Source organism: Amborella trichopoda, chromosome 1 (genome assembly GCF_054954075.1).
Source record: "Amborella trichopoda isolate Santa Cruz 75 chromosome 1, AtrichopodaSantaCruz75HAP2 v2.0, whole genome shotgun sequence".
NCBI classification, from domain to species: Eukaryota; Viridiplantae; Streptophyta; class Magnoliopsida; order Amborellales; family Amborellaceae; genus Amborella; species Amborella trichopoda.
Genome location: NC_142336.1, coordinates 41425242 through 41497330, shown reverse-complemented (window position 1 = coordinate 41497330; position 72089 = coordinate 41425242). Strand labels below are relative to the sequence as shown.

General features: G+C 37.5%; 1 long non-coding RNA gene across 1 annotated transcript; it reads right to left on the bottom strand.

Annotated features, from left to right (window-relative positions):
• Window positions 1-45932: 45932 nt before the first annotated feature.
• On the bottom strand, window positions 45933-54957 carry LOC148783834 (uncharacterized). Its single transcript, XR_016047018.1, has 2 exons — window positions 54635-54957; window positions 45933-46125 (listed from the first exon to the last, which is right to left on the bottom strand). It is a non-coding gene; the product is annotated as an uncharacterized LOC148783834 (long non-coding RNA).
• Window positions 54958-72089: the final 17132 nt, after the last annotated feature.

The following is a 72089-nucleotide window of genomic DNA, read 5'->3' as shown; positions in this document are numbered from 1 at the left end:
TGCATAATGAATTGGAGGTCCAAATTTGGTGTTCTACCTTCTTTCTATAATCTCGACCACTTTACTAGCAAAACTATACTTCTCTCCAATAGTAGATTTGACCCTCTCGATACCTTCATAAAGGATGCCTATGGTAGCTTTATTGTCAGCATCCACCATTCTTAACACCGTGACCAAAAGGATAGTGGCATCTACGACACTGGAACATCAAGACCAGAACCTCCTATTTGAGACTATGTCGTCCACTTTTAGCCCGGTACTGGACTTCGAGAGGAGGTCATTTAACCACTCTTCACTGGTAAACAATCTCTTTATTACACTTTCAGTTTCCCGAATGGAGTCCATAGCCAAGTAATCTATCGCAAAGCAGATTATGACAGGCTTGATTATCTCTTTTTTCTTAGACTGTTCTATGAATAAAAATAAAATTTTAGAATGGTTATATATAAATCTTTACACCAACCTCGCTTCCTGTAGAATCTCCTTCATAAATTTGATCTCACCGATCTTCTCTAACATAAGATCGATGCTGTGTGCAGTACACGGGGTTCATACTAGATGCTTCCTCTTATCCATCAAATTACTGCCCGCAGAAACGCATGCACGCGCATTGTCCGTAATAAACTGTCCGTAATAACATGCTTATCTCCCACCTCCTCCACTTCTGATCATATAGTCATACGTAGAACTTTGCATCATTCTTCGTCCCTGATACATATTTGCTAGACAAAAAAGCTGTACCTTTTGGGGAATAGGCCAAGAAGTTTACAAACTCTTTTTGGCTTAACTTTATTCAACCAACCATCACTCATGAGAGTAATGCCTGTTCTTAGCCAACTTTGTTTATAATTCTAACTTCCTCCACCTCTTCATTCAATATTGGCCCACTGAGCTCATATGTCATCGCGGGTTTTACCCCGGGCCCGACTCTCTGGATTGCGTTGACCATAGGTGGAAAATATGGGCTATTGGCTGCATCAAAGGGGATCCCTTTATCGTAGAACCATTTACTAACATATCTGCCCAACATGTTTCTCGTACCTTTCACCATGTCTTTGAGGGTCATCTGTTCTGACTTAGGCTTTGAGGGAAATGGGTCTATACGACCATGACCTGCAATACTAGCACGCCTAGATAAGCTAGAAATAATTTCTTCAACGTCTGATTCCTCTTGATACATATTGCCACCAAAGGGTCTTCCACAGATCTTGCCATGGTTCAACTTTAATATGTTAAAGATTAAAAATTAACCTGACAGTTCAACATGAAAAATAATCACCATGTGTAGTGATAATATGTAGGGGTAGTTTATGAAGTTATATTTATTGTTAATGCAAAATACTTCTATTGACAAAAATATTTTAATTCCTATTGGGAAAAATAATTTATTTATGCAACATTATAGATAAAAATAGCCTATATCAGCCATTACATATAGAAAAATAAATTTACATTGATATAGTATCAATAAAAAATATATTTACAATGATACAGTAATTCACAATGGCAATACATATGGACTTGTCACAAATCTTCATTTCGACAAACATGAATTAGTTCCTATTGAGCAAAAAAAATTTTTATGCAACATTATAGATAAAAAAAAGTATGTATAAGTCACACTAAGAATCAAGAAAAAAATTACATTAATATAGTCATCCATAATACCCTTACACGTATATTTGACACAAAACACATTTACAATGAAATAGTCATTTACAATGCCACAAATAAAATTTACAATGATATAGTCGGCACAATCCCAACTCGATTGAAATGATCATAAATAGTCGTACATCTCAATTACAAATATGCAAGATAATATAATAAAAAATGCAAGCTCCAAACATGGCTACAACTCAATTATCAAGAACATACATTTTAGGCATTAAAAATTTAATAATAAATTGAAAATTACAAGATAATATAATTATCATACATACCACTATTTTTTTACAATGATATTCACTTTAATTCCTCATGATAATACAGTTTAACAACATGTATTTTTTGCGTTAAAAATTTACAAAATTAAAAATACATTTTTAATGCAAAACGACATTAAAAATATAATACAGTTTAACAACATGTATTTGTTAATGTATTTCTTTGCATTAACAACCAATTAAAAAATACAGTTTTGCATAAAAAAAATAATAGCATGCCACGATTTTTTTACAATGATATTCACTTCAATTCCTCATGATAATACAGTTTAACAACATGTAATTTTTGCATTAAAAATTTAAAAAATTAAAAATACTTTTTTAATGCAAAACTGCATTAAAAATATAATACAGTTTAACAACATGTATTTGTTAATGTTTTTTTTTGCATTAACAATAAATTAAAAAATATATTTTTGCATTAAAAATATAATAACATGCCACGATTTTTTTACAATGATATTCACTTTAATTCCTCATGATAATACAGTTTAACAACATATATTTTTTGCATTAAAAAATTTTAAAATTAAAAATACATTTTTAATGCAAAACTGCATTAAAAATATAATACAGTTTAACAACATGTATTTGTTAATGTATTTTTTTGCATTAACAACAAATTAAAAAATACAGTTTTGCATTAAAAATATAATAACATGCCACAATTTTTTTACAATGATATTCACTTTAATTCCTCATGATAATACAGTTTAACAACATGTATTTTTTGCATTAAAAATTTAAAAAATTAAAAATACATTTTTAATGCAAAACTGCATTAAAAATATAATACAATTTAACATCATATATTTGTTAATCTATTTTTTTGCATTAACAACAAATTAGAAAATACAATGTTGTATTAAAAATATAATAACATGCCACGATTTTTTTACAGTGATAATCACTTTAATTCCTCATGATAATACAGTTTAACAACATGTATTTTTTGCATTAAAAATTTAAAAAATTAAAAATACATTTTTAATGCAAAACTGTATTAAAAATATAATACAGTTTAACAACATGTATTTGTTAATGTAATGTTTTGCATTAACAACAAATTAAAAAATACAGTTTTGCATTAAAAATATAATAACATGCCACGATTTTTTTACAATGATATTCACTTTAATTCCTCATGATAATACAGTTCAAGGACATGTATTTTTTGTATTAAAAATTTTAAAAATTTAAAATACATTTTTAATGCTAAACTGCATTAAAAATATAATATAGTTTAACAACATGTATTTGTTAATGTATTGTTTTGCATTAACAACAAATTAAAATATACAGTTTTGCATTAAAAATATAATAACATGTATTTTTTTGAACAAGAAATTTAACAATAAAAATTAAAAATATTGTTTAATTTCTTATGATAATAAAAAACTGGTCACAATTTTTCAAAAAATCACGATTTTTCAAAAAACTTGACCATGAATAAAAAAAAAAAAAACGCAGTTCTTCAAAGACCCACCTAACATCAGTCATTCCAATTAAAAAATCCGCCTCAAATCGAATAAATTACATCAAATTGAATACATGTTTTGATAAACAACACTATAAGGAATCAAAGCCCTATAATATTAAATAAAACTGATTGAATTGAGGAAAAAAAAAAAAAAAAACTTAGTTCTTCATAGACATCAGTCTTTTTTTCTCAAAAATCCAACTCAAATTGAATAAATATAATCAAATTGAATACATGTGATGATAAGCAACACTATAACAAATCAAAAGCCTATAAATTTAACACATGATTTGTAAATATTATTGAATTTGATAGCATGGAGGAAAAAAAACACAGTTCTTACCTATTTTTTGTGCACTATGTATTCCTCCAAAATAATCACAAATTATGAACAAAAAATTCTGAACAACACTCTTACGATCAATCACCCTGAAATTTTACAAAAAATGATGCCCTCTTTCGCTTGAAATCAGTGAAATGGCGGAAACCCTAAAACTCACTCTTCGCAAATTTTTTTTATAAAAAATGGTGCTTTTTAATACCTTTTATTGACTTAAATGGATGAGAAATTTGAATTAAAGCCTTCAAGATTCGTTTATAAGGCTGAAAAAGGTGAAAAAAGATAACAAAATGATAAAAAAAAACGAAATCCGTGAAGAACACTGTGCAGCCTGTGTTCTTGGGCTTGACTCGGTGAGACTTTCGATTCACTATTGCGAATCGCCCGGTTCTCTCTAGACACGGTCGATTCCTTGTTTTTTCGTGGAACCGGCTCTGTAGCTGACAATTCCCTAGTAAAACCGGGAGAGTCTGACTCGACTCGATTAGTTTTCAAAACCTGGACCAAAATATCTCTGAAACCTTTCAAGAGTATTTTGGTCAATTTACTTTTTGCGAATTATTTTTTAAATTATTTTATTTGTTATGCCTTGATAAAAATAATGACCAACTAAAATTTCAAATGATTTGGATTTGTAGAAAAAAAATTAAAATTCAATTATGAAATGAAGTTGTAATTCCCTTAAGGTTAGCCCACCAGCTCACAGCTGCATATGAGCCCAACGGCACAGATTGAATCTAAGTCGATCTGACAATCATGAACTCAATTTGTATTTAAATTTGAACTTTGTTTTCTACAAATCCAAATCACTTGAGATTTTGGGCATGGAGCAACATATCCAAATTTGGCTTCATTTGGCGATGAGAGTCATCAATTATGGTTTTTTCTTTGGGAGGAAGAAAAATCGATTGTTGCTCGAAATTGGTTATCCGTTCCCACCCTTGCCTACTCTGTGCACTTTTCGTAAATGATTGGTGGTCTTTTGGTAGTCCCTTAGACATTGCATCAGAAACGATACATTCCAATATCAGATTGCCTCCAAATTTCAAAATTAATCTTTTGAGCATGTAGACATCCCCTATAAATTCTAGCGAAGGGAATTCCTTGAAACCTTGATTCTACATCCTAAGGACTACATAAACCCTAGTGAGCTATAATCAACTTAGAACTAGTTTAATAGTATCAAAACCATCTAAGAGATATACTTAGTCGTAGCAAACCCTGAGAGCTTTCTAACGGTCCAAGAAGCACTCCCATTGAACATACCATAGAGAAGTTAGGGTGACGGGGAGGTTACCCATCAAAATTATCAAATTGGTCCTTGGCGCGACTCACCACATGTCTCGCATGGGTCGCGTGCCACGTGGAGTGTTGTGCCACAAGACTCACTGTGCCACCAGAGGTGGTTCAAAACACGTTTAGTCCTATTTTGATTAGGTTTCTAAGTCCTTTTTTTAGCAGAAGATTTCAAAAAAATTCCAACATTGACTATCCTAATCAAACTAGAACTAAGAGAGTGGAATAATTTTTAATCATCACCAACCTGTAAATACCCTATCTATTTCCTCTGGAAAAATCATCCAAAAATAGTCTAAAAATTAGTTAGCAAAATCCCTAGAAAATTCTAAAAATTTGGAAAAGCCTAAAAACTTACGGAAAATAGGAAATTCTTCAAAAAATGCTGGGAAATATGAAAAATCCTAAAACCCCTAGAAAATTAGGGAAGATCCTAAGAAAACCTTAGATCCATGCTTCAAGAAAGCAAGGGAAGGCATCAAAAGGTGTAAAATAAGCCATGGTCCTGATACGGGCCCAAATCTGGGTTTTCCAGGGGCCTAATATTTCTTTCTCTTTTATTTTCTTTTATTCTTTTTCTGTTTTATTTGATTTTTTTTGTTATTTCATTATTTTTTTAGTTTTAGTTAGAATATCTAAGATTTTTAAGATCTACTAAACATATTTAGAGCTGGTGCTGCCATTAGACTTAAAGGAAAACCTGATCTGCGAGATCTGTAACGCCCTTAAATTAGGGGAGATCCTAAGAAAACCTTAGATCCTTGCTTCAAGAAAGCAAGAGAAGGCAAAGGTGTAAAATAAGCCATGGTCCTGATATGGGCCCCAAATTTGGGTGTGCAATATTTACTTTTCTTTTATTTACTTTTATTCTTCTATTTTATTTTATTGTTTGGTTATTTTATTATTTTTTTAGTTTTAGTTAGAATTTATAAGATTTGTAAGGTCTAGTAAATAGATCAAGAGCTGGCAATGCCAATAGCTTTAGAGGAGAACCAAATCTGCAAGATTTGTAATGCCCTTAAATCTACAATTTGAGCGACCCCTACTCTCTATACTCATCTACAAATTTAATTTGTTTCACAAGAAATTTTAGTTAATATCATTCATAGGTCGCGTGCATAAATAGTTTGGTGCACACTCTGGGGCTCTTGAGCTTAAAATCCATATATTTAGGCTATAAAAATTTGTATGCAAATTTACAATAATATTTTTCCAAGAAAACCTAAAATAAACCCAAAAAAATGTCAAAAATCCACCAGAAAGACCCCATAATTTGATCAGGAACATTTTGGACAGTGCGACTAAGATTGAGTCGTGCAGTCCAAGCGTGAGTCATGCCGATGCATGTTGTACGTAATTGCAGGAAATTTTTTCAACAAACTTATTTTCTGCTCTATCTCAGCCCTTTGTGATTTCTATGTTTCGTGTTCCATATTTCTAGTGAACAAGTCTAAAAGTCATAACCCTCCATCTAGACTTGTTCCACCTCAAGCTCGACACCATCTTCCATTGGCACAATCTCTTCAGTCTCGGCTTCATACTACTACTCGCTGATAGCCTACTCAGCTCCGGCACAACCCCATTTTCCACTTGTCAAGATGCACTAGTCAACTCAGTCCTTTCTGGTCACACCTCCACCCTGTAGTTACCAACATCAGGGGCAGGCCATCCAGCCCATGTCGGTAATTCACTTCCAACCGTTGTTTTAGGCCTACCAGTCTCCAGCTCCACGGTCCAGGTTACTCCTCAGACCTGCTCATGTCACTGTTTAGCGCAGGCCCCTTCACCTGCGCCACCTTCTCATCCGGTTCTGCCCATTTCGTAGGCTCAACTTGCTGACTCTTCAACCCTTGTACAACCCACATTGGAATTCTCACTTGTACCACCTACACCATTAGTTTCAGGCAACCAGCTAGCTGATGAGGCTAAGACCTCTCAGTTGACTGAGATTGCCATGCTAAAAGGTTAGCTCAACACATTAAAACAAACTTTGGCAAAAATAGGAGTCCTTGATATTATCCCACCTAGATCATATTCACTGCCTTCCTGCTAGTTGTCCCTTCACTTAAAGGAAATCCTCGTCGATTCAAAGCGATGTTTTAGTACACTCTCTCAAGGCAACCACTAACTTGGTGATCACTAAATATCCTGATTAAACCCCTGACGAACTGTTTCAACGATTTATTTAGCAGCATTGTGGGACCCAGCAGCAGCCAATAATCCTTGGAGAGTTGGTTTCAAAAAAACAAAGCCCTGGTGAATGCCAAAGCTTCAGAGATGCTGCATCAAAAGTTTGACACTCTTTGAAGCCTCTTAGATTAGCATGACCATAAAAAATGCATCATCTAAATGTAAGCTTTACTTTAACAAAAGCACCCGGCCTTTCTCCTTTGCCTTAATGCTCGAAATGGTTTCCCGCTATGAGAGAGTATAGGAAAGTGCTCAAGAGCCTAATGAAACCATACTAAGGAAAGAGCCAGAAGCATGACTACAATGAATATGCATCTAACAATGACTTTAATAAGATAATAAATGAAGAGTCTGAAGTCCATCCCAAGTCAGAATCATCCTCAGAATGGTTTAGGGATACAGATAGCACCACATCAAAACAAGAGCTCAGTCAGGATGAAGCTTCAACTATTAGCTAAATCCATGAACAATCCATCGGCCAAAATCACACCTCAAGTCGCAATCATCTTTAGAATAGCCTAGGGCTGTAAACATGGCTCATTTTTATACATATCAAACTCATGGTACTATAACTCGAAAGTTCACTCATTTCAAGGATTCGATGAGTCATGTTCTAAAATTATTGCTCGTAAACAAACTTCTCGAATTGCCTTTAGCTTGGATTCCTCATTTACAAATTGGAGATAAATCACAATGGTGTGAATAGCATCGAAACCATTCCCATGATACTGAGGATTGCCTTGTTCTTAGGCACATCATCCAAGATTTCATTGATAAAATTAAACTAACTCTTATAGAGGAAGTAAGAGGAAAAGACACATATCCCAGATTTTACTAAGGAGAAGGATGACCTTCTCGATTCAAACCTAGATGACATCACCATACCACCTCAAGAGAAAAAGGCAGTACTAAAGTTTGATTAGTCAGAATCCCTGCCCAAGGAAGAAGATCACCCGATATCATCTTTGGGCACGAGAAGAAATTGATCAAAAAATTTAGTTGATGAAGATCAAAGCGATAAGCTTACCCAATCCTATATTGCTAGGGAATTTTAAAAACTAAATAATGAGAATCACCTTATCTCTAGAACTATAATTCACAAGGAAACCAAAGAGGCAATCATTCCATGTGGAGCTCCTATAGAATTAGAAGAGTCCAACCCATAAAATGAGCATACTGACTCTACAACAAAAACAAGTATGGTGATCCTCAAAAGTTTGTAACCTAATACCATCGGTCACCTTAAGGAGGAGGCAATATAGGCCAAACACATGAGTCCACAAAGGGAACAAATCATCCACCCCATGAAAAATGTACCAAATGAGCGTGAGCTCACTTAAAACCTTGTGGCTAGGGATTCTCAAAAACAAAATTCCAAGGATTGCCTTAGCTTAGATGCATCATCCAAGAAAAAAATGGAAGAACAAACTGCCCCACAAAAAATTCTATCCACAGTCAAAAGAACTAATTTACATGAGAGTCAAGATATACCCATAATTGATAATAGATGGGGGGCAAGAAAACCAACTAATATGTTCTTCTAAGAAAATGTGATAGATGATTCGCACATAAAAGATGATGAATCAAATCCACAAAAGGTTCAATTCAGCTATCAAGAAGAGGATAGGTCCCAGCATACGCCCGCACAAGAGGTCCTGGCTAGGGATCCTCAAAACCACAATGAGGATGGCCCTAGCCTAGGATCTAGAATTGAAGAAAGGAACGACAAATGAACTATGCAAAGAATTCCAATTGTGGTTGAAGACGCATATCCTCAAAAGAACTAAAAATTTAATTCGTTTTGCAAGAAATTTGAGTTGATCTCATTTAGCCGGTTTGGCGGCAGATTTCCTAAGGCTCTTTTGTAAATTTGGGTCATTCAGGGGTGACACCTGCACTATACCTTGTGATTGAGATCCTAAAACTCATACTTGAGTCATATTACTTAATTGAACTCAAATTTGGAATTTTGGATTTTTATTATTGTGCCCTTCCATCATAAATGTTTAGGATCATCCGGCCATGGACTTCATAGAGATCCTTTGTAAATCAAGGGCCGATTTAAGCATCTATAGTGGGCTTCTAATTTTAGAGAGATAGATCTTAGTCATCTACAATCAAATCGGAACTGATTTATTTAGGACAACCATAGGGTACCTTAAAGTAGGGATTAGAGGTTTGGATTACCGTTTTGAGTAGGTTTGACCAAAGTTAGATCATGGTCATTTTTATGCCATCCCCTTTCCAACTTGAGCTCATGACTAGCTCAGGTTTTCTTCATCTTTAATGGGGGGGCTTCCTCTGATCATTTTGTAGGGATGTACAAGTTTCATGCTTGATCTGAGGCTACTTTCCTCGACTATACTTAGTTCCAATGATTCCTACATAACTTCGACATTTATCATGTTAGGTGTTTATTTGGTTGATTATCCTGGTGGTTGCACTTGGCGGCCACCATTTTGACTTATTTTTTCATGTATCTTATTTAGCATGAGAAAAAGGTGTAGGTATGGGAGTTTTATCTAGCCGCCAAAACGAGCAGTTTTCCTTGGGATGGGCGAAATCTATGGTGGTTAGACACCTGGAGCTCCCTGACATTGCTAAGAAGGGGGACGATCGGTTCACGGAGGTGAAGGCGGTCAATTATGAGAGGTTTGCCTCTCATCCCTTAAGTTCAAAGAAGGTGCTCCTCCAACATCTCAAATCTTTGGCTTCATAGTGGGAGATGCAGAAGAAGGTGATAATTATCCTACTGATACTTGTGATTCTAGCCACCATATATCCTCTGTGGCATCAATGTGTGGCAAGGAAGACCCGAACTATGAAGAGGTTGCCTTTTGATCCTCTGTTGATTAACCCACTAGCTTTGGTGGTTATAGATGATGTTGAACCAATTGCTATGGAAGAGGATGCTGATGTTGAAGACCATGTGCTGAACTTACTAGATAATGCTGTTGTGCCTCAGGAAGAAGAGCAGAAGTTGGTGTCGAGAATGGAGGTAGTGGATGTGTCCCCACTCTTTATGATTCGTGAAGAACATCCCTTACTTCTTCATCTCTCTAAGACGGTGACTGGTTCAGTGCCGGAGGAGACTCAAGACGGAGAGCCGCAGGGGATGGACTCGGCTTCTGCTATGGATTGTAGGGTTGATCAAGCAGAGAAGTTAGTGGGGTTGATAATTCATAACAGTGGCATGGACTTTGATTTACCCATTGGGGTAGTTTTTAATGATATCATAGAGAAAATCCATGTGGAAAATTAGCTCCCACTGGCGGTGAAAATCAGAAGTCCAATCCATTGATGTTTGGTGGAGATGCTGAGACTCTTACCCATGTTAAGGAGAAGAGTGTGAAGAAGAAACAAGGTAAACGCCCTGTTAAAGGTACTCGCTCATCTGCTAGATTGTTAGCGAAAGAGAAGCATGATACGGCGGTTGGAGCGGTGATTAGAGAGGCTCAAGTTAATGATATGGCAACCACTTCTTCTTCCTCGAAGGATGATGCTGATGATGTGACCATGGAGGAGGCGAATGATATTGCCACCAGTTATACTTTGGACCAAGGGAGGATGGCTCAGGTCCTTCTCATCCCAAATCTCTTTAATGTTATTACTTTCTTGGAATATAAGTGGTCTGGGTGACCCCAAATGCAAAAAAGGCGTTCTATTTTTTGTTAGTAAGTATAAACCTGCTGCTCTTATTTTACAAGAAACCAAACTTCCAAGCCCTACTCTTACTGGGTTTAGGGAAGTCTGGGGACATGGAGCAGTAGATTTTATGGACATTGATTCAGTGGGTCATTCTGGTGGTATTTGGTTAATTTGGGACCCTACGGTTTTCCTTTCTTTTTGTGTTGTCAAAAAAGATTTTTTATTGAAGCTGAGTTTCAATGGGGTCTGATGAATGTCTATGATCCACATAGTTCTGCTCATAAATTTTATTTTATAGAGGAAATTACTGAAGTCACTTCTCAATTTCTTTATCCTATTTGTATTGGGGGGATTTTAATTTTACCCGTTGGCCGGACGAATGCTTTGCTGGGGGGGCGATTACTTCGAAAATGCATCTATTTAATAGATTCATTGAGTCGCCTTCCTTCATTGACCTTCCAATTCGAAATTCGCTTGGTCTAATGGGAGTGCGACTTTCCTGGTTTCCCCTGAATGGTTTGAATTTTTCCCTATAGCCGCCTCTGTTAAAGCACTCCCTAGGCTCTCTTCAAACCATGCTCTGATTCTGTTAACCTCTAAGGTTTTTTTGTGAGGTACTAAATCTTTTCATTTTGAAATTAGATGGTTAAAGGAAAAGGATATTCTAGACCTTATCAAAAGCACGTGGGAGAATACGATTATCAGTGGGTCTCTTGATTTTCAACTCCATAAGAACTTGCTCAATATTAAGCATAAGCTTATGGATTGGAAAGAGGAGGAATGCTATTCAATAAAAAAGAAAGTTGATGATGTGTTGCTCTCTATTGAGACCACAGACCAAGTAATGCAGCAAACGAGATATTGGACTATAGAGATGGTTGGGGAGAGTAGTGCTAAGTTGAATGAGTTACAAGAGCTTAGGAGCGTGGAAGAGGTGTAATAGAAATAGAGGTCCAAGGTCAAATGGCTGAAAGAGGGGGATATGAATACAAAATTCTTTCATATTATTGCAAATGCCAAGAGGTGCCAAAATGATATTTCTGGCCTGGTGGTTGATGGTGTTGACGCAGATGATGGTGAGGGTATGAGTCGTGCTATTATTAACCACTTTCACTGTGCTTTTACCTCGAAAATGAGTTGTACCCCTAGACTGAGCAGGGTAGGCTTCAAAGTTTTACCGTCTCACTTGAGTTCTATCCTGGATAGAGATGTTTATTTGGAAGAGTTAAGAAAGGCAGTTTTCGCTTTACCTGGACACAAGGCACCTGGTTTTGATGGCTTCCCTTTAATCTTTTTTTACCAATTCTGGAATTTGATTAGTTTTGAGCCATTGAAAATGACCAGGGGATTCTTGCGAAAACCTTTTTAAAGGGGTTAACTCTACTTTTATTACCTTGATCCCCAAAAAAGTCTATGATTGCCGTATTGGGGGATATTAGACCAATTAGCCTTCTTACAAGTCTATACAAAATTGTGGCTAAGGTCTTGGCTGAGCGACTAAAGGAGGTTTTACCTATTATTATTTCTGACCTACAATCGGCTTTTATTAAGGACAGAATGATCTCTGATAGTGTTCTGATTGCACAGGAGTGCATTCACTCTCAGATCCTTGATGAGAATCTGGGGGTGGTTATTTAATTGGATATGGAGAAGGCTTATGATAGGGTGGAATGACATGTTTTGTTAAAAATTATGAAAAATATGGGTTTTAGTGAAAAGTGGCGGCAACGGATTTTGGGTTGTTTGTCTTCAGCTCACTTTTCAATTCTTTATAGAGGGAACTCGATGGGAATTTTTTAAGGCCACCCGGGAACTACGTCAAGGGGATCATCTTTCCCCTTTCCTTTTTACTGTATATGTGGAATGCTTCAATTTGATGCTTACCAATGTAATGAGGAATGGTTACTTTGCAGGCTTTCAAATGCCCAATGGGGGACCGTGTATTTCATACTTGCAATATACTGAGGATACATTTCTTTTTTGTGAAGCACAGCAGGCACATGTTGCAAATATTGCTATTTTTTTAAAGTGTTGTGAAGTTGCATTGGTTTAAAGGTTAATTTTGGAAAAACAGGTATGGCGGGTGTATATTGCCCAGATGCAGAGGTTTCCTCTTTTGCACAGGAGTTTGGTTGTAAGATTGAATTTTTCCCTATTACCTACGTGGGTATGCCAATTTCAGATGGTCGTCTCCCTATTGCAGTTTGGGATAAAATTTTACAGCTTATCCAAGTTAAGCTAGATTTGTGAAAATTTAAGTATTTATCTTTTGGGAGGAGGATTACGCTTATTAAGGCATGCCTGTTAAACTTGCATATTTATCATATGTCTATTATACAAATCTCTGTTTCGATAGCAAAAATAATAGACATTATGATGAGGAACTTTCTGTGGGGGACCTCTGTGGAGAAGAAGAAGTTCCATCTCCTTCGTTGGGATAGAGTGTGTACGCCTAAAAAGGAAGGGGGGTATGGAATTTGGAATATCAAACTGGTTAATCAAGCTCTGCTCTGTAAATGGTGGTGGAGATGTCTTACTCTTAAAGACCACCTTTGGTACGAAGTGATTGCTTCAAAGTATGGAATGGATAGGTTTGGTATGTGAGGGGGGAATAGGAATGGAGTACGGGGCATGTCAGCCAGCTGGAGGGCTATCCATTCGTGTAAAGGCTTTATACAACGTGATATTCGGTGGTATGTGGGTAATGACTGCAATATCTCCTTTTGGCATCATAAATGGTTGGGGGACTGCCAATTGAAATTAAGTTTTCCTTTGATTTATCATTGGATGACTAATCAAGAAGCCACTATTGCCGAGGCTTTTGTTCGCAGGGGTAGTAATGTTAAGTGGAATATTACTCTGCCTTATAATAGGGTTTTTTATTTGGTTTTCTCGACGTTTGCTGATCTTCATAGACTATTGAAAGATGTTTATATCCTGCATAATGCTTCTGATGATGTAGTTTGGGAGATTGAGAAAAATGAGATTTATTCAGTTAAATCTATGTATCATTTACTCTACCATGATAGGGTGCGATGGTCTATGCCTGAAATAGCTATCTTGTAGAAATGACCCCTACCTCTCAAAGTGCAAGGTTTTCTTTGGTTGGCAGTTCAAAACAGAGTTCTCATGGTTGATAATCTGATTAAGAGAGGGAAAATTTTATAGAATATATGTCTCATGTGCAAGGAAGATGGAGAAACTGCTGATCATCTCTTTCTCCATTATCCGTTTGCCAGTCGCATTTGGAGGTGGTTTTGTGACAGGCTTGGGGCTGCATTTGTAATGCCACCGTCGGTGATTGGGGTTCTTCATAATCTTTTAGTTACTTTACCAAGGACTGAGAGTGTTGTATGGCAAATCTCTAGAGTCATTCTGTGGGAGATTTGGAGAGAGAAATAGAAGAATGTTTGAAGGTATCTCTTTGCCTATTAGAAAAGTTTTGGAGAAAATCTTGCATTCCATCTGGTTGTACCTCTCTGTTATGAGTTGTGGACAAATTATTTCTTAAGTGGATGTGAGATGTAATCTGTTTAACCTTTTCCATTTGGGTTTCCAAAAGTGTAGGCCCAAAAGCAGATGGATGGTCCCACCTTTGGGGGTTTATAAGCTCAACTTTAATGGTAGCTCATTGGGTAACCCAGGTCTTGCTGGTTTTGGAGGGGTTTTTCGGGATTGGATAGGTAATGTGATCTTCTCCTATGCAGGGCCACTTAGGGTGCGGACTGTGAATTATGCAGAGATCTTTACCCTTTTCTTTGGCCTGCTTTCCCTTGTAGAAAGGAATTTGGAGACTTCTTACATTATTGAAGGGAATTCCCTCAATGTTATGAAATGTTGCAAAGGGGATCAGAAACTTCTTTGGGAGTTGAAATCTTTATTATTTCAGATTTCGGATCTTGCCGCCTCCTTTTCTGTCTCTTTTGTTCAATGTGCTAGCTTATTCTTTGGCCAAAAGAGGTTCTACCCTCTCGAAAACCGTTATTTTGGATTTTGTAAGATTAATAATATCTTTGACCTTTCTCTCAAAAAAAAAGAGGTAAAAGTGTGGGGTTTTACCTCCTCGGGACTATAATAAGCCACTATGCACAATAGCCACAGCAACTACCCCTCAATGGTTATATTTTGTTTCAAAACGCCCCCAAACAAGTTGCAAGTCTTTGTAAGACCAAACAACCAAACATCATTGCCTATGATGGAAGCTGAGGACCGAGAGGCACCCTTCAGTGCATATTGCCAATGCAGCGTTTGCACAACTCAAAAGAAGACACAAATTACATAGACAGACTAATGAGAGCACCATACGTCGTGTAGAGAATCCATTGTTTAATGCTAGGACAAGTTAACACCACTACTTATTCTCGAAAATTTATTAAGTGGACATGTCTACCTTTTGCATGTATTGAGAGAAGAGCAAACTGGGGATATTTGTTTGATGGCTTTGCAATTTTGAAGTTTATGTAGTTCAGAGGAAATTCAATGTCATGATCAGATAGTCAGCACTGAGAGGGATTATTGAGAGTCATCGCTGACTCTAGCACAAGCAGGAGAGGTCGGGCTTGGGGGTGCAACAAAAGCTTCACAAAATCGTACATCTTGGTCTTGAGGACCAAATTGTCCTTATTTAATTTGATAGGGCACTGTGTCATGTCTTTAACATTAAGTTTCCTAATTTTTGTTTTATGGACCAAGATTTAGTTAAGTTTAAATTAGTAGGTTATGAAGAGAATGAGAAAATGTTTTTGTGAAGAGATATCGATTTAGTAAGTTACTAAAGCAAGGAAAAAGTTTAAAGGTTTCAACCTTAAACTGTAGAATTAAGGTGCACCTCAAAAATCCATAAGAGAAGATTGTTTTGATGTTGGAAAACCCTCTTATTGATCATCTCGACATCGAGATGTATAGAAAAGAAAAAAATATTTGAAATAACAAAATAGTGCATCTCACAAGACATTATCTGGACCGTCTATTTTCAAGTTTTCATGTGTTTATAGTTCTACATGATTTGAACCATTTTTTGAGTTTCAAATTTTATAATTAGAGATAAAAATAGATTCTCAAACCATCCTAAGAACTATTTACACTAAAATTACATTTTATGATAAAATTTGGAGGCGCACCTCACTTTCATTGTTTAAGATTGCAAGCAAACCATACCCTTCAAACAAATACTCAGATTAGCATTTCACAATAAATTACAAAGAATTAGTTAACTATGAAATAGTAAGTTGTTATAGGATATTCGAAAAGAGAAAGGTTTCTATACTTCCTCTACAACATAGAAGATATATACTCCTCACCCACCCTCCAGCCATCCAATTTAGATCAAGTGAGCTACTGACCGTTTGAACTAGATTTGATGCCTCAGAATATTTTATTTTTAATTTTTTTTCTCCAATTGTATGAAACGGGAATTTGGTATGTGCTATATTCTCAATGGAGCGCACCTAAAAAAATATTAAAAATATTTTTTTGATAAAATATAATGACCAAAATACCATTTAAATCTTTCAAGGGTATTTTGGTCATTTTATTTTATTGAGAATATTTGTTTTGTATATTTTTACGAGTGCGAGTTTAAGAGAGGAGTGAACTTGCAATATTTAGTGTCAAAATAATATGTACAAAAAACATTAAAAATAAAATAGTATAGAGACTTGACAATGTGATTGAGGCCATCTAAACCGTCCATTCAGAATGCATGATTTGATAGGGAGAATTATATAAGTTTTATGCAGCAAGGGAAGCATGGAAAGCTTGCCCATTTGAAAGGGATAATTATATAAGTTTTATGCAGCAAGGGAAGCATGGAAAGCTTGCCCATTTGAAAATAGAGATCATCTTTACCTAAGTGGCAAGTCCCTGTTATATATATAAAGAGATAATGTACCTTATCGTGAATGAATAAGAAAAAGGTGCTTCGTTTCAAGTTTTGTACCTCCATTTCTTGCTTCCTGCTTCATGAGCAGGTGCTTGTGATGTTCAATTGAATGCAGATCATTTTAAATATCAGTCGTGTGGTCTATTAGTGCGTTTCTTTTTGTGCGATCCTTCAGCTTTCAACTATATATCTAATCCACCATTGAGATCTGTAATTTTGTAGAATTTTTTTAGTCAGACCCATATGTTTAATTAAGAAGAAAATCTTAGAATGAGAAGAAGAAGTTATCTCTTCTATTGCTTTAAACGGTTTATATAAGTTACCAGAGAACATCCCAATATTTATGTTGGAGGAGGTAGTAGTATAGGTGACGGAGGTGGCGGTGAAGAAAGAGGTGGTTGAATAAGAGGTGCTGGGCTGGTATCAAACGAATGATCACTCCTTTGGCGAGGTAGGGAAATGATGGGAGGGGATATGTTGGAGTTAGTTTCAAGTACAGGTAATGGAGACACAAGGGTATTAGGAGGGGAATGGAGTTGGTTGTTGTGATACAAAAAAATAGTCTCATGAAATATGACATCCGACTAACAAAAACAGTTTTTTGAATTAATTCAGACACTCGATATCCCTTTTGACCAAAAGGATATCCAATGAAAATGCTTGGATGAGCCCAGGTGTCAAATTTGTGTTTAATAGTGGGATTAGGAGGATAGCAAAAACTTCCAAAGATACGTAATTGATTATATTCAAGCTTGGTATTAAGGAGAACTTCATGTGGACTTTAGAGGAAGAAGTTTATATACACCATGGATTTGCAAAACAAGGGGATGATTGGAGTGGGTAGAGAGCAGCACAGACTCTATTTACTTGACACCGGCCTCAAAGATGCAAAGTCACCATCTTTTCATTCGTTACCCTCTTCTAATTCAGCTTCTCTTGATTTGTGGCATTACGTGATTGGCCACATTTCTAATAATCCTTTAAATTTTCTTTCTAAGGCTTTCCTTTATTTTTGGTTTGAATAATTGTATTTGTATTGTTTGTCCCTTGGAAAAACAGACAAGACTGATGTTTAATTCTAGTTTTATTTCTACCTTGCTTGCTTTAAGTATGATACATTGTGATATTTGGGGTGGGTACCAAACTCCATCCTTCTCTGGTGCTGACTGTTGGGATTTAAGAACCCTCTTATTTGCAGAAACAGGAATTCCAAAAGTTGAATCCTACAAAGATCGTGTACTTATCCAGTTAGAAACAAAACAGGTGAGAGTACGAGCTATAATACGAGAAATACAACATAAAACACATACACCACAAGAACACAAATATTATGTAGTTCACCCTAAGAGGGCTATATCCATGGGCACGGCAAACTGAAATCCATTATACAAATGAAAGTTAAATTACGGATTTTGGGATATAGAGTTAAAACCCAGTCGAGTAAACCCTTTTAGGCGCAGTCTTCCCATCGACAACATTATTGACCTCTCATCTCTATTTCATATCTAAACCATTATCCATGAAGAGGCCATCTCCATTCCATAGTTAAACCGTTGTCCAAAAGGAGAACCTTAAGAGCAACTGAGACTTTCTCTCTCTAAAGAGGAAACCACAAAAAATTTTCTTGGGAACCACTTCTCTATAAGAAATCAACCTCTCAATTACAAGACGCACATATGTAGCTTTTCTATCTATAAGAAACACTCTTTTCTCTAAGGGAGGCCTTGTCGATACTGATGAGGCCATACCTCTCTCTCTAAAGGAAGCTACATTTCCCATATGGTGGCCTAAATAGCGCACACAAATTCTCTAAACTTTTATATAATATATATAAGATTAGGAGTCCATATCAAATAGGAAACTTCCTATGTGTTACACATATCTCAAGAACTAAGAGATATATCCAGAGTCCTAATCTTTTTTGGAATTTTATTTCTATTAAGACACTTATCAATATCAATCCCACATAATAAAGATTTCTTTATGTGGATGATTTTTGATAATCATCATATCCAACAATTTCCACATTTATATCAAAATCACCTGCTCACCATGCCAACATCTATCAAATAGCTTTTCATCATTCTTGCTGAAAAAATGTGCATGCCATCATATTTCTCCACCTCAAATAAACCGCTCACATACTTTGCCATGTACTGTTCTTCAACTGAATGCACAAATACTAGCTTTATACTGAACCACATACTCTGATCCCACTTGTAAAAATTTAAGAATCCTCTTATATGCGGAAACATGAATCCCAAAAGTTAGATCCCACCAAAATCATGTACTTATCCAACCAGAAACAAAATAAGTGATAGTACAAGCCATAATACTAGAAATAAAACATGAAACACATACGCCACAAGAACACAAACATTTATATGGTTCACCCCAAGAGAGCTACATCCATGGGCACGACAAACTGAAATCTACTATACCAATGAAAGTTACATTAAAGATTTTGGGACATAGAGTTACCTCTATAACCCTCTACAAAACCTAGTCAAGTAGACCCTTTTAGACCTAGTCTCCTCATCAGCACCATCTTCGACTTCGCATCTCTATTCCATAGCTAAACCACTATCTAAGAAGAGACCATCTCCATTCCACAGTTAAACCACTGTCTAGGGGGAGAACCTTGAGAGCAATCGAGATTCTCTTTTTCTAGAGGGGAAACTATCTAAAATCTTCATGGGAACCGCTCCTCTACAAGAAACCAGCCTCTCAATTTACAAGAGGTACATCCGTGGTGTTTCTCTCTGTAGGACACTCTCTTCTCTCTAAGGGAGGCATTGTCGATGCTGACGAGGTCTTGCCTCTCTCTCTAGAGGAAGTCACCTTTCTCATATGGTAACTCAAATACAACACACAATTTCTTTGTACTTTCATATCATCTATATAAGGTTAGGAGTCCACACCAAATAGAAAACTTCATATTTATTACATATATATCAAGAACCAAGAGATATATCCTGAGGCCTAATCTTTTTGGAATTCTATTTCCTTTAAAAAACTTATCAGTATCAATCCTAATCCCACATAATAAGGGATTTCTTCATGTGGGTGATTTTGGATAATCATCATATCCAACACTCACTATTTCCTGATTTATGTTGATGGTTTTAGTTGATGCAACTAGCTATTCTTGATGAAATTCAAATTTGAAGCTAAACAAATCTTCTAATATCAATGCATACCATTTTATCCTCAATGAACATCTCTTGTGATTTATAACATGACTCATGACAGATAAAAGGAAAGAATAAGAATTAGAAATATCAATGCGAACAACGAACTACAAAGAGTTCAATACAATGGAGTGGAAAATAGCTAATGCTTTGGATTAGGGTAACAGGACTTGGCCAAGTTACTCGGCCTAACCCTGGGGGAAAAGTTAGTTTAACCTGATTCAAGTGTACACAGGGATGTGATGCTAATAAAAAAAATGATAGATTTTAATGAATGTTGTTACTTCTAAACTTATATTACTCCCTTTTCTTCATCCAAATCAATCTATCTTTGATCAATTTGGATAAAAAATTGTGATTTGGGGATTTATTCATTAATTTTAGTAAATAATAGCTATATTTTGAGCCAATCCGCTTAAGCATGGGTTTCTCTCTCATTTTTAATATAAATCCATTGAAATTTGGTGTGATTTGTTCTTGATTCATCTCTATGAGATCCACATTCTTATTTGTAGGACAAAAGCCCAAAGATCGGGAGTGATAGAAATAAGCTCGATTTTGGTTAACTATATTTTTGGCATTACATTTAATTGTAAGGGACATTTTGGAAAACTTATTTGAAGGGAAATTTTGGAATCATATACTAAGAATTTTATAGAGTTCCAAGGTCACAATTCCAAGATTGAGAGAGAGGACTCCAAAGCATGCAATGCATACAAATTTGAACTTGGACTTATAATTTCGTCCAAGCAGATAGGGTGTATGCTAAGAGAGGGAAGACTTCACTGGAAACGTGTAGAAAGAGTCTAGAAAGGTCCTTAGATGTCTATATATCCATGTATTATATTTTTGTACAAGAAGAGTGAAGAAATTGTGTTGATTTGATCTCTTTTATGTGCAAAAGTAAAAAATTCACAAAAAATCCTTCTGCCTCCCTATTTCCAACAGGTGGTATTAGAGCCAAAGTGCTAAAAATTGGCCCTCTTGATCCATCTACAAATTCCTCTTCTCACCAAAGACAACTATGAGAATTGGAGTATTCAAATGAAGGTATTGTTGGGGTCTCAAGATGCTTGGGATGTTGTTAAAAAATGGTATGTAAAACCGGCAACCCCTCAAGAAGAAGCTGCTTTGGATCAAAATCATAGAAGTGTACTAAAGGAGTTGAAAAGGTTGAACAAGAAAGCTCACTTTCTTATTTATCAAGGAATTGACGAGAGTACTCGTTCAGAAACATTCATCAATCGAATTCATCAACTGAAGAAGCGAGTTCCCAAAGAGCAGAGCGGACAGGGGCCGAAAGAGTTCATGTGTCCTATTATGCTGTTGGTGGTTACTGCTAGCGAGCAGGTGAGTAGTAAAGTTTCTTCCATTGCAAATTCAAAGAGGGTATGAAATATTCTTTAAAACTCTTTCGGAGGAATTGCATGTGAATGAATCTGAAAATATTTCGGAATAGTTCTCAAGGGTCTTGGCTGTTGTAAACCAATTGAGAAGAAATGAAAAAAATATAGATGATGTTAGAGTAATGGTGAAAATACTACGGTCACTAGCTATTGAAGGAGAAGACGTGGAAGAAGCAACTTCAACAATGGAGGTGTGAGAGTCCAAAACCGAAAAGCTCAAAGAGGACGAGGAAGAAGAAAATTTTCAAGGCCGTATAATCATTCAAGGTATGGAAAATATATTATTCAATGTTATAATTGCAAAACATATGACCATTATCGTTCCGGGTGTAGATATCGTTCTCAAAATGATGTATTTGAACAAAGCTAATTTTGTTGAAAATAAAACTGATGAAGAAAAACAACTTTTCTATTAGCCTATAATGATAATAATGAGAATCAAATGGATACTTGGCATCTTGACAATGGTGTAAGCAACCACATGTGCAGTAGAAATGAGTTGTTTGTGGAGTTGAATGAATTAAGTCATGGGCATGTAACATTTTGAGACTTACCAAAGAGACCCATAAAAAGCAAAGGTAAAATTTGGATTCAAATGAAAAATGGTGGTCATCAATTTATTTCTGATGTATATTATGTGTCGGACATGAAAATAACATTTTGAATATGGGGCAATTATTAAAAAAATATATAATATTTTTATGAAAAATGATTGCCTTTATTTAAAGGACCAAAGACACAATTTGATTGCCAAAGTTATTAGGACTAAGAATATAGTGTTTCCAATGAATATTAAAAGTGAAATGTGAGACGCCTTAAATTTATTTTGAATTATAATTCATGGTTATGGAAATTTTCATTTTGAGCATTTTAAATTTCGTGGCTTAAAATTATTATCAAAAACAAAAATGGTAAATGGTTTGCCATGGATAAAGCAATCTAATTGGAAAACCACATTGAGAAAGCTTCAAGAGTGGAAAATCAAAGAAAGAATAAAAGCCTTTCTAACTCGTGCATACGGATGTGTGATCACTTGAACCCATCACACTTGGAAAAGTCGGTATTTTCTAACCGTTATTGATGATTATAGTAGCAAAACATGTGTTTATTTTTTTAAGGAAAAATTAAAAGTTTTTGAAGTAATTAAGGAATTCAAACCTTTTGTTGGTCAACAAAATTTTGGTTTTCAAATTAAAGTGATATGATTGGATAGTGATTGAGAATACAATTCTAATGTTTTCCAAAAATTTTGTAAAGAACATGGAATTTGCCACCAAATGATCACATCTTATACACCACAACAAAAAGGGGTTGTGAAAAGAAAAAATAGAATCATTTTGAATATAGAAAGATGCATGTTAAAAGAAAAGAGAAATGCCAAAGGAATTTTGGGCCGTGGTCGTTGCTTGTGCGGTATGTTTGTTGAATAGGTGTCCTATAAAAGGTTTATGGTATAAGACACTGGAAGAAGCTTGGAGCTCCTACAAGCCAAATGTGGAGTATCGAAGAATATTTGAGCACGTGGATTTTGCTAAAATTCCCCAAGAGAAAAAGGCAAAGCTTGATGATAAAGGAGAAAAATGTGTATTCATAAGCAATGGAGAGAATACAAAGGGTTACAAGTTGTACAAACTCATCACTAAAAGGTATTCTTGGGTAGAGATGTAATGTTTTATGAAAATGGAGTATTAGATTGAAGAAATAATCAAGAGAAGAAAACTATTTAGGTTGATGAAGTGGAAGATAAGGGAGAAGTTGAGCATCAAGAAGATTCTTTAAGTTCTATTCATGATTGTTCTTCTAGTGGCCAATCTACTTCTTTACCAAGTAGTTCATCTTATATGACCATTAAAAAAAGGCTTCAAGAGATTTATTCGGTTACTTGAAGGCTTGATATTGAAAATGAAGATCTTGCATTTCTTTATGTAGATTTGGATCCTATTTATTTTGACAAAGGTTGTCAAAGTTAGGTGTGGGAAAAGGTCATAGATGAAAAGATTGAAGCAATTGAGAGAAATGACACATGGGAGCTTACAACACTTCCAAAGGGTCAAAAACTCACTGGTGTAAAATGGATTTACAAGGCTGAAATGTGCTAATGGGGATATGAAAATTTAGAAAGCAAGGTTAGTTGCTAAAAGGTACAAGCAAAGGCCCAGATAGACTATGATGTGGTATTTGTCCATATTGCCCTATTGCAAACTATTAGATTAATCATTTCACTTACAACCCAAATATATGGAAATTTTTTTAAATGGATGTGAAATTGGAATTCTTTAATGGTGTTCTTGAAGAAAATGTGTATGTTGAACACCAATTAGATATGTGAAAAAAGGGCAAGAAACTAACGTTTTCAATTTGAAAAAGGCTTTGTCTGGCTTAAAACAAGCACCTAGGGCATAGAAAAGTATAATTGATAGATATTTTCTTGAAAATGGTTTTTTCTAGGTACCACTATGAACATGCCTTATACATAAAGAAAAATGAAAATAGAAGTATTTTGTTGTGTTTGTTTATATGTTGATGACCAGAAATAATTCGAGCATGTTTCAAGAATTAAAAGAATCCATGATTAAGGAGTTTGAAATGATTGACATTGGACTCATGTCTTATTTTCTTAGCATTTAAGTTAAACAAATGGAGAATGAAATTTTTGTGTCACAATCTTATGCAAAAGAAATTCTCAATAAATTTAAAATGAAGAATTGTAATCTAGTAAATACACCAGCAAATAGTAGTCTAATATTGAGAAAACAAGGTGTTTGAGAAAGGGTTGATCCTATATTTTTCAAAAGTCTAGTGGGAAGCTTCTGATACCTGCATGTGCAAGACCAGATATTCTATATGGAGTTGATTTGGTTAGCCGGTACATGGATACTCCAAATACCTCTCACTTGAGAGCGACAAAGAGGATTATTCGGTATATCAAGGGCATATTTGATCATGGTTTATTCATGTTCTAATGCTTTTGATCTTGTAGGTTTTGTTGATAGTGATTGGGCCGGAGACTTAGACGATAGAAAAACATTTTCAGGTACATGTTTTACATGGGGAGTACAGAATTCACATGCTCATCAAATAAGCAACCAATCGTGACACTAACAACTTGTGAGGCTGAGTACGTTGCCGCTATACTTGTCATGCAATGTGGCTGCGAAATCTTCTTAAAGAGCTACTTAAGCCTCAAGGGACTCCCACCAAAATCCATGTGGATAATAAGTCGCAATCGCATTGGCAAAGAACCCGGTGTTTCATGAAAGAAGCAAGCACATTGATACACAGTTCTATTTCATTCGGGACAAAGTGAAAGAGAAGAAGGTTGAACTTATTTACACAAAGACACACGCTCAAGTTACAGATTTTTTTACAAAACCCCTCAAATATGAAATGTTTCAAAACTTAAAATTTATGTTAAGGGCAACCAAGTTGGAAAACCAAGCTTAAGGGTGATGTTAGAAATAAGCTCGATTTTGGTTAAGGGTATTATGAGCATTACATTCAAATATAAGGGATATTTTGTAAAACTTATTTGAAGGTTAATTTTGGAATAATGTACTAAGAGTTACACGGTCACAATTCCAAGATTGAGAGAGATGAGTCCAAAACATACAATGCATGCAAATTTGATCTTGGAATGAGTAAACTCGAGAATTTTCTTGTAATTTCGTCCAAGCAAATAGGGTGTGTGTTAAGAGAGGAAAAACCTCACTAGAAAAGTGTAAAAAGAGTCAAGAAAAGTCCTGAGAGATCTGCATATCTATGTACTTTGTTTTTACACAAGAAGAGTGAAAAAAATTGTGTGGATTTGATCTCTTTTGTGTGCATAAATAAAAATTCACAAGAAAACCTTCTTCCTCCCTACTTCCAACAAGGAGATCTAGCCCAAAAAATCTTAATTTTAGTGAAAGAATAGTTTTTAAGAATAAGGCCCAAGCAATCCACCATTCTATGGATTTCTCCCTCATTGTATGCCCAAATTTGTTCAAAGTTGGTTCCCTTAGATTGTGATTCAACCATTTTCAGTAAACTCATAATAATTTGTTAGATTAGTGGCTGCAAAATGAGATTTTTGGTTTGAAAATTCATGATCATTTGAGCAAAAATAGTTGGTGCATAAAAATATATTTTTTGAGAAACTACTCTTCTTTTATATTAATCCCCTTTTTTTTTGTGGAAAAGTGGTTTATGCATCGGGGAGGGGGTGGGGGAGGGGGAGGGGTAGGGGGAGGGGGTTTCTTCAAATATTGATGTGGAATTGTGGTCTCTACAAGAAATGGCTGTTTCAAATTTTCCTTCAGTCTATTATCATTTTTAGTTTTTAACAAGTTTATTTATTTTTACACAATAATGATCTATATGTTCGAAATTATATATATATAGACATTTAAATCCAAAATCCATCTCACAAATGGATCACGGAGAAGCGACTCATATATATATATATATGAGTCCTAAGGGTGTCTTTCTAATTTTTCAATACTTTTTCCTAAACTTTTGCTGGTCTTTTTCAGCATAGATGATATAGGGCTTTACTTGGGCATATGTCCATTGGGACTTGCTCGGGTAACTCGACTCAGGCCAGTGACAAGTAACTCTCCCTAGCTGATTTTTGAAACGCACCTTTGAATCAACAAAGTATGGTGAATCAAGGTCATTTCACTCTGGCTAAATCGGCTAAATCCTCTACTTCTGCCCCTTAAGTGAAGCACATCATTTCTTTGTATTACTGCGTGGTTCAGAGGTATAAACCATCCATCTTAAAGACGGATGCAAATAGGTGGTCCATCTAAAAATATGAGTAACTAACGGTCCAAATATTTTTTTACATAATTACTATTTCTAGTTTTCAACTTTATTTTATTTTTCATATTCATGATCTCCATTTGAAAAATTATATGTTCTATAAAAATTAAGATCAAATAATATTTAAAAACTACATTTATTGCCAAGCCCACATTTCAACAATATACAGGCTAGCCACAAAGATACCGTGTCCTTTTAAGAAATGCATAATGGTTTTGAAATCTTTTTTATGTCTGCTTTTTGAAAAGCACTCAAAGGCTTCAATCGAATTGGTAGAGTAGTAGGGCTTCCTTTTTTCTGCCAGAAGAAACAGAAAAAAGTTTATAAAAAGATGCAACTCTATACTACAGAAGTAGGTGCATCCTAAAATTTCAGTAGAAAATAGTGTTATGAAGTTGGAGAGCTTTCCAATTGATCTCGATCTCGAGATGTATGGATATAACGAAGATAAAAATATAAGTCTTAAAAATAGTTAATCTTGTAACAAGTTGTCTAAACGTCTATTATCAACATTTTCAAGTGTCTATAAATCTACACGATCTTCATTATTTTTGGAATTTAAAGTTTTTAACTAAGGTTGAATATAGTTTTCAAGCTAGTGTAAAGCTTCTGACACCACAGCTACATCTTCTGGCAAAATTTAGGGTGCGCCTTATTGTATAGTATAAGGTGAGCATCTTATTTGCAAATCTCACCCAAAGAAAAATCATGCTTGCACGAAAGCATTTTCGAATATTTCCACACAATACTAATGCTTTTTGAAGATGCAATTTGGAAAAGCTTTTGTGGTCCCTGGTCAGAAACATGGAACCATACACTCTCAAGGAAAACGATATGGCAACATTTTTTTATCTGCAAATCCAAAGGGAGATGCAAATTAGTTTAATGAATAATGGACAGAATCCAATGAAGCCGAACGGTGCATATTTCATAGTCGTTTAAATTCATCATCATCATTCAATAACATAGATTCTGGATTCATGAAAAGTTTTGTTAAAATTTGATGTTGCCTATCTATCTAACACAACCCACTTCCTGTATTTGGATTTGGGACAATTTAAAAAAAACTTAATTTTGGTAAAATTTTATATTGGCTACTTATTTAATACAAACCATATCCATTACCCGGGCTTGGGACAGTTTAAGAGAAACTTTAAGATCGTCACCCTTATTAGACCAATATTTCATCGTACTTGGAATTAAAAGAGGGAATATAAATGACTTTTGCAAGTGGCCAAAAGGAAAAATGAAAATAATTTAATGCGGTTTGTGAGTACCATATCAGTTTGGGTAATATTTGTGATTTAATGTTTAGGTATGTTAGGTGATTTTCAAAAAATGACTTGTATCACTAACAAAAACCAACATTTTGACAGCTTTCTTTCTCTTTGTGCCAATGTTCTAGGGCTCGCCTCGGAAAGGGACTCCCACTAGCTGAGGCAAGTTACTTGATATACATGGGGAAAAGGTCTCAAAAGAATTTGAAAATTTTGAAAAAGTTTGAAGAATAAAAAATATGTATAAAAAATAACTTCTATATATATATATATATATATATATATATATATATATATATATATATATATATATATATATATATATATATATGTAGGAAAAAGAAGTTATGTTAGAGTGCTCACACTATAAAGTAATTTATCATTGTCCTCAACAAATTTTAGAAACTTATAGACTATTTTTGTGCAATAAATGTTATCCCTTTGATATAGAAGAAAATCAATTTTCGAAATAAATTCCAAATATTTGTAACCAATTAATAAAATTTAATGAAAGAAAAATAGTGGTTTATGCGAAGTAAAATATATCCCAAAAAAAAAAAGTAAAGCAGTATGAAATACATGGGTGGGCCACGAAATTGTTGCTTATGTACATGACAGTATCAATGACTTGTTTTTTGGGTAATTTAGTTGGAAGGCTAATCCCTACCAGTTTTTTCATATAGATTAGGTAGTTAGCTTTTCTGAAAGTATCAGTGAGTGATGTCAAGCTAGAAGGAATTAGCTTTTCTGAAGGTGTCAGTGGCTAGTCTCAGCATAATTCAAAACCATAACGTGGTAACTAAGTATTGAGGTGCTATCACCACGACCCAATTCCTTTCCTAGTCAAATCAATGACTTTGTAAACATTGTCCATACATAAATCATAAGGAAAATGATGCTGAACCACAAGCTTACCCCATTCAATTGCATGAGTGAGTGTGAAAGGCGAATGGCAGGGCAATTCTCCTTTGGCGGGGCCCAAACAGCATTGGCGAGGAGGAATGGGTATCTGCCAAAGGAGTACTGCCCTCTCATCCTTTTTCCTAACCTCCACATTTTCAATTCCCAAATCTTTTCTCCATTTTATTTGGCTTGGTTCTAACTGTTAGTGAGAGAGTGCTCTATATATATATAGCAGCTGGAAAGATGAATATTAATTGGAGAAATGGAAAGAAAAATTTTCACAGATTGGATATACTATAGCACCAGCATATCCCCATGGCACAATGCTTTAGGACCTTCTCACCAAATCCTTACACATTATATATATATTAGATTATCTAGGACCTCCAAACTATTTTTGGACATTCCAAATAAAAGAGGCAGAGAAAAGAAAAAGAAGAGAAAATTACAAAAAAAAACCGAGACCACACTTTCTATGTAACTTAACCCCAACAAAAGGTTTCCTCTCACTTTTTTCCAAAAAACACATTTTCTATGCAAATTCCCCCAGGGGAAAAAATTCATTTATTTTAGATGAAAATACCCTTCTCGTACGCAGAAATCAATTTGGCCAGATTTGATGTTGACTTTCGGAGCTCATTGCTAGAGCGAACCACCGCAGTGCCGGAGCGCATGATCCATTGTCGGAGCGAACATAGACATTCTCGGAGCGCTAACTCCAGAGTGCTCCACTATCGAAGTGAACTTACACAATGCTGGAGCGCTGTGATTCCAGAGTGCTCCACTACTGGACCGCACTTACACAGTACTGGAGCACTGTAACTCCAGAGTGTTCCATTGCCGAAGCAAACCATCGTAGTGCCGGAGCACATGATCCACTGTCGGAGCGTACATATATAGTGTTGGAGCGTTGTGACTCCAGATTACACCGTCGGAGCACACTTACACAGTGTTGGAAATATGGCCTATCAAAGCCTAAATTTTAATAGTCTCTCATTCAGTGGGAGCGATTGACAGATTGAAATCTCGGCGTCTTGCGAAATGGAACCCAGATTCTTTTACCCCGAGTATGCACGAGGCATCGAGAGTTCACGTATTGAGAAAGCAATTTCTCACAGAGGTATGGGGTTACCTCCTAGTCAGGATTTTATAGGTTAGCTTCATGTATAGCTGTAATCGGCCAAGGTTTGAAGAATCCAAATGAGAAAAATAGAACCTGAGTACTTATTGAGTATTCGCCCTGTGTGGAATGATGAAGACTTATGGGACATAAATATGTATCCTGACACAAAACTATTGCATAGAATGTGCATTTTCATTTCGTACGAGAAGCCACTCTTCCAAATGCATTATCCGATTTTGGAAGAGTCAGTGCACATGTGCTTTGAGCGGACCCCTATAATTGAGTTGGATCATGTCCCACAAGGGTAGACCTATAATCCATTAGGAGCCGAATGATCGGAAGTTCGGACTCAGAGGCTTTGATATAGCCAATTATGTGTCTCTGCTTTAGACTGTGGAACATAAGTCTATTGGGTCAATCTGAGACTCGGCAGAACATCATTCGGGACTAGCCCAATGGAGTACTCTAATACCTATAGTTTTTAGCCTGAGATCTCACTATATCTTTTATCCAATTTTATAATAATGAGAAAAACCTAAGAATTGCTCAAAAATACTTTAAATATTTATTGTGAATTTTAAAAAAAAATTCGAAATTTTATTTGCTAAAAAAATAAGGGTTTTCATATTGTTTGGCTCAAATTCCACTTTAGTCGTGACCTGGTACTGTCATGTGGTGTCCGAGTGGCCATAGGGCTGCCACATGATACCCACACCTCACTCTAGGATCACCGCCCAGTTGGGCACTGATCCCTAAGCGGGGTACTAGATTAGCATTTGGTTGCTTATTTTATAAGGGGTTGTATTATGATGTCTTGTTATATATTGTTATCTTTTGTTATATAATGTTATAAATTAAGACTCTCTTTTTATCACATGTCTTAATTAACTCACACATGGGTCATGCATGGCATGTGTGAAGTTTAATTAATTAATTTATTTGATATTAAAGAGAAAATACATTTTCAAATTTGAGTTGAAAAATATCTTCACACACATGTGTGAAGGGGACATTATCTTTAAATTGATTGGTTTGAAATTTTAGATTTACAAAGTGATTGGCTTTGAAAAAGAATATCTCCACATGTGTGAGTTTTACCGATTACTTCTTTGCCCTTTAGCCTTTGTGGTTATCTACTCTAATACATTATTAAAAAAACTAAGGGTATTTTTGTAAGGCCATATTGGATACAATTGGAACAAAAACATAGGCCAATGACAAAATGGTAAAGTGGCGCAACTTAGGGTTAGGGTGAGTGATAATGGTGTGAAAACCCATCCTTTCATCTTTGTGGTTGGATGGGATGGGTGGCTAGGTACATTAGCCTCTCATGTGCCTTTGGATTAGTACATCAAGGGTGTTGATTGAATCCAAAGTTACACCCATGTTATCAAAGCACATTATGGGTTCTCAAACCCTAACTATCTCAACTCTTGAACCATTTTGAAAAATTGTTGTTCCCTTCCTTCAAAGGTTTTGTGAGAGAAAATTAAAGAGAGAGAACTTTTAGCGTTCCATTAATGGTGATCTTGATAGTGGTCCTCCTTTCTTATGCTTAAGTCTATAGTGTGCATTTATCAAGGTAAAGTCTATTGAATTTTCTTTACTCATAGGATCATATTCTTGAATTTATAAAAGTTTCATTAATCTTAGAATCCTCATTTGATCATCTTTTTCATCATTCTTATTCATAGTGTGGTCCTTCATGAATTATAGCCTATATGCATGAGAATCCATGATCATACATAGTATTCATTAATTATTTTGCTTCAAACCCATCAAATAATATAATCTTAGAGTATCACTCTATTTTCAAACTTTTTCATCACGTTTTTACCTATGAGGGTTCATAATCTTTCCAAACAAGATTGTTTTAGTGGTCTGAAGGACCACTGTGTGTAGTTTGGCTATAACTCTTTTGTTCTTTATCCGATTCGATTCAAACCTTTTGTATTCTATTTTGGATGACAATGCCATTTTGTTGAGATCTTAAGAATTGATTTTAAGGTGTGTAATTTCTTCCCATTTAGATTAGACACTCTTGTGAGATTAAACTACTTTTGTACAATCCGAAGGGACAAAATTAAGTCCTTATAAGGCTCGATTGCGTGGCCCCGGCTCAAGGAGTTTGAAACATGGCTTCCCCATTTTAATTTGGTATTTTAATTCCCTATTTAGTTGATTTTATTCTTTAGAATTTTTTTTAGATTAGTTGCATGATGTATTTAAGCTTTGAGACATAGTTTATATAATTTATGCTATGAAAGTGTAATTCATAAGCTAGTCTTGCTTTATATGTAATTGTTCTATAAGAGGTTGGTATTTGAATTTATTTATAATGGTTATACAAAGCTAAAAATGGTTGTAATTGTTATGTAAAAGGATTGTAATTTGTTCACTTAGCTTGGTTTTTAGCAAGTGGCTTGTTGAAGGTGTCCATTTTACCTTGTTTTTTGGCTTGAAAATTTTCACTAATCTTTGTATCTGCTAGGCTCATTTACAGCCTCTTTTAGGGTCTTTTTAGGGATTATAGAGTGTCAAATAGGAACCCATAACAGCCCGTTCAATACTCACCGAATTGCTTAAGGAGGAGAGGTTCAATGGAACCAACTTCTCCGAATAGAAAGAAAATTGGTAATGCGTTTTATGAAGATGGTCTATTGCCATTATTGACTTTTAGACCACCTAATCTGCCCGCAGTCAATGCTCCTCAAGTTGTTAAGGATGCATATGAGAAATGGCATAACAAAAACCAAAGTGCCATGAATATTATTTTTGCAACCATGAGTGATTCCTTTGTTAAAGAGTATGAGAATTTCATATGTGTCAAAGATATTATGGAGAGCATAAAAAAAAATATGACACATTGAATAAACTCAAAGGATCATTAGAATGAGGAATTTCATGTGTTGCAAAATGGATGATCACACCAAAGTAGGTGATCATCTAAGAGAGTTCAAGAGTTGTATAATAGAGAGTAAGAGAGCCAGTCACTCATATGATAAGGTGACACAAAAAACGATGTTTGTGCTTTCAATCTCTCCCTCATGAGAGACCTTTGTGGCCAATTTGATGACCAAAGATGTGCCTACAACAGTGGAGGAGATTGCATTTTCATGGAAGGGGAAGAGCAAAGAAGGATGGCAATGGATTGACCATTTTCCATTGTCCATATGGTAAAATCTCACCAACCCTCATCTTTTTCTACTCCCTTACTCATTACTCCTATCTCTTCTTCTCTTCCTAACTCTTCTATGATGAATACATGTAATGTGGGAGTGAGTGGGAGTGATAATGCTAAGAACAAGAAAATAAAGGAAAAAGGCAAATGAAAAAGGAAGGGGAAACGAAAGGGAAAATCCTACTCCCCTTATCCATTTAGCCCTTACCCTCCTAAAACTTATGCCTACCCACCAAACCATGCTAGCCCCATGCCTTTTAGGCCTAAACCACCACCCACACCCATAATGATAGGTGGGAGGTCGGTTTGGCCATCAAGTCAAGATTATTTGAATGTGCAATGCTTTAGATGCAAAAAATACGAGCATACCCAAAAGTTTTGTAGGTATCCTCCTCCTCCAAAAAACCCTCATTTTTCTCCTAAGCCCAATACTTGTAAGCCCCAAGCCAATACCGGTAGAGGACCAAGGAAAGAGAGAATTTGCGTGGTCCATGAGACTTTGATTTCCAATGAGGAGGCAGATGTGTGGGTTTTTGACTCGAGGGCTACTATCCATGTGACAAATTCTATGAAGGGCTTTAGAAGGTTTTATGATGTCAAACTCGGCACCCATAATCTTTATATGGGTGGAAATCAAATGGAAAGGGTCTTAAGAAAAGGGGACTGTGTTAGAGCTCACTAATGGTGAGACTCTCATGCGTAAGGACACCCTCTATACACCCGAGATGAGGAAGAATCTCATCTCGATTTCCAAGATGAGTAAAGCCAGGTTTGTGCTCTTGTTTAAGGAGGAAAATGTCTATGTGAATGATGACTCTATTAATAGAAACCTTGTTTTTGTAGCCCACGTGGTTCAAGGGTTTATGAAATCAAATTGAAAAATGAGTTTGCTTACATGGATGATGATTTACAAAATTTTACTTTATGACAACATTATCCATCGAGAATGCATATTATGATGAAAGAAGGATTGCTTGATAAAATGAATATCGATTTTCATAATAGATGTGAGGCTTGCCTTAAAGGAAAGATGATAAAGAAGTCCCACCAAAAGGTCGAAATGGTCTCTAGTCTTTTAGAACTAATCCACTTGGATGTGTGTGGACCTATGAGTGTGCTTACCATGGGGCACATGAGGCACTTCATAACATTCATTAATGAATATTCCCGTTTTGGTCACACCTATCTCATGAGAAACAATAGTGAGGCTATAACCAAACTCCAATAATATAAAGTGGAAGTTGAAAACCAACTAGGTCGAACCATAAAAAGCCTTAGATCAGATAGGGGTGAGGAATACACCTCCCAAGCCTTCCAAGATCTTTGTGTCCAATATGGGATTGTCCACCAAACCACCATACCTTACTCACTTGAACAAAACGGGGTTGTCGAGACCCTAGTTGTGATGCTGCGAAGTATGATGAGTACCGTTAATCTTGGATTAGAGTTTTGGGGGAATGCGATTTTAACCGTCACATATGTCCTTAATCGGACTCCCACCAAAGCAATTCAATCAACTCCTTACCAACTCTTTATGGGCCGACCTCCCTCAATAAAGCACCTCAAGGTTTGGGAATGTTCAACCCATGTTCTCATACCATCCCAAAATAGGTCCAAACTTGATCCTAAAACCATAAAATGCATTTTCATAGGATACCCATGTCATGAAAAGGGTTTTAGGTTATAACCTTTTGAATCGTAATGTGATTGAAAGCCTTGATGCCCATTTCCTTGAATATGAATTCTTTGAGAAAGAATCAACCCAAAAGGGAGTAGACTTCCATGAGCTTCAGCTTAACAAAGAGATTGGAACCATCCCACTTAGGCAAAGTGAGATAATAAAGAGATCACCTACCTTTTTCACTTACCTTAGGGAGGACTATGAGAGGATTAGCGAAGAACCCGATGATAAACCTTATTCTTACCTACATGCTATGTCTTGTCCGAATAATAAGTTACAGACGGAAGCCATGCAAGATGAGATAAATTCAATCATAAAGAACCATGTATGAGAATTAGTCTGATTACCACCTAACCTTAGATCAATTGGATGTAAGTAGATATTCAAAAAGAAACTTAACTCCGAAGGGCGTATTGAAAAATACAAGGCAGGACTTGTAGCAAAAGGTTTTACTCAAAAGGAAGGGGTAGATTATTTTGACACCTACTCACCTGTTACCAAAATACCTTCAATTAGGATTATCATATCCATAGTAGCCTACCTTGACCTAGAATTACATCAAATGGATGTGAAAACCGCCTTCTTAAATGGTGACCTAGAAGAGGATATATACATGAACCAACCCGAGGGTTTTGTTGTGAAAGGAAAGTAAAAGTTCAGGTATAAACATAACAAGTCAATTTATGGTCTCAAACAAGCTTCAAGAAGATGGTTCCTCAAGTTCCACCAAACCCTCATTAGATATGGATTCAAACCAAATGAGGATGACCATTGTGTATACCATAAGATCAATGGGACTGGCATTACTTTCATGACTTTATATGTGGATGATATTCTAATAGCTAGTAGCACCCTAGACCATATAAGGGACACAAAAGCAATGCTATCAAGTAATTTTTATATGAAAGATATGGGAGAGGCTTCATATGTGTTAGGGATTCATATTATAAGAGATAGATCAACCCACACTATTCAATTATATCAATCTACATACTGCAAGAAAGTTCTTGAGAGATTTGGTATGAGTGAATCCAAGCCTATAAATACACCTGTGGAAAGCAGAGGAAAATTAAATGTCAATATGAAACCAAACAATGATCTTGAGAGAAATGAGATGGAAAGGATCCCATATCGGAGTGTCATAGGATCACTAATGTATTTAACCATGGGAACTAGACCCGATCTAGCTTTTGCTCAAAGCTTGATTGGTCGATTTTAAAGTGATCCTGGATTAGAATATTGGAAAGCCGTGAAAAGAATCATGAGGTATTTGAAAGGAATATTTGATTATGGATTAACCTATGGCCATGTGAGTGAGCTTAAAGTTTTGGGATATACATACTCACTATTAAGGAGAACCGGATGGCTCGAGATCCACTTTGGGTTATCTATTTTTTTATGGGGTTGGTGTCATTTCTTGTCGCATCAAGAAGCAAGACATTGTAGGCCTATCTACCATGGAAGCCGAGTATATGGCTTTAAGTTCTGCAACTTTAGAAGCCATTTTGATTAAGATGTTTTTTAATCATCTTAACTTCAACCCTATAAAACATGGAACTATTAGAATCATGTGTGACAATCAAGCTGCAATAGCAGTGGCAGTTGAACCAATGTTCCACAGCAAGTCAAGGCACATTAAAGCTCAATATCATAGAGTAAGAGAAGAGATAGCAACTGGTGAAGTAGAAGTTGGTTACATTCCATGTGATCACCCCTTGTTTCAAATACTGCTCTACTTGATACAATGACCCTAATGGAAACGGATTGTTTTATGAACTTTATTAGTTTGTTTTGAGTGTGCGGGGTAAGTATTGTAGTGTGTCGGTGGCCATTAGTTTCATGATTTTCCTTCTAATCAAGTCAACACATTAGAGAATTGATATGTCTCGTGCTTTTAGAATCCACTTGTTATATGGCTCAATCACATTAGTTATTACTTGATTATATCGTTTACCCCTAAAGAGTGATGTGGCTCAACTGTCTGGCTATCCTTCCATAAACCACTTGAATGTGTCCTCAGAAATTGATCTAATTTCACTCATCTTCTCAAAGTACTCTTGAGGCATGTATGCTCTACATACTCCGATACAGTATTTTACAACTGCCTTCTTAATATCATTAGGTATACCTTTTACTTCATTCTTTAAATTCTCTACTAAATCATGCTCACAAAAATATGATGGGCATTCTTAAAAATATGACAAACATTATCAACTAGGTCAGGGTGTCTATCTGACAAAAAAGTGATTTCATGATATGTCCCAATAGCAATATTTAGAGATTCCATAAACCATAACCAGTTTTCGATACTTTCGGCATCCACAATAGTAATGCAATGGGAAACATTTGTTCTTCCCCATCAAGTGAGTTGGCAGAAAATAGAGTCCCAAGATATCGTGCATTAAATGATGTCCCATTGAGAAATAGAAGTAGACGACATCCACTTTTGAAGTCATGTATTGAGCCATAAAAGCATAAGAACATTCGACGAAATCTATCATCTTGTCATACTTGTCCTGTCGCATAATTACCCGGATTCGTCTCCATCATACGATTTACATATGCAGGTAACTGGTTGTATGCCTTCTCTTGCGAACCATGTATGTCTTTGATGGTCGTTGCTTTCCCTCGTTAAGCTTTGCACCAGGGTATTTCTAGCCGATAATCTCGAGATAAATCACTCATGATTTCTTTAGCCTTGTAATGCGTAGTATCACTTACTTTATCCTTGATTAATAACGCAACAAATTTTTGGGACCCTCTTCTTTGGACATCATTGTTTGTCCCAGTATTACGTGAGTGTTCTCTTTTTCATGTTTTGATGCCAAAAACATTCGTCCTGCCAAATTTTGAATCATATATCTCTTATTTTCATTCATCACCCTCGCATTTTGCCCTCATACGATACCCCTCATTTTTAACAAGATCCTATAGAAAACTTGCTAAGGGCTTCTCGGAAGTCATTTAGAGATTCAAACTACTGCCCTATACCTGTAAGTGCATCCTCCCATGAACTAATAAACCTCAGTGCATTGCTTTGTTTGGAACTAAAGACCAAAACATTAGAGGATTAGGGGTGTCTAACCTCTTCGATTGCCCTAGTATTACGTGAAGTACTTCTACCCCTTTGTTCACTCCCATCAAATACATAGATGAACACATTAATCTCGCCTTCGTGTGTGTTCAGCATCCTCTCAATATCATCGTCAATGAATAGATTCACAATAAATCTTCTATTTCTCAGGACAAAATACCTCAATGATATGAAGTGCATGTCTAGTGAGAAAAACTCTGCGACGTATTTTCGCAGGTCATCTTACTTAGTTCTACTATCGATCATTGTACATGCATCACCACCAATATAATACAAGTCCCATCGACATTTGATTTTAGTTCTCCACCAAAAATACAATAAGTCAATCTTCTATCACTCATTTTCTTTTGTTAATAAATTACACTCCACACATTGAACTTGCCCTAGTTTGGTAAGCTCAATCTAGATCTTTCTAAAAGAGCTACCACTAAATTTTAACAAGAGATACGTAGGCATATTGTTGGGGGGGGGGGGGGGGACATAAGTTACAAAAACATTTCTTATATGATTATCTGAATGTTGTAATCTTAACGATTTTATCTTGTTAATATCTGGATTTTTTAGTAAATTATGGAAAATAGTCTTGAAATAAAGAGCTTCAAAAGAGGACCCAACTTTTAAGATAAACATGCAATTCAATATTTCTACAAAGTAAAAACTAGTTCATATCCAAGTTAAACTAGCTCAATGTCTTTTTTTTTGCGAAATGAAACAAAACTAAATGACTTTGTAGACGTGAATTCGAATGCATTTGAAATTGAAGAGAAACCTCATCTTAAATTTCTAGTATATAAAGAATACTATTTCTCTAGGCTATAGCTAAGCAATACCATTTCTCTGAGCTATAGTTTAATCTAACAATATAGAGAAGCACAATATATACAACTAGTAATATAGACCATCCTAAAGTCTGCCTTTTGGGTTTGTTTTTTTTTTTTTTTTAAAGAGCTACTACTAAAATTAACAAGAGATAGGCTTTTTTTTTTTAATGACAAACTAAATTTGAACAAGAGAAAGAGGATCGATCATCAATTAGAAACAATTGATGCAAAGATAACAAGAGAAAACAGATACAGCAAAACAAACCCAAAATTTACTACGACCAAGAACATCCAAGCCCTAAAATTACAATAGAGAAAAAATGACAAACTCCATAATAATTTAATAAGAAAAACTACAATACTTCTTAAGCCATGAGCAATCAATTCAAATCAAATGATTGAATGATTTTCAATCTAAAAAAAAACCAAAATTTCCTACCACCAAGAACATTCTCGCCCTAGAATGACAATAGACATTAGATAAAAAAAAGTCAAACTCCATAACAAATTCAAAAGAGAAACTTCAATAATTCTTAAGCCATGAGCAATCAATTTATATCAAACGACTGAATGATTTTCAATATAAAAAACACCCAAAATTTCCTACCACCCAGATAATTCTAGCCCCAAAATGACAATAGAGAAAAAAAAAGCCAAACTCCATAACGAATTCATAAGAAACATTTCAATAATTCTTAAGCTATGAGCAATCCATCCCTCCATTGTCAATGATAGACCAAATACAAAAACTTTCAACAAACAATAACTCAACAATAGATTTCGGCGTTTTTATTCCATAAACTGCTATATATTTATTTAATAAGAAATAGTTAAAAAACACTTTCATACCTTTGATGGGGCTGAGAGATTGAGCTAAAAATCGAGCTCGGGCTTTGGGGGATTGGGCTGGGACGAAGAAATTAATAGCCCGAGCCGTTTCATAGAGAGGGTGGGCCTTCAGTCCTTTGCAGAGGGAGAGGGAGAGAGCTTAGGCCAAGAGAGAGAGAGAGAGAGAGAGAGCGAGAGGGAGGGAGGTCGAGCCAAGGGAGAGCTCGAGCCAAATGAGAGAGCAAGAGAGAAGGAGGTCGGGCTAGGGGAGAGAGAGAGAGAGAGAGAGAGAGAGAGAGAGAGAGGGAGGAAGCTCGGACCGAGAGATAGAGAGAGAGAGAGAGAGAGGGAGGAAGCTCGGACCGAGAGATAGAGAGAGAGAGAGAGAAATCGTCGTTAAAAAATGAGAGAGAGAGGGAGGAAGCTCGGACCGAGAGATAGAGAGAGAGAAATCGTCGTTAAAAAATGAGAGAGAAAGAGGGAAATGCCGGTTAAAAAATTAGGTTGACTGGGTAAACTAAAAGTGAGGGTAGTTTAGGCTTTTTTTCTTTTTGATTGGCAGTATTTGCATAAAAAGTGTGGTTTTTGGAAGGAGAAGTAAGAGGAAAACACTAGGAGCCGTTCGATTTTTTCGAACGGCGAGGATTAAAGACCGCAATGGACTTAGCATGTCCATGGCTGTTAAACAGCCACTGACATAGTAAGTCCGTGGCAGTTAAAAAACATGCGGAACTGCCACAGACTACATGCCATCCGTTGCGGCATCGTTCAATAAACCACCACGGATATAGCATGTCCGTGGAGGGGTGAAACACTGTAGCAATTCGCCTATAGGCCATATCCTTAGTGAGTCCCCAAATCTTTTCCGACTACTTCCAACCACGTCCTTCTGGGTTTACCCCTTGCCCTTTTTAGTCCTTCCACTTGAACTAATTTCACTCTCCTAACAGGTGTTGTACTTGGTTGGCACCACACATGGGTAGCCCACCTAAGTCTACTCTCTCTTATTTTACCATCTATTGATGTCACACATAAATTCTCCTTATATCTTTTCAGGCTACTTCCAACCACGTCCTTTTGGGCCTACCCCTTGCCCTTTTCAGTCTTCCACTTGAACTAATTTCGCTCTCCTAACAGGTGTTGTACTTGGTTGGCGCTACACATGAGCAGCCCACCTAAGTCTACTCTCTCTCATTTTACCGCCTATTGGTGACACGCCTAAATTCTCTCGCATATATATATAGATATATATATATATATATATATATATATATATATATATATATATATATATATATGAGAGCCAAACAACCCATTTGACGGACACGACTTCATTTCATATTTGAATTTAATATTTTTTCTACAAATTCAAATCATGTGAAATTTTAAGCGCATATTCTTCTCATCAAGGCCCACTTAATAAAAATATTTAAAAATAATTCGTAAAATATAAATTGATCAAAATACCATAAAAATATTTGGGGTTATTTTTATCAATTTAGTTTTTACAAAATCATTTTTTGATATTTTTATTGAATTCTCCTATTTTTAGAGTATATATATATATATATATATATATATATATATATAGCAAAATACTATGCAACGCCTATAGGTGAAAATGAACAGTGATTTCGCCTACCCCCATCACTGTCCAAAGTTCATCGCGCGGTCACGATTGTCTAGTAGTATTTCATTTTTTTTTTTTACAAACTGGAATGACCTAAAATTTGGAGCGTGTATTCATAAAAAATAGGGTAATCTTTGAAAATTATAAAAAAAAAAAATTTACATGAAAACATTGACCAAAATACCTCCAAAACTTTTCGGGGGTAGTTTGATCAATTTATTTTTCGCAGATAATTTTTTTATATTTTTATTAGATGAGTCTCAGTAAGATGTACATACTTTTCAAATTTTAGGCCATTCTGATTTGTAAAAAAAAAATGAAAAATTAAACACTACAGGACAATCGTGACCGCGTGATGAAATTTTGACGATGATGAAGGTACGCGTAATCACTATTCATTTTCGCCTATAGGTGTTAGAAAGACTTTTCCATATATATATATATATATATATATATATATATATGATGTCACACCCCTTCTAATTACCAAAAATGACGTCACTAAAAAAATCTTCATATACAAAACAAGGGTTTAGATGTTTCCAAATTTTGTTGAGTACAATGATAAACTACTCCATAATGTGAGAAAAAGTAAATCACGTCTCAGCTTTTCTAATTACCAAAAATGACATCATTAAAAAAAACTCCATACACAAAACAAGGGTATATATGTGTCCAAATTTTTTTAAGTACAATGATATTCAAAGTGTGAGCACCCTAACATAACTATATATATATATATATATATATATATATATATATATATATATATATATATAGAAAAACACTATGCAACGGCTATAGGCGAAAATGAATAGTGATTTCTCCTACCCCTATCACCGTCTAAAGTTCATCGCGCGGTCACGATTGTCCGGTGGTATTTTATTTTTCATTATTTTTCTATTAATTGGAATGACCTAAAATTTGGAGTGTGTATTAATGTGTAGTTTCGATCTTGAAATTAATTTTGAAATGTATATTGATTATTAAAGCCTTAAATTTGAATTCATTTGTCACTAAGTTGTATCTATGGTGCTGCTGAAAAATTAGTTCAACGGATTTATTGAAGTACATAAGAATGCTGTTTGGGATTTTTAAGCTTTCCATTATATTCCTTTTTATTTGATTGAAATCCATATGGTCATGGAGATATCCAATGCTTCAATATGTTTATTATTAAGAATGACATTAATCGGCATAACATTACTCATTGGTTTGCCTTGTTGTGCAAATGGAGATCCAAGTAGGGGTCAATATAGAATGAAGAATGATGTGAAGGATGATTTGGTGGATGATTTGGGAATTGTATCGATTGATTCTAAAAAAGATGAGCACAGTGAGATTGAGAATGATTTAAGCATTACAGCAGTTGATCATGAAGGAAGGCCTGTTGTTCGATTCTGAGTTAATTGTCAGGATCTTCTGTAATGATTATGCGTGACAACAGGGTTTTGGCATCCGTTGTAGTGGTAAACGTCTTTCAAAGGATGGCGAGTATATTGGTCGATACTTTGTATGTTGTAAGCAAGGTTACCGTGCAAAATAATTCAAAAATACTAAGAAATCATGTCCAATTACAAGGATAAGGTGCAGGGCAAGGATATACACAAAGAACGTTTAATCAGGGCAATGGATCATTAGAAAATTATCAAAGACCATAATGAACTGATGCTTTCACTGAGAAAAGTATATTTGATTCAATCTCATAGGCGTGTCTCTAATGTAGTTAGAAACTCAATTCAAATTCTTGATGAATCTAGAATAAGGTCCTCAAATATTATATCAGTTTTAAGAGCGCAGGGTGGGGGATCATACAACCTTGGTTTGACAACAAAGGATTGTCGACATTGTATTCAATTTCAAAGCACATGAAGAAAATTGATGAAGGTGATCGATCAAAGTGTGCTAAATTATTTCATGAAAGAGAAACAAAAAAAATCCAACATTCCACCATGCGATGGAAATGGATGAGGACTCTTATCGTATTTTTGGTGATGTTGTTACTTTTGACACGACATTCAGGACAAATCGGTATGTGTTCCTTTCTTTGGAGTTAACCATCATGGAGAGCCCCTATTGTTTGGATGTGCACTTTTGGCTAATGCAACCGAAGTACTTTCCTAAGGCTATTTAATCATTGGCTTGAAGCGATGGATAAAAGCCCTACTACATCAATTATAACATATCAAGATCAAGCTATAGGAGCAGTTGTTGCAAAAGAATTTCCACATACTCGGGATTGGTTGTGTAAGTGGCACAAAATATCCAAAGAAGTTGGGTCATGTTGATCACAAACACCCTGACTTTCATGTTGAGTTCTTTACGTGCATCGAGCTAGATGATGTCGATGAGTTTGAGGAACCTTGGTGGTTTTTGATGGGCAAATATGATCTTAAAGAGGATCTATGGCTTAGATCATTATTCAACAATCACGACAACACACCTTTCTTGCGAACATGTCAACGATCCAACGGAGTGAAAGTATAAATGCATCTTTGGATGGCTATGTTGATGCTCGTAGCAGCCAACAAGTATTTGTCACAGTCTGAGAGAGCAATTGATCTTCCATATGAAAAGGAACGCGAATATGATTGGAAACACTCAACACAAAACTAATATTGAAGGTAAGACGACCCATGGAATTACATGCGGCTGAAATTTTTTCCAGGAAAATGTTCATAAAATTTCAAGATAAATTAGTTGAAATGAAATTTTATATTGCAAAAATAGCTAAAGATGATGGTGTTTTCAAGGTGGTGAGACTTGGGGGAGAAAAATGAGAGCGAAGTCGTATTCGATGGTTCTAAAGTGACAGTTAGTTGTAGTTGCAAATTCTTTTCAGTTTGCAGGAATTCTATGCAGGCATGCCAGAGAGGGTTTTGAGCAAGAAAAATATCTTACTCCTCCCGCCTCGTTACATATTGACGAGATGGACATGAAATGCCACAAGTGGTTTTATATTTGATAAGAATAGAATTCAAGTGCAAGGTAATCCTCAAGAACCTTTATTCTTGTGATACCATGATTTACGTCGACGTGTACTTCAAGTCACAAACGAAGGAGCTACAATTATTGAGAATTATCATTTCAGAGTGTGTGGCATTGATAAGCTTTTGGAGAAGGTGAAGGAGACCAAAACAAATGTTATAGCAACAACACAACTTGAGGAAATAAGTGAATTGAATGATACCATGAAACACACCATTGTGCATTATCCTCTTGCAAAGAAAAGAAAGAAAGTGAGAATGGCTAGGAGCCTTGGCGGTAGTATTGTAGAGCCCCTTGATGAGGTCTCTGACTCCATTCTCACTAAAGGATAGAAAATGTTCAAAATGAAAGCAATATGGCTATGATAGGTTAACTAGTTTATATCGAAAGGAAGAAGTGTAATAAAGGGTATTGCTTTTGAACCTTTCTCCCATGACTTTTACTTTCTGTACTTGGTCTTTGCTGAGGTTCATAACAACCAATAATGAAAAGTTGCATGGTTTTTTAAAATATTGGGTTAATAGAATCAATTAAAGAAAGATTGCATGCTTTTTTTAATATTCGGTTCATAAAAACCAGTAATAAGAGGCTCGATTATTTTTTAATTGTTTTTTTACTTCCGAGGGCTAATTCTGACAATGTTATTGGTGCTTCGACAAGTGATGAAGCGGATGTTGAGCCTTCTCAGGTATAACCTACTTTACATGTTCAATAGTACCAATATTCTAGCGCTTAATTTATTTTGAAATGATTTTCATGGAGTTTCTTAAATTTTTACAAGTATTTGTCAATGGTTTATGTAGGCCCCTTCTTCACATGTGGAGACTAGCATAGACTTGGGCTTAGAATATAATGGTCAGGAATAGAACACAAGGTGAGAATGTAGGAAACTGAGTGGTTATTTTCATCTCATGGACTTTTGGAGTATATCATATGCATTTGATTTGCACCTAACTCTCTGACTATTTGCAATGCAGGGAGGAGTTTTTTTATGCCTTAGAGTGGGTTCATGACCGTGGCGATCAGTGAATGTGCAATAACAAATTTTTGATGCATTGAAGACATGCACATTTAATGTTGTATGGTGGCATGCCCTTTCTTAGGAGCATGGAAAGTATACACTTTTAATGATGCATAGGGTCATGCACTTTTTTGATGCTTTTTCATCAATAAAGTATACACATTTAATGATGTATGGTGGCATTCCCATTTTTGGAGGCATGGAATGAATACACATAGGGTCATGCACTTTTTGATGCTTGAAGTCATGTACCTCATTGCTACATGGGAGTTATACATCACAACTTCACTCTTCCATTGTTACTTGAAATCAAGTATTTCTCAAATGATAAGGGAAACATATTTCTCTCTCTATGGGCTATGGAAGATGTTATTTTCTGTGGTGAAATTTTGATCAATGTAATCAGTATGTGACTTGGAGTTTGCAGCTTATCAAACAATCTGATGATGTATTTTGTAAACATTTCCAATGTGAATATCGAATCCTTTTTTATTCATGGGTAAATGACCAAGTGCTTCTTTTGGGATAGGATGCGGCTAGCATGCGGGCTAAGCCCGCACATGTAGAAATACAGCGCTTCTTAAATATTTATTTTAAGATGGATTTTTGGACTCAAATGACTCAATTTTTAAGAAAATGCAATCTCTAATATGGAGATCATGGATATGAAAAAATAAATGAATTTTAAAAACTAGAAATGATAATTCTATTAAGAAAACATTTGGACCATTAGTTTCTATTGTTTGTAGATAGACCACCGACTTGCTTCCATCTTTAAGATGATGATTTACACTTCTGGACCGCATATATAGAAATGTGGTCCAGCCCCCATGAATCAATTTTCGTTTGGGACATGATATGTTTATTCTAGCTCATGGATTCAAGAATATCAATTCTTTCTTAAAAAAATCAATTTGAAAACTTTGTATGGCATGGGTTTCATTAACACTCGAAATAGGTGTTTGTTACCACATTTAGATTTGTAATTTACAATCCAAAATTTCAAGAGGGAGTGGTGCACAAGAATGCTAGTGGAGAGAGAGGAAGAGAGACTGAGGCAAAACAAATTCAAACATACTTTCATAGATCCAACACACGCATATAGAAGATTTGAAGATACTTTCATAATAATCCACCAAAGAGAGAGAGACAAAGAGCGAGAGAGAGAATGAGAGAGCCAAAGCATGAAAGATACGCAATAAAAAATTCGGAATATATACTACATAATTTCATAAGATAATTGTGATACAAGTTTGACAATGTACAGTTGAGGAGCACCTCATTCGGTGTAATATCAAGAAAAAGATACATCATATCTAAAACTAGTCGGTTTTGTATTATCCAACTCGAACGTTTTCTTCTCAGTAAGCAGCCCAAGTGGAATAACTTGAATTAACCTGTATGCAAAACCATGAAAAATTAGACAGAAAATAAAAGAAAAAACATTGAGGTACTCTTCTTGATTTATTTCTCTCTCATGCATGAATAATACCATAGTCAAACCGAAAAAAATATACAGAAGAGATTAGATACAAGTACAAGAGACATTTTCCATTATTTTTTATAAAATGGAGAATGAATCTTTTTGACAACTCAAGACCTATCAGGGGGGGGAAAATTTGAAAACTTGAGGTACAAAAAATCCAAATTATGTTTGATAAATGTAAATTGAAGAGAATGACTTGGTAAACGCTACGGTACACACCCATTTGGCAGCTTGAACTCCAAGTATGTTGAGTTAATAATTCACCAATAAAATCAAAATTGGCGGATCACATAGGCTGAAAAAGCTTGTATATAGCCCATAAAAATTACAGAAATATCCTAAGAAATAAAATATTTCAACCAAATAGGCTCAAATTTTCATGTTGTTACCACTAAAAAAAGGAACTTCAATTCAAATCTTGAATAGTTGGAGGCAGAGACCCAATAGTTTGGCTGTCAAATTGAATAGACTCAATGAAAAACTTCCCAGTGTACTGAGTGGTGTTTGCAAAATCGAACTGGAACAGAACCGGACATGGTCGTGGTGTTTGCAAAATCGAACTGGAACAGAATTGGACATGGGCCTGGAAGTGGTTTAACCAAACATGGGCCTGGAAGTGGTTTAAGCGGACAAAAAAGTGTTAAAAAAAATAAAAAGAAATACAAAAAAAATCTACTAAAATATAAAAAATATATAAAGAATGATTAAAACAAAACACATTCAAATGAAGTTGAAAATTGATAAAAAAAAAATGTATTTTCACGCATTTTATATTTTCTAAAGGCTATTTTTTAAATTTTCAAAAAAAGATGGAAAAATATAAAAGTGAGTCTTAATGACCAAAACAATTTTTTAACTTTACCATAATGTAAAGAATATTTAAAAATATATTATAAATCAAATTTCTTATTTTTGAAAGTTTATATACATTTTTTTAATTTTTTTTTTTTTTAATACCGGTTATCCTAACCTCGCAAAATCGGAATTGCCCACTTCCGATCTAACTGGACGGTTAGCTGTTAGATCGAGCGATTTTGCGAACAATGATACTGACTAACTACTCGTATGGGAATGTATTAGGACGGACTTACCTTTCAATTACATTCACTCAATGAAGTGAGTCCACAAATAATATACAATTCAACCACCAAAATTTGGAGGAATTAATTTTGCTAGGAATGGTTCCAATTAAAGAAGCAGTATGGTATGACACCTATAGAGAACGCGAGGTGTGGCTATCACACCATTACCAGGAAAGTTAAAATTGAGAGGGGTGATAGTTCTCACAAACATCATATAAAACGGTTTATTGATCATTGAAAACTTAAAAGAATAATTAACTTTTTAACTAAAAATTAAAGGGCAAAACAAAACCATTTATTTTTTAGTTACGTACCTCAAAATTAAACACTGGGTTCGAAATGGAAAAAATTTAATGAATGCATTTAGCATGCAAAAGTTACAATCAATCACTTCACTAGATTGAAAGGAATCTAAATCCAAACTTTGGTCATCAAACCTATTATTGTATGTATCTTCATTTGGGGGTGTATTTGCTTGAGGGATATCGAACCATTTTTGTGACCACCTTATTTAAAAGGTTACATTGCCTTCCACTGCAATCTAATATCTCGCTCTTCCCTTGTTTTAATAAGGGTGCGGTTTGTATAGAGCCCAGGCTCTAAACAATCAAAGTAATACTTTCGAATGGTGTTGAGAAATGTGGTTTCAATATTGAAAATCTTTGTGATAACTTTAAAATATATTTTTATTTTTAATTATAAAATTTAAAGCTTAAAAAATATTATAGATCGAGCTAATCTATGAGAACTTGAAAATCTCGAAAATTGATGGTCCAAAAATACACAATTTCTAAAACTTGAAATCTATTTTTTTCTCCTGTCCATGGGTCTTGATGAATTTTTAAAGATATTTAGGTATTAAAACAACCTCTTTTAGTGAAAATTTTGAGGTGGGCTCTAATTTGTTTCTTTACAGCCTCTAGATAAACTATTTCTTGGTGCAGTTTGTATAGAACCGAAGCTCTAAACAATCAAAATAAAACACACCTTCAAATAGTGTCGAGAAATATGGTTTCATTATTGAAAATCTTTGTGATAACCTTAAAATATATTTTCATATTTAATTATAAAAATGCTCTCTTCAATAAAAAGAACAAAATAACTTTGTTTATCCATTCGCCTGGGAAAACAGCGGAACACGCACCTTAAAACCTGTTAGAGCTTCGCTGTACTCATATAAATGTAGCAAACCTGCAATTTATCATTGCATAGGTCCAAGGACTTGTGCTGCATGTGTTTAATGAGTGTGAAGGCGAATGGCAGGGCAATTCTCCTTTGGCAGGGCCTAAACCACATTGGCTTGGCTAAGTGGATTGAGTGTCTGCCAAAGGAGAACTGCACTCTCATTCTTGCTCCTGACCTCCACATATCTTCTTTACTATAACTGTTACTATTAGTGAGCGAGTGTGATATATATGCATAGGCAGGGTGGAAAGGTGGACATTAATGGAGAAATGGAAACAAAGGTTTCTTGGATATGCTGTTGGTACAAGCATATCCCCATGGCACAATGCCATAGGACCTTCCTTCCCTTACCCTTTTTACATGCATAGAGGCATTGGTCCCCCATTCTTCAGAGTTCGATACTGGTATCAACCCCTCTCTCTCTCTCTCTCTCTCGGTTTCGAGCAACTGCCAAATCAGAGAACATTCTTTGAGATACCTGAAATTTTGTTCAATGTTGATATAAAAGCGTACCGGTTTGGAGTCTTGTGAGACCTAGTTGTTATCTCTTACGTTGTGGTGTCATTTGTAGTTAATCTCACTTTATTTTTAAAAAATGATTATTTTGATTGTGATTGATTTTGAAAGTTACTCAATAATGACGCTTCATGTATTTGCCTATATATGCCACGGCTAAAGTTGTAAAAATCAAAGCTTGAATACCACTTGTGAATAATCCGAGGAACATGACATGTACAGGAACCAATGAAGGGAATAAAAAAAAAAAAAAAACAAGGACAACAATATGTGACTTTGTAGAGGTAAGGACAAATGGTAGTGAAAATGAATACTTCTTCTAAATAAAGGGTTATTCATGTAACTTGTTATTGAGGTAGTTTGTGAACTGTTTATAAATAAAGCCCATAGGTAATAACTATAATAAAGGGCATGTGTTTTGAGTTGATGGCCATCCCACTCTAAGTTCGAGTTCAATTAATATTTATCTAAAAGTTGATGGTCATCCCTCTCTAAGTTTGAATTCAATTAATGTTTATCTAAAGTTCTTTGATAAGAGAATGTTATTATGTAGGAAAATTTACGTACAATTTGATATGAAAATACATCGCTAAACGGGAACCTAGATTTTTTTTTTTTTTTGGCCAAGTTTGCTAGCGATCCAATGCTTACCGATCCTTAGCCCTAAAACTCCCAATCTTCACACTTGCTCTCGCTCCCTCTCTGTAAATTTCCTTCCCTGTTTCTCTCTCTAACTTTACTTCTCCCCCTCTTTCACTCCCTCTCCCTGTCGCCAAAGACAGAGACCTGTATATCTCTCTCTCCATCACGAAGAAGAAGAGAAGCAGAGGCAAAGATATTTTTTGCCTCGCCCTCTTAATAGATAAGTATTAACATCCTTTTTTTTTCCACTTTGTGACTCTCTCCCTCTTTCTCTCTTCATTCTCTCCCTCTCTATGATTGTTGTTTTGGTACATAAAAAAAAAATTTAATTTGTGGTTTTTTCAGATTTTTTTGTTGCATTGGTCTAGGGTTTTGGTGGTTTCAAATGAAATTGTTTGATTTCATCCCTTGGTGATGAGAGTAAAGTGAAATAAACATTTACTCGAATGGACATTCCCTTAATTAAATTATTCATAAGCCCACAATGTAATGCATTAGATAAAAGGGATGCAATTCAAGTGCTTGGAATAACCTATATGAAGGTCTCCATATTATCTAAGTATAATATAAGTTCCTTATGAATGGGTCTCCATATTATGACAATTGGTTAATTATGTCAGGTTAACTTATATGAATGGGTCTTCATATCATTAACTTATATGAATATCATCTGAGTGCAATATAAGTTCCTTCCTGAAATATGCTTACTGAAAAACAAGTTTGCTACAATGTAAAATATATATTATGGCCCACCGAGCAGGAGCTGAGCCTCAAGACCTGTATTTGCAGAGGCGGCACATCTCTAACGATGTTTGGGAAGGACTGGTAAGGTAGTTTACAAGAACTTGATAATACCTCCCTACTTGATCAACACTATCTTGATAAATGATAAATGACTGATCAAACTTTTGGAAATATTGACTGGAGAGGAAAAGTATTTATATTGACGAGAGATGAAATAACGTCCGGAGATGGTCTAGGGTCTTCACACTGGCACAAAGGGACCTTGTTGCTAGAGCAGGGTTATTGCCCCTTGTAAATCTACGCCCATGGAAGATCGACCACAACCTAATCTTTGCAATGGCGGCAAGATGGCGGTCCAAGACCAATACAACACACTTTAACGATCATATTGGTGAGATGATGCCTATGCTATACAATGTTTGGCAAATATGATGGCTCAATGTGATCAGGGACCCCATCATTATAGAGGATTACCTACCCTATCACTACTATATATAAAGAGCTTAGAGCTTCTCCCGGTGGTTCACTTCATAAATTAGTGACTATCAAATTTAATTGGTTCAAAGACAAATTCATGATAATGCCAAGAAATGCTACCGATGATGTGGTTGAGAGGTGCATGCAGGTGGGAGCACAATTTTTGCAGACTCGAAGGGCAACAAGGTGCCCACAAGGTATTTGAAGCTCTTCGAAGATATTGATAGAGCAAGGTGATATGCATGGGGTACTGTAGAACAAGCCTTTTTATTCCGCTCTCTTCATAAGCTTGTTATCACCAAGAACCAACACTTTAGCAGGTCAATAACATTTTATCAGGTAATTGTGCATAGATAGTTGTGCATCAGTGTGACAATATTTTTATGTGATTTTCATTTCTAAAACCAATTAGGTCGATATACTTATTACATTTTTTGTTATTAATTTATTTTGCAGAATTGGGCATTTGAGTATTTTTTTTTACTTTGCAGTCTATTGATGAGGACTGACAGGTTAGAGTGGGCGAGCCACAAACAAAGCCATGGAGACATCCCCTTAAAAATAGAAGCCCTTCACGCAATGTTGCCTACTACTATCAAGGGCTCGACCTCATAGATCCCAATAAGGTTAGCACAACGACAAGTAATTTATCACAATTTTTAATTCTGTTGGTGGAAAAGTGCAAATGAATAAAATACACCTAATACAAAAATTGAATTATTTGTATGATTATTGGTGGGTTCCACATTATACTTGAGAGCCTTGAACAACATTTGTAGGTTCAGTGGCAGCCATATATAATGGATCCAAATAGTGGCCAAATGTAGTAGGATGATTGGGAAGCATCTAGTGATGCTTTGACCTCTACAATGTGCAGTATTTTTCTTATTTATGATAACATTGCAGAACACTATATGTCAGAGCGAGTGCTTCGACAGTTTTTTAAATCTAAAGAGATGGGACCGACTGATAGTTTTCTGAATCTAGAGAGATGGGAACGACGAGATAGGTGTGGTAGGCATGTGGCTTCATGGGTCCAGTAGCTAGCCCCGCAAATCCAAAGATGGGAGGATCGATACGGTTACTGGACTAGGAATGGGGGTCGGTGTGGGGTTGGGGATGATGATCCCAAAGACACTTAGGGTGGGGTGCCCTCCGTAGAGTACATGCAATGGTACTCAAGGGTGTCTAGACCGATGACTTGGGACCCTACACGTCCAATACATATAATATTCACCCCGAGAGGATACGCCGACATGTTAAGCATGGTAAGAAAATGTTGTTTATTCCTTTTGATTTATTTTATAGTTAATTTTTTATGGCATGTGACATACGCCTTTTATAATAGTTTTCTCCTTTGCAAATTAACAGGGTACAATGCATGTTGCAACACTTCATTTCTACATTTGCTTCAGATAAATGGGACCCATCACTCAAAAGCACGTAATAGCTGCCCGTCGAGGGTTCGAGAGTTGTCTATCCAGGAGGTGCACGCAGTCGAGGAGAAAAATGAGGAGGAGATAGGCAAGGACACAAATGAGGAGGCAGACAAGGTCCCCTTGCTTGGCCCTTTCGAAGCATTAGAGGTGACCCCGTGCCTATGCTTGTGGAGGCAAAGCGACGATTGGTAGAGCAAGAACAAAATAGTACAACCCAAGGTGTCGAGAAACATAGGCCGCGTATGTTTCTTTTGTTTTTGTATAAAGGTTAATGTATAAAAAATAATATAAAATTGGAGTGTCCTGGATGCTCCAAATTTTTGCAATGAAGGACCTTTTGGTTTTGTTAATGCCTTTGGTTAGTGACTTGCTTCAAATTATTTATTTGCAACTAGTCCATATTGATTCTTGTTTGAGTTTGATCATAGTTCATATTGCACATAGTTTTTTTATGATTTGGTTCAAAATCTTGAGCATATGTTGTTTCTCTTTTTGAGGCCCCAAACGATGAGAGTTGTGGGGCAACTTAACATTTTGTTCTATTGAACTATGGGTAACTCCAAATTATTGTATTCAAATCACTATTAAACTATGAAGGTCAGAAGTTGTATGTACTAAGGCGAAATTGTTTTTATTGTATTCAAATTGTAAGGGTGAAGTCATGCCTTGATGTTATTTTATTCAAATTGCCAGGGTGAAGTCTGTAACATTAATTTTTACCGGGGAAGGCCACGGAAAGAATGATGAGTGAATTCCCCGAGGTCAACGGACTCCACTAGAAAGTTGATATGTGAAAGTTTTGTGAGGTTCTCATGATAAAGGCCATTGTTTTAGTATATAGGTTGGTGTCGGGGCAATGAGATGCCCGTGCATTGCTTCCTCCAATTTTCCCCTTCCTTCGAAAATGCGCATGATGCTTGAAAAGAGAAAGGTTCCCTATCAAATCCTCGGTGCACATACATTTTTTATATGGCTTAAGGTTTCTGACCTATGTTTGATGCCTTCACCTCTCAAAAGGGGGTTCGATCCTTAGTCCTATACATTTTTTATAGGGCTTAAGGTTCCTAACTTAGGCCCGATGCCTTGGCAGCTTAGGATGAGATTTGATCCTTAGTGTCATTCATTTCCTATATAGCTTAAGGTTCTTAACCTCCGTCTGAAGCCTTCGAGGCTCAAGACAAGGTTCGGTCATTAGTCTCATCCATTTCTTATATGGCTTAAGGTTCTTAACCTATGCCCGATGCCTTCGCAACTCATGCGAGGTTCAATCCTTAGTCTTATCCATTTCTTATATGGCTTAAGGTTCTTAACCTATGCCCCATGCCTTCGCGTCTTAGGACGAAGTTTGATCCATAATCCCATACATTTCTTGTATGGCTTAAGGTTCCTAACCTACGCCCGATGCTTTCATGGCTCAAAACAAGGCTCAGTTCTTAGTCTCATCCATTTCCTATAGGCTTAAGGTTCTTAAAATAAGCCCAATGCCTTTGTGGCTTAGGACGAGGTTCAATCCTTAGTCCCATCCATTTTCTATATGGCTTAAGGTTATTAGCCTACGGCCGATGCCTTCATGGCTCAGGATAGGGTTCGATTTTTAGTTTTATACATTTCCCATATAGCTTAAAGTTCTTGACCTACGCCCAGCTCAAGACAAGGTTCAATCCTTAAAACCATATCTCTCACATGCAACCCAAGGTCCTTAATCTGATGCTCGTACAGGCTTGAGGGATGGAGTCTAGAACTCTAGATTGGTTCAAATGCCTTGAGCGACGGAGCCTAGAACTCTAGATTGGTTCAAATGCAAAAGTCGGTAACCTTTTAATCTACGCTAGATAACTCAAGACCTAAGGTTAAAAGCCCAAAATTCGCTTTAGGAATCAAACCGGCGGAAGGTGGGATCCAACATCAATAATGAGGAGGATTCAAGACCTGATAATCAAACGCATGGGGCATTCAATTTCAAGCTGATGCAAGTTATGGAAGATCAAGAGAACTCTGATTTCTAAATCGACACTTCACATAAAGCCTAGCCAAATCTTGAAGAAACCCTTATAGATTTTTAAAACATTTGGATAGCTTCCGCATGCATTATTGAATCCCAAAAATCCCATGCGTCCAATTGATGAAAGCCAAAGTCAGGGGCATAACCCCAGAGCATCGACTTAGAGCAAGAGGGCGGGATGGGCCAAATATCATTGTACCTTTTCCCTGTTGTGAGCAGATGCTCAGGAGCCAGGATCAGTGCAAATGACAAGTGATAAGAAGAAAATATAGAATAAAATGTGCTAGAATATGGAGAAATTCTGAAATAAATTTTGGGGGAAAAGGAACTCACTCTGTATATCGAGTTCCTGATTTGAGCCTTAATGATGGAATGCCGAAAGCTTGACAACCGTAGGCTTTACTTGTGGGGGGATTAGATTGATGCTCTTCAGAACACGGAAGTTGCCGGATACTGGATAGGGAAGTCGAAAGATTGGTCGGAATCTTTTTTTATGCAGTAATGATGAGAGTTTTGAAAACACAGCCAATAGAGGGTGTTCCTGTGATATCGAAATAACGGAAGTGGAAATCATAAAAGCTGGTTGAAAATCGAGGTGCTCGCTGAGAAGATGATAAGTTACCGGAGTTGCAGAGGGTTAAGCCCAAGTGGAGAATGAGTAAAGGATATGAAGAGATGGGAGTTTAAAAGAGGTGTGACGTTTGGCTTCCTCGCCTTCAAGCCCTGAATGCCCTTACAATTCGTTAAAAAAGGTTATGAACGGGGAATAGATAACGTAAACCTGCGGTGAATGTAAGGGAGCATATATCCGTTAAAGGGAAGATAATGCAAAATGATTAAGCCGAAACGCAGAGCAACTTGAGACATTATATTGAGCATAACAGGAGTTTTATTGATATAAGTTTGAGACGAAGCCCTTGTAGTTCATAAAAATAAAAATAAATAAATAAATAAAATAAAAAGAGAATAGCTCACCGTTTAAGGCATCACTCCCTGAAGCGCATCAATCTTATGACAAGCCAGCTACCTCTTAACACAGGCCAGGGTCTCCTTGATATGTTCGACCTCTCCCCGATAGAAATCAGACATATTTTGGTGGTATTCCGGCTCACGACGGAACCTTGTCACCAGTTCCTAGAGGCAAGCAATCTCTCGGGACTTTGGGTCCTTCATCGGGCCAGCCTATAATGCTGCCTCAGGAAGTTCATTCTCAAGGGCTTCTCCATCAGAAGAAGCGGCCAGGCTCAGGAAATGGAAGCCAACGGGATGTTTTGGCTACTCTCACGATCGGAGATAGCCGGGAGAATGTCTATGGTATGGTCCTCATCACCCCACATAACAGCAGTCATTTCAAGGTTAAGCGAGATGGATAGGCACCGGGGGAAGGTAGGAGTAGTCATGCTTAAGGATATGAGGGTTGAAATAAGGAAATGAACCTTCGCCATCGGTAGATTTATATAGACCGGAAATGCAAAGATGATATAGGGAGAAGTGATGAAGAACGGGGATTTGGTGGTCATCCTCCCACTATTAACGTGAACCTCTTGGAAAAGAGGGAATGGTTGAAGATAACGAGGCATGCATGGCCTTAATGGTGAGGATAGGTAATGTCAGTGAAGCCACCCAAATCACTCAGCTTAACATGCCTTTTGGGAATCTCCCATGCTCTAACATGTCTTTTGGGAATCTCCCATGCTCACAATATTCGAGGCCCTTTTGTTGGGTGTATTTTAATCACATGCAAGACTAGATCATACTTAACAAATCGCCGATTTAAAGACGATTTTTTGAAAAGATTGTCGTTTTATGAAAAACGTTTTAATCGGTGTATTTTTCAATATATTCGCAAAAAAACACGTTTTTTTCAAAGAGAAGTTTAAAGCACATTTTTTTTCAACTACCAAAAAAAAGTGTTAAAAAAAACGTTGCTATAAATAATCTGTTTTTTTTTTTTATAAGTTAAATAACGTGTTTTTCTTTTATGAAATTTCTATTTTGTACCTACTAACAAACATTTCTTTTTTGGGGGAAGAAAATCACCGTTCAGCAAAAAACAAAAAAAAAATGAAAACAACCAAATTTAACATTAGAAAGAGAAACTACCAGCATTAGATCCCTAAATTTAACTTTACAGAGAGAAATTAACTGTATTAGACTGGGAGAAAAAAATAAGATCGTTCAGAAAAAAAGTAAATCCCAAATTTAACATTACAGAGACAAACTACAGATTAGGATCTTACATAGAAAAAAAAAACCCATTAGAGTGGGGAAAAATAGATTAGGATCTTACAGAGAAACTAGTTGTATATAAAATCCCAAAATTTAACAAACATTAGATTGGGGAAAAATAGATTACAAAAAAGCATATGATAGAGAGAAAGAGAGAGAACCCATCACCCTTTGAAATAAGAGACTTAACTCTAACTTCAATAAAAAATCCCCAAATTTAACTTATAATAGACATGAATAAAATTGTAGGAAGCTAAACTTCAATCAAAATCCCAAAATTTAACAATACCTAAAAATCCCCAAATTTAGAGAGAGAACCATGGTCACCCATTCATAGCCATGGCTGCCTTCTTAGGAAGCTCTTCACCATAATGAACTATTCTCTCAAACCTTGCATAGCTTAGATTCAGCTACTTACCATTTTTTAATATAGATTTGTAATTGGCATCTTTAGGATTTTCTCCTCATAAACTCACCATTCACCCATATAATATCATCGGAATGGTATCACTAAAAGCCTCAAACGGTCACCGTTTTATATTAACAGCTACAGAATACTTCACCAAATGGGTAGAGGCCGTATCATTTGTTAAAATTGAGGGACAATATATTGCCTTTTCATAAAGAACAATATTGTATCCAGGTTCGGTGTTCCTAAGTCAATCATTACTGATAATAGATCCAATCTCAAAAATGAAAAGGTCTCTAAGGTGTGCAAAAAGTTTGGAATAACTCAAAAATTCTCTACACCTTACTACCCTCAAGAAAATTGACAAGCAGAGGCTACAAACAAAGGACTTCTCATAATTATAGACAGAATAATAGAGGTGGCAAAGATTGGTAAGAAAAGCTGAATGACGCGCTATGGGCCTACTGGACAACATAGAAGACTCCTACTGGTATGATCCCGTACTCATTGGTATATGGAATGGAAGCAGTGTTACCCATTGAAGTTGAGATATCATCTTTCCAAGTGCTTATTCATAAAGATTCGGATGGGGAACAAAAGATCAAAGCACGAATCGCTGCCCTCGTTAATTTGGATGAAAGACGACTACGAGCAACACATATTGTTGCTTACCTGCGTAGAATCGAGAGGGCATACCAACGTAAAGTTGTTCCTCAACAGTTCAAGGAAGGGGACATGGTACTTAAGAAAATCTTCCACACTCCTGCGAACCCACACCCTTTAGGCAAGTTCAAACCTAATTGGGAGGGGAGATTCGTGGTCACCCTAGTGCACGCAGGTAATTCTTACAAGATCAAGAATCAGGAGGGGTGCGAGCTCAACGACCCCATCAATGCGATGTATCTCAGAAAATATTACCCATAATAGGCTCAAAAGAGTGGTGAAAACCTAAAAAGGCATCAAAACTTGAAAGGGCATTACGAGTAAAAAAAAAAAGAAAAACTCTAAGAAGGAGCTTTTGATTCAAAAACACTCGAGTACAAACAAGTACTTACAAGTTCTAACAATACGGCACAAGCAGACCTTGAGGACGAAGACTCCTCCTAAGCCCTGCAGGTTCCCAACAGAACTAACTTAGAAAGATGCAGGAGCGTGAAAAGAATAGAAAACTGAAGTGACTTCGACGAATCCTAGAAGAACATTAGGACCTCTCCAAGATGAAAGCTCAGCAAGAATCCAGATAACTCTTCATTGACCCGCGGAGCATAAGATGAAAGCTTCAAAGGTAAAAAGACAACTTCGAGACTTTTGAGTTCTCACAATCTCACAAGGAAATCCTTTCATCATCTTTGGGTAAACTAAAGTAAAGAAAATGACCATCAAAGGGGCCACAGGTGGCAAAACTGTAAGGCCCATCCCTTTTAAAAACATTTTTCCAATCTGATCGTTAAAACCCTCCATTTCTAAAACCCTTTTAGAAAGGACTTCCTCCATCACTAAAAGAGGTAAACTTTTAGTCTATCTAGCATCGTTCTCGAAGCCAACTTCCTACGCCTATTATGAAAGTTTGAAATTATCCAGGCACTCCATAGTTGTATGAGTATAACTACCAACTACCACATATCGGAGATGGGTGAACCTCGTCAATGATGATATTGGCTAGTCTGAGAGCGTTTTTCTCTCGACTGGATCCCTTGATGCGAAATGAGGCAAGCTCATCACCGTGTGTGCGTATGATGTCCCAAAGTCCAATTCAAAAAAACATCAAACTCGTGCGACATAAAAGAGCCAAGACAGGATAAACATCAAACTTGTGCAATGTAAAAGAGCCGAGACAAGATAAGCGTCAAACGCGTGCGATGTTAAAGAGCCGAGATAAGAAAAATACGTCAAACTCGTGCGATGTTAAAGAGCCGAGACACGAAAAAAACGTCAAACTCGTGCAACGTTAAAGAGCCGAGACAGGAAAACCATCAAACTCGTGCGACATTAAAGAGCCAAGACAGAAAAAACGTCAAACTCGTTTGACGTTAAAGAGCCGAGACAGGAAATACGTCAAACTTGTGCGACGTAAACGAGCCAAGGCATATATCATCTACCCCTTGAAAGGTCGGGTGTATTCTGGGCACAACCACCCTGTTTCAATAGAAATAAGTCAAACTTGTGCGATGTAAAAGAACCGAGGCAAGTATCGTCTATCCCCACATGACGTGAAAGGTCGGGTGCATTCAGAGCACAACCACCCTATTTAATGGAAAGACGTCAAACTTGTGCGACGTAAAAGAGTTGAGACGTACCGTCTATTCCGGTATGATGTGAAAGGTCGGGTGTTTCCAACGCACAAGCACCCTGTTTTAATGGAAAAACGTCAAACTCGTGCGACGTAAAAGAGTCGAGGCAGATACCATCTATCCCCGTATGACGTGAAAGGTCGGGTGTATCCAGGGCACACCTTGTTCGATGGAAAAACCTCAAACACATGCAATGTAAAAGAGCCGAGGCAGGTACCGTCTATCCCCAAATGACGTGAAATGTAGGGTGCATCCAGGGCACAACCACCCTGTTCAATGGAAAAACGTCAAACTCGTGCAACGTAAAAGAGTAGAGACAGATACCGTCTAGCCTTATACGACACAAAAAGGTCGGGTGTATCCAAGGCACAACCACCCTGTTCGATGGATTCCGTCTATCCCCATATTGACGTAAAAGGGTTGGGTGTATGGTCGATCACTGCATGACGCTAAACTTCTTAGAGGGCTCTATGGTTTCAGGAGTTAAAATTGTTAACCAACCTTGTTTTTCAAAATATCTTTCTCTTTTCAAAATTTTCACTATATGTCATGTGTTTTCCAAAAACTATAATTTCTTTGTTAAAATCATAACATGTCCTTGCTCGGGGTTCTATTTCAAATCTCCCCCTACTTTCAAAAAAATTCTAAAAAAGTCTTAAAAAAACGAAAGAGCTTGGACACCCATATATGATGATTACCACGCTGTCGCGATTGCCACGTTGCTGTCTCATCTCTCACTTCGGATTTGGCCAAACAAGTCTCTTCCTATGGAAAGCCTCTTCTTATAGACAACCTTAAGAAAACCCTAAGGAGATCAAAGATAATGTCAGGGTTAAAAATTCAAACTACGAAAACCCCTGAAGTTAAGTAGCATGGCTAGAAAATCCAACTCAAGTTTCAAGCTTGTGTAAATCATTGACATCTCACATTGAAATCCCTAGAAGGAAAAATGCCCTACATGGGTGAGCTTGGTAAGCGCAATGACTTGGAGGGATAGTTTGTGTGCTCCCTGACCACATGACCTTAGGAAGAAATTTAAGATATCTGCTCTATCATTGACGTTCATCTACCCCTCGAAGGACAGGGAATGCCAAAGTGTCTACTTTTTTGCCACTCACATGTCCCTTTAAGGATAGGGAGTACCAAAAAGGGGTAACTGTAGACACTCATTTTAAATTTGGCAAATTCTATAGTTTTTTGAACCCTTATGACTATATTATCCTAGTATACCCAATTTAATTACCCCAAAACTATCCAAATCCTATCTTAATTTGAAGTAGAGCCCAAGAGCTTTCCAACGGTTTAAGAATCGCCTGAATCGGACCTATGGATAAAACGTTATCATAAATGACAATTTAGTCCTTGTGAGACCCGAATGTCGGGCCTCGGGCCAGTTTCTAATGGCCCGACAGGCCCATACGTGGGCTGATGATGTAAGCAATACATCTTATGATGCAGTAAATGCATTTTCTTTAATTACATAAGGGTAAAACTTCAAGATAAATCCAAAAAATTCCAAAAAAACTCTAAAAAATTAGGAAAAATCACCAATTGAATCTTATAAATACCCCATCTCCCTAACCCAAAAGAAGCGAGAAAAAGAAACCAAAAAAAACCTTGGAAATTTTTAAAATTAGAAAAATTACCCAAAAATACCAAAAAGAGGAAAAACCCTTAGAAAATTTCGAAAAATTTAGGAAAAATCCCAAAAATGTAGAGAAAGTTCAAAATTCATATTCAACCTCTATAGATCAGAAAATCTTTAGAAAACCAATGAAATTCTCCTCCAGACCCCCAAGACTAAAAAAACCTAGACCTAGGACACAAAAAACCTAAATAAAAACTAGAATTAAGGCACAACAACCCTATATCTAACCCTTTACACTAGAGAACTGCTAGTCAACATCCGAATCAGAGAGGCAAAAGGGACCAGTTCTAATACGGGCAAGCCCTCGAAGGCTTGGGAATCTCGAGCCATCCGACCTTGTTTGGTTTATTTCTTCCTCTCTCTTTCTTATTCTTTTAATTTTTTTGTTCTTTTATTTATTTTTGATCTTTTAACTTGTCTTAAAAATCATATTTTAATGTTCTGGATCATGCTGGCTCTGCCACAGATCTGAGAGTAGATCTACTCATTTCTGGGTAAATCTGGCCTCAAATATGAATTCGATCTGCCCCACTTTCTCTACCACTTTATTTACATCTTTTAATTAGTTTAAGGTGTTAAAATTCGAGAGATCTTCATCAAAAGATCTTTCAGATTTTCATCGTAAACAATAACTCTATAGAGTTCCATTCCGTATCGCAATGTACGAAGACCCGACAAGTCATAATGTTCATGTTCACTTGTACCGTGAATATCTGCTCCAAAATAATGGTGTCAAGGTTTTGAAAAGGCCATAATCCCAACAGTAGGTTCACCCGTCATTTAGGTTGGAGAGATGCCCATGGGTCATATTTGTTAGTCAATAGGATGGTAGTCTCTTATGTGAAATTGGAAGACTATGAGGGCAAGGGCCAAATCCTCAATAACTATCGCATGGCATGTATACATAATAATTATATTTTGATAAGCAGGCCCAGGAGGATAGCATACATGTGCATAAGAGAGAGTCCCCATGAACTATGGTGATATGTGTATGTAGTCATCATTACCCATGTGATATACTCTTGAGGGGGAACCTATAAGCTACACCCTACATTCGTGATTCCTATATATATTGGCTAGTGTTCTTATGCCAGTTATGAGTTTCAATGATTGATTATGGATCATGGGTCATGTTGGGTTGGTTTGAGTGGTCAGATGCCTCGATCTCGCCTCCTGAATCTAGGTGATCAGGTGACACGTGTCTCGGGTTCAGAAGACTCAGGACCTGAGATCACTCTCTCGGGAACGTTGTTTACAGAACAAGGGTCTATGCCCAATTAGTGTGAGAGAAATTTTATTCGTGAGGTGGGGACCAACCTCACCTGGATCCGTGACTTACTCGGGCTTACTCGGGGGGTGCCCTCTTAGATCACGGTGAAAAGCCCCCCAGCTGCTTCAGCTGGTTCGAAATCGTCTCTCTTAACCTACAATCTCCTTGATTTCTGCACAACACTATCATGCTTAACTTGTAAGACAAGTGCGGCGAAGGACCCACCCTTGTCGTAGGGCAATGCACATTCATATGGCAAAGAAGGTGAGAAATTAGGGTAATGAAGAAGGGGATTTAAATAAAGAGAGAAATGAGAAAAATACTTGGCATGATAGTTGGACCAATACAGTGACCTACTCGAAATGGTAGCAAGACAGGCACAGTAACTTAGACTGGCACGACGGCAATACTACTCGAAACCAAAGTCGACATGACTATCCAAATTTGGTGTGGAAGCAAGATGAGCATGGTACTCAAGACTAGCATGACAATAATACTGCTCGACAGTCAGACCGCTATGACAGTGCTAGACTGAGTTTGTCCTTTAGTCAAGCAAGAATGAGGAGAAAAGAGAAGAAAAGAGAACCAAAAGAAGGCGTGTGAAGAGGAAGGGACCCGACGACATTAAGAACGCCACCCACGGCCGTGGAGTAACAGTATCGCGGCCCCTGGACCGTGCGGGACACTACTCCTCACGTCGAAAGGGGGAGGCAGTGAACTTTAGCCGATATTAGGCATCGCCATTAGCAACATGAGAAGGCAGCACATCCCTCGGAGGGCTGCGATAGCTTCTTGTGAAGTGCGCGACGATAAGCGGGGGACGTGAGAGAAGCCTGCAGACGGTGATAGGCACCGAGCGCACAAAAGAAGCTCGCAGATGACGATAGGCACCGAGCGCACAAAAGAAGCTCGCAGATGACGATAGGCACCGAGTGCACAAAAGAAGCCTGCGGACGGCGATAAGCAGCACCGCGATCCTTCGCAAGCAACGATAGGCATCGTCGTCTACGATAGGCACAGGGCATAAGAGAGAAGCTCACGGATGGCGATAGGCATCGCCGTAACCTTTCGCTGAAGACGATAAGCATCACCGTCTGCAATAGGCGTGGGACGCAAGAGAAGCCTACGGACGGTGATATGTATTGCCGCAACCCTTCACCAGAGGCGATAAACATCGCCGTCTGCGATAGGCGCGCAATAGGATGAGACCCCTATGGGCGACAATAGGCATCGTTATCTGCGCTTACGCGGGACACTGAGGATACACCTGCGGACAGCGATGAACAGCGTCGTCTGCGAACTTCATTGAGAGATAGAGACGACTGAAGAGAGGGGGAAAGAAACTCACGCATGGAGCTGCCATCGCCAAGCATAACCTGCGAAACCACAAGAAAGGAAAGAAAGAAAGAGACATGCACGACACTACCACTACCGTGCATGGCCTTTGAGGAAACCTTAGACGAAGGAGAAGAAAAAGAAGAAGAGAGGAAATAAGAGAAGAGAGAGAGAGATTTACCTTAAGCCCAAGGGTACTGACCTAAATTTTCTTTCTCCTTCCTGTCTCTCTCAAAACTTGACCCAACAATAAGAAGAAATGGAAATTTTATTAAGCAAAGTTTTGTCCTTATACAATGGTAATACGTGATATGTATAGAGTTGTGCCCAAACATGGGTGGATTGATCAAAATTAAACCTAACTGCTGAAAATTAAGATTTAATTGAATTAAATAAAATAAAATAAAAAAATAGGGTGCAAAATGACTGATTTTCCTCGTCATAACAATTGGGGAAATTCTAGAACAGTCACTACTGCTGCCCTAGAACGTGCATGATCTTTCATGAATGATCTGAAGTTGCTCTAGCGTCCTTGTAGGGCTTGGTATAGCGATCGATTTGATACCAACTACGATCCATAGATCGTGGTTTTAAGCCACGATTATGTGACTTGAAATTTGGATGAATCTGGCAAACTTTAGATCGATAGTTTGCTCATTCCTTAATGTTTCTTCTTGATTTCTTTGTTGTATTGCACTTAGCATGCCGTCACGGTCACGTGGCAACAAATGCTGCTAGATTTCGTGCCCGGACGAAGATTTCGCAATTGTTTCTCAGTCTACACTACCTTAGAGATGTTGAAAAGCGACGAAACTTGGTAGAAGACTTTTTGGAGTCCTTATAAAGATCTTGACATGTTCTGGGGCCATCTTGAGACTGTCAAAATTTCCATTGTCTGTCAGGCTTTATTGACCGACTTCTCTTTTTATTCCGCATCAAGGACCCATGGTGCTAAAAAATGTCTACAAATGGCATGTCCCACCGAATGTTGTGCTTCAAGAGAAGTGAGAAGGGCAACATTGAAAAAATTTCCTCTAGCTTTATTTCTTTTTTCTTCCTAGCCACAGGACCACGTGAACGCTAAGGAGATCCACGCACTGTTGTAACAAGGATGCTCAGACATTTAGATGTAATGTACAGGTCCATCTGTGGAGACTTTAGGGGGAGAAGAGACTTTGAGGGATCTTGTAGAAGTCCTCACCTTCAAGGGACTATTTGTGATTCTGGTAGTTGAGGATTTTGTGTGGGCCTCGTTGGTCAAAATCAGGCCTATCTGACAGCCACGTGCTATAAGCCTTTGGTCGGCATTGTTTGCTGCTACATCAGGTTTGCTTTTGACAATCAAGGTACCTCTGTGGGCCCTCATTCTGTCGGGTCCAGTCAGGGGCTTTTTGTTGGCATGTCCCAAAAGTCTAGGCCTGTTGGCAAGGGAGGGATTTTGGCGAGGCGACCTCATGGCGAGGCATCATCATGAAGTCTCTAGTAGGTTCTACCGTGGCTTTGTCAGTTTCTTACTTTCATGAGCGTCTTTATCATTTTGGAGGGATCTTTCGGCTATCGTCCTCACCCTCAAAAACTCTTTTTGATTTTGAAGGATCTATTGTTCATCGCCCCTAACCTCGAGGACTCTTTTTTATTTTGAGGGATCTATTGTTCGTCGCCCCTACCCTCAAGGAATCCTTTTTATTTTGGACGGATCTTACGGTCATCGTCCTCACCCTCAAGGACTCTTTCTGATTTTGGTGTTTGGGAGATCTTGTGAGGCTCTCACTCCCAGGTGCGCCATCTTGTGTTGTTGATTGGATCCTGATAGTTGAGGATTTTGTGTGGACCTTATTAGTCAGAATTGTGCATGTTTGGCAATTGGGTGCTAGCTGAGGCTGTGATGTTGCGTCAACCTGCTTTATTGGTCCAAGCACCCTTTGCGAGTTTTCACCTGGACTGGGGAAGTGGCATCGTAAAGACGATTTTCACCAACCTCTTTTATTTTTGGGCTCTTTTACCCATGACCTTGTGGCCATGTCCACCCTTTTCATCCGATTTTGCTCACGGTACCCTTTTGGGGGTTTCACTGTACTCAATATTTTGTTTTCACGGAACTCTTTTACTTATGGTTTTGTGACCATGCCCATCTGTCAATTTAACCCATGGAATTCCCTTATCCAGGTACACCATGCCCGTTATTTTATCCTTTTTTTTTTGTGAAAGCGTGTTTAAGGTCATCCCTTCGGGACATGTGCGAAGCCTTTTAACATCATGTGGTCAAGATGTTCATTATAGTTTAGGGTCCTACAACTGCACCATGGTGGGGATGGATGGCAGTCTGTAGAGGCTATGGAGTGAGTGAGGTGGTGGTTTTGACTCACTTTGGGAAGATGGCACGAGGCTACCTATGAAAGGTGGAAGATGTATGAATGGAAGATGAAAAGTGGTGACCCACTAGTTCACGACGAGTATGGATGGAGTGATGGTTCGCCATTTTGTGAGCATGGGTGGGACTCAATGGGGAATGATGAATAACAATGATGAAGTGAATGGATTCACTGAGGAAATGATGAAGGTGGTGCGCTCACACGAACGGGTCTGTTAGGGAAGGTGTGCATGAAGATACATGTAAAGGGCGTGTGCGCATGTGTGGGGACGTGCTTAAGTTCATGCCTCCTGGACCTGAGCAAAGTAGTTTAAAGTCATGCGATCATGATGCGCACTATGGTTTAAGGTCATATCGCTTGGATCGTGGTTATGTAGTTGAAAGTCATGCAACTAAGACCATGCAGTTAAGGTCATGCAACTAGACCCACTACAGTTTAAGTTCATATAGTTTGGACCAAGTAGTTTAGGGTCGTGCACATAGACCACTAGGTGGGTTTCCATGTAGGTGATACTCCTTGGGGAATAGGTTCGTATATAGAAATTCGACTCCCTTGGGGATAAAAAAATAATGGTTAAAACCATTAAAAGGTTCAGATGGAGAAGCAGACTTCCCTGAGAATTAGGGGACAACTATGACTCCATAAGGCGAAAGATGGAACTCCATGGCTCATGGGTATTTGAACCCATTTTTCAGCAACTTGGTCCTTGATGCAGAATCAATAAGGAAACAGGTCAATAAAGCCTACAAAATAGTGGAAATTTTGACAGTCTCATAATTGTCCCATAATTGGTCAAGATCTTCATTAGTACTCTAAAAGGCCACCTGCAAAGTTTCATTGCGATCAAACATGTCTAAGACAGTGAACACAAAGAAACAATTGCGAAAAAATTGCCCTTTAGCACATTGAAATAGACCCTATAACTAGAACTATATTTTCGATATGTCAAACAGCTGTGTGACTACCATTATTGGATCTGGCATGGTTGAAAACCCCTATGGATCAAGTTTTGGCTTAATCGGGCACTCCAGGACAAAGTTATGGGTAAAATATCGAAAAGGGGTAGGCCTCATGCCACCAAAACACCATTAAAGGTAGTTGTTTTTAGAGTCACGGGCAGTGACTTTTGGGGCATATATCTCACTTGATCCTAGTTAGATCGTACTCAAATTTGGTGAGCGTGTTCATCTCATCGAGATGAGCGTTTCGATAGGTGGTACGCTCCATGACAATGCCCGAGCAAGGAGAAAAACTAGAGAGAATTCGTTGATCCGTGAAGAAAGTTGCAGAAATTCAGCAGCATGTCGTACTTCGGAGCCAAATCAAGACGCTCGCATACCTGATCGGTACGAAACCAATTACGTTATGTGCGTAAGGTCTGTGTCATCTATGGTCCGAACCTTGCGTATGATGAGCGGTTGGATTTCACACATAGAGGCGTCAAAGCTGTTGTAAATTCCGACAACCGGATTTCAAGATTCCGGTCAAAAACTCAAGACGATCAAATCTTCGTCCAGACACGAAATCGAGCTACGTATGTTACAACATGATCGTGACGGCATGTTTAGCCTGATTCAGCGAAGAAATCACGAAAAAACATCAAGGAACGAACACATAATTGATCCAAAGTTTTCAAGATTCAAGCAAATTTCAAGTTTCATGATCATGGCTTGAAAACATGATTCATGGCTCGAAGTTGATATCAAACCGATTGCCATGCCGAGCCCCACAAGAAAATAATCATCTTTCAATCAAACGGCCATCAGAACAACCTCGGATCAGTCATGGAAGATCACGCAAATTCTCAGGCAGCAACAGGAACTGTTCTAGAATTCCATACATTATTAGGTAGAGGCAAAACAGTCCTTTTGCACCCATTTTTAGAATTACTTTTAATTCAATTAAATTGTAATTATCTTCAATTCTACGTATTTTTTGGGCGTAGACCCATGTTTTATCCCAATTATATATAAGCATGCAAAGCCAAATTGTAAAAGACCTTCGGTCCACAAAGATCAGTAAAATTTCAATTTCCTCTTGAACTCGTGGGTGTCTTGGAGAGAGAGAGAGAAGAGAGAAGAAAAGGGTTCTCTCCTCCCTTCTTTCTCTCCTCCCCCTTTCTCTCTCCTCCTCTCTTTCTCTCTCCTCCCCCTTTCTCTCTCCTCCCCTCTTTCTCTCTCCTCTTCTTTCTTTCTCTATCCTCCTCTCTTTCTCTCTTCTCTTCTCATCCCTATCTCTTTCTCTATCTTCTCTTCTCATCCTTATCTCTCTTTCTCTCTCTTCTTCTCATCCCTATCTCTCTTTCTCTCTCTTCTTCTCATCTCTATCTCTCTTTCTCTCCCTTCTTCTCATCTTTATATCTCTCTCTCTTCTCATCTCTATCTCTCTTTCTCTCCCTTCTTCTTATCTTTATATCTCTCTCTTCTTCTCATCTCTATCTCTCTTTCTGCTCTTCTTCTAACACAGTCGGTGAAGCCTAGTGCTGACTAAATCTTCTCTCTCATCTCGTCTAACACAATCGGTGAAGCCTAGTGCCGACTGCATCCTCTCTCTCTTCTTGTCTAACATAGTCATTGAAACTCAGCATCGAATGTATCCTCTCTCTCTTCTCATCTAGCACATTCGGTGAAGCCTATCACCAACTATATATTTTTTCTCTTCTTTGTCTAACACATTCGGTGAAACTCAGTGCCGACTGCATCCTCTCTCTTCTCATCTAACACAGTCAGTGAAGTCTAGCACCGACGACATCCTTTCTCTCTTCTCGTTTAACACAATCGGTGAAGCCTAACGTCAATTGCATCTTCTCTCTCTTCTCTATTTAACACAGTTGGCAGTGCTCAGTGCAGACTACGTTACCTCTCTCTTCTTTGTCTAACCCAACCGGCAACGCTCAGCGCCAACTGAGTCCTCTTCCTTGTCTTTGCCTAATACAGTCAGCGACGCCTAGCGTCGTCTGTGTTTTTCTCTTTTCCCTCATATTCTTCTTTTTCTTTCTTTCTCTTCCCACTCCTTTCTTTTCTCTTCTTCTTTTATCTTACTCTTCTTATGCTTTTTCTTTATGATATTTGTTATTCTTTCGCTCGATTAAAGAGGGGTTGAGATTAGCCTATCATGGTAATCCTGTTGTCTAACCGTAATGTTGTTGTGCCAGAATTACTGTGCCCGCTTTATTACCATGATAAACTAACCATCGTGTCTAGCTAGTCAGTATCGGTATTGATGTCTAGTAGTTATCTTATTGATCCGGTCTGAGTTATCGAGCCCGTTTTACTACCACGTCAAGCCAATTACTCATCAGCTTAGTCATTGTGTTGATCTCCCCGCCTGGTCAAATTCTTCTATCCCCCATCTTTCTTCTCTCATTCTTCTCTTCTTCTTTTAAATGTGTATGCTTGTGTACATTGACCAAAGAGGCAAGGTAAGGTTTGTTGACCCACCTGTCTTATAATATTTGCCATATGTATGTGATTGTAGAAAACAGGATAATACAAGCCAAGGGAGGAGATTCTGAACCAGGTTTTATTACTGGGGGGCTTTCTTCATGATCTAAGAGGGTGCCCACACGAGCCAGCCCGAGTAAGTCCCAAACCCACCTAAAATTCATCTCTCATCTGTTGATAATACCTGTCCTTGTTTTTGAACGAGGTTCTCAAAAGTCCCGGGTCTCTCGAAACCCAAGACTCGTGTCGCCAGATCATCCAGATCCGGAGGGCAAGATCGAGGCACCTAACCAATGGGATAACCCAACTCCTGGGGATAGAATGGCTTGGTGCGCGACTGGCCCAAGGGGATTGAAGGGGTAAGCATGACTCCACTAGAATACTGAGCAATAATATGCATGTAACTCCACTGAGAATGACAGGAAGGAGCACAGATGCAACCCCACTAGGGATTGAAGACATAAGAATGACCCTAACTCCACTGGGGATAATAAGCTGCTACACGAATGTGATTCCTCCTGGGAAAGAGGGAGGTGCATCCATTTCACAGATTAAAGTCATGTGCATGGACTATTTGTCGCACCATTTTAACGTCTTGCTACAGGGATGTGCGCTACAGTTTTAATGTCTTGTCACTTGGATCATGGCTATGCGGTTTAAAGTCCTACAGCTAGGACCATGCATTTTAAGGTCGTGCAACCAGACCTTCGCTACAGTTTAAGGTCATATAGTTTGGACCATGGTGATAAGCCTTTTAATGTCATGCGGTCAGAACATGCACTACAGTTTAAGGTCATACAGCTGGACCATGGTTACGCACTTTAGAGTCATGTAATGAGAACTGTGCAAATTAAGGTCGTGCAACTAGACCTCTGCTACAGTTTGGACCATGCAGTTTAAGGTCATGCACCTAGGCCATTTAGGTAAGAAGGAATGTGACTCCATGGAGAACAGAGCCATAACTAGAGATTTGACTCCCTGGGGATGCAAAGTGGTGGCCTGCTTGTGGGGATGACAGGTCACGATCTGAGGAAAGTGGGAAAAATCGACAGTCGGCAGCGCTATATCATGCGCACAACGCTAGCATAGGAAATGTAAATGGTGCGGCACATGACGTTTAAGCCTTTGGTGAGGCGCGCGACGATAGCTCATTGTGAAGCACGCTACGATAGCCCTTGGTGAAGCATGCGGCGATAGGTGATAGCCCTTGGTGAAGAGCGCGGTGATGACTTCTTGTGAAGCAAGAGGCGAGAGCCTCTGGTGAAACGCGCGGTAATAGCCCTTTGTGAAGCGTGTGGCGATAGCCCTTTGTGAAGCGCGCGGTGATAGCTTCTGATGAGGTGCACGGCGATAGCCCTTGGTCAAGTGCACAGCGACAGCTTCTTGTGAAGCGCACGATGATAGCCTCTACTAAAGCGCGTGGCGATGGCCCTTTGTGAAGCTCGTGGTGACAGCTTCTTGTGAAGCGTGCGGCGATAGCCTCTGGGGAAGCGCACGGCGATAGCCCTTTGTGAAGCCCGCGATGATAGCTTCTGCTAAGGCGTGTGGCGATAGCATCATGACGATATAGCAATAGCAACAGATGGCAGTAGGTTCATAAGGCACAGGCGATAGCGATTCATATTCGAGCCTCGGGCTTGACCAGCCCCGGCCCGAACCCATCGTCGTTTGAAGACAAGGACTTCGAGCTTCATTTCCAATTAATGAGGGACACTTTGCAGCACTGTAGACTATAAAAGGGGGTCAAACCCCATTTTACTATTTTACCGAAAGGTAAAATAGTGAATTGAGTTTCAGAGAGAGCCGGAGCTTTTGTCGAGAGACATCTGGCAAGAGCTTCCTGCCAAAACTCACAGCATGCAGGCGTTCAGGAGCTCTTCAGCGAACTTGAGCTTGAGCCATGCGAAGTGCTTGCAGTCGTTTTTAGAGAATGTCAAGGCCTCTCGAGCAGAGAATAGGAGCTTCACAGAGATTCACAATGACGTTTCAGTGAGGAACAGCAGCTATCGTGAGATAAATAGTGTTGCCATCAGGTTGCGACACCATTTCTGATGTGCACAGGGACTTCTTGGTGGACTTCTGACGAAACTGTGAGGGTTGCAATGGTACTCTACCAGAGTTCTAGTGATATTTCGGTCGTTCTGTGGTTGCCAGGAGGATGCAGAGAGGCCAGGGGACTCTGACGGTCTTCTGGTTATCGGAAGAGAAAAAGGAGGAGCGGCAGTGAGCTCACTTAAAACACATTGAAATTTTGGCGAGTTGAGTTCGAAGAAGGGAGAAGGGAAACCTGCAGGGTCACAAGGGAGCTTCTACAGGAATTTTGGTGGTTTTCATTACCTCGGTCACCGGTGGAAGAGAGGGAATAGACAGGGAAGGGTTTCCCGATGAGTAGGAGTGAATTCCAAGCGACAAGAGGAAATGCCGGTGAGAACTCGAGGCGTCATAAGCTTGTAACAGTCAAGGGGGTGAAGGGTCGTGGTATAGTGAGCGGTCACCCTCCACATGCGCGGTGATAGGCCTCATCGCGAGTGTCAGGTAGCGTGCCCAAATTTCGAGGGACGTGATGTGCCGCACATGTGACGCGTGTGGATAGCTTGCAGCCAATGTTAGACACAAACGACGTTAACCCACGCTTCGTCTTGTTCTTTGCGTAGTGCTTCTGCTTTACTTGAACAGATGGAGATAGCCCCTTAGTCGTGAGACGACAATAGCCCTACCTTCTGCACACTGCAATAGCCTTTTTGGTTGTGAGACGGCGATAGGCCTGCCTTCTGCGTACGATGATAGCCTT